Source organism: Lycium ferocissimum, chromosome 9 (genome assembly GCF_029784015.1).
Source record: "Lycium ferocissimum isolate CSIRO_LF1 chromosome 9, AGI_CSIRO_Lferr_CH_V1, whole genome shotgun sequence".
Lineage (NCBI taxonomy): Eukaryota > Viridiplantae > Streptophyta > Magnoliopsida > Solanales > Solanaceae > Lycium > Lycium ferocissimum.
The window spans coordinates 33,688,901-33,748,827 of NC_081350.1; the positions used below are offsets into that span (position 1 = coordinate 33,688,901).

Sequence of the window (59,927 nt, forward strand, 5' to 3'; positions counted from 1 at the left end):
CAATTACTCTCACCTATCATTTATTAATATTTATTTATATCTATCATATGGGAGGATTATATTAAAGAGTAGTTATATTACTATTCATGTTTAAAAAAAATTATTTTCTTTTTGTATTTTCAAAGGGCCTTAAAGGTATGATCAATTGATGTATAACTGTATTTTAAGATTGTACAAGAGTTGTATTTTGATAGTTTTCACAACTTGTGGGTTTTTATGAAAAGAAAAATACAACTTAAGAAATCTATTTGGATGTCCAAATTGATATCAAATCATGAATCTCATTTTCAAACCATAAACGTTTTCACAACTTGTCACTGGGTTTTAAAAATATAAAAGAAAGAAAACGAACTTAAGAATGTTCAACATCTACTATTTATACATAAAAAATAATTTTAACCTTATATATACATGGTAATTTTTCGCCGAAGGGGGTTCGGGTGAACACCCTGACCACCACTTGACTCCCCCCCTGCAAACGGCTCCTTGGTATAATTGAATTAAAAATATGTCAATGGTAAATTTGGAAAAAGAATAAAATACTTTCTTGATAGACTAAAACCTTAATTACTCCTGACCAATTTTTAGAAGCTAAATCCTTAATTATTTTGAACTGGAGTATTTAATTTGAGGATGTACAAATTAGGCTAGGCAAATAAAGGGGGAAAAAATGAAAAGGGGATTTAATTAATTTTGGAAAAGGAGATTTATTAATAGAAATTAACTGGCTTTGGGAAGTACTTATAACTGAAAATTATTTACTTGTTGAACTACTTTCCCTAGCTTCAACGAAAACAACAAACTTAGCTACAATTTGAACCATGGTGCGTGGTCACGGTTGTGAGTTGAGTTTTGTGCACTTTTTGTTTTACGGTATATGCGCCAGCTGGTGACGCATTATGACTAATTCTACGTGGTTACTAATACTATTTTTCATAAGTATAGATATTTTCTCCGTCTGAAATTAGTTGTTGTAGTTATTAAAAATAGTTACTCCTTCCGCTTATTTTTACTTTCAGACGCTTTTTAAGAATTAATAAATTAAATATGTATTTTACCATAATACTCATATCAATTGGAGTATAGTCTTATTGGACTTGGAGAATGATTTGGAATTGAGTAATTAGTGTTAAGGGTAAAACAAGAAAAAAAAAGTTTATCTTTCCTTGATATGCTAAAGTGGACAAATAAGTGAAAATTTATTTTCAGTATAGTAGAGAAGTAAAAGTAAATGGATGGAGTATATCAAATTATTTGTCGTTTTAAAACTTCAAGGCAAAATTAATTAACTTTTCCTCATTTTATCCTTGGTAGAATTTGTCATTAATGCAGATAACACACATAAATAGAGTAAACATTTAATGTAGAGAGATTACAACTTAGACATAAATAAGTGTAAAGTAGTCAAAACTCCCTCCTAATTAATATTTTTTAAAGGGCGTGTAAAACAAAAAAACGACAAATAATTTTAGACGGAAGGAGTATTTCATTTTTTTTTTTTTTTGAGTATTAATAAATCTATTCACCAACTTGAATTGATGGAAAGAAATCGCACATTATTTTGTCCACTTTATTTTTATCGTAATGAGGGTGTTTAAGTATTTGTATGCATCTCAAATAATTTATCATATATCTATTATTTTATCTATATAAGTTTAAGGTCACTCTATTTTTTTTTTTTTCGTTAAACAGATACTTCATATATATACATATATACACACACATGGTTGCAGGCGCTTGTATGCCTCACTTAGTATTTCGGAGTTTTCATTGCTGATTAAGTTACAAACCGGCACAAAACGATCATAAGCGGTCTTAAATACATTCGTCCAATATACATCATGTACAAAAATAGGGAGAACGGTTAGATTATGCACCCCCTCCAAAGATTTGTTGCTTCGCAAACCTACTTGAGAAATTAGGGAGAGTTTCCTCATCACCTTGCACATGCTATAAATGTCACCTTTTCTAAAATTCAATGTAACTCTTTTTGTTGGTTTCTTTCGAAAAATGGATGTGGAAATTTTTGTTATTTTTGAAATACAAACAATTTAAGTTGAAATATTGTTGTCTTTGTTAGTACGTATATTTTGACTCTAGCAATTTAAAGCGCATGTACTGTAGCATACAAAATTATATAAGATAGACTCATGAGAAGTAATAGACTTTTTTGGACTGTCGCATAATCCTATGTCTGCATGGAATCAAACAAAGAAGAAAAGTGTTTCATTCATTAAAAGGAAAAGGGGCAAATATATCCTCTAACATTGTAATTTAGAACAGATATATTCCTCGTTAAGAAAATAGTGTATGTGTGCACTCGCCATTACACAAGTAGTGCATATTTACCTTGTTCACGAACAGAACCCCATTTTTCAAATTAAAAATTATTTACCTTAGTTTTAATTTAAAAATTGTCACATGATTTTAAAAAATGAAAATAAAAATCAAAAAATTGTTCATCATCTTCATGTTAACCCAGTTGTAAATCTCCACCAAAATCACCCAAAACTTTCACCAAATTATTCCAAATTTCAGAGATAAACTCCTTAAGATATTCAATAACTCCTCAAGATATTCCCGACCTTTTGAAATAACATCCATTCGAAACTAGTATTGAGATGGTCATGGTGGTGGAAGGAACAAAAAAAAGTTTTAGCGGTGGCAAAAACAAATAGAGGGATGGGTAAAATGAGTTAGAGGTGTTGAGGGTGGCCAGTGGCGGAGCCACTCATGGCCAAGGGTGGTCACCTGCACACCCTTGGCCAGAAAATGTTACTAGTGTATGGATTAGCTATTACAGTTAATTGGATATAAATTAAATTTTGAACACTCTTAAAATAATTGAGATAGATATCTTAGAGGTAAAGGGTGTTCAATTTTACCTAAAAGTCACGATTTAAACACTACAAGAAAAAGGCTTATCTGCGACCAACATTTAGGGACGAGTTAATAATCCCGTCTCTAAAAGTACATTTTTTGGGATGAGATTTTATTCCGGTCCTGAATTCTACATTTTATTGCGACGGGACTAAATCTAGTCTCAAAAGAATTTAGTAACTGGTCCCAAATTGTAATTTATGGGCCATAAGAGGGATAGATGCCAACAAATATAATATTAAAATACTAAAAAACTACTATTTTCTCAAGAATCTGGTGCCAAATCAAGTGTAGTGAAATAAAAACTTATGTTTTCACCAAAAACTAAGGCGCCAAAACTAATTGAGCTGTATATACTGAAATAAAAAATTCCAAATATTAATCAAACTCTCTATCTTCTGAAAACACAAACACACCTAGTTTCTACACATCGCTCCCATCATCTGCTCTGCCCTAGTTCTACCAATTAATTTCTTATCTCCTCAGATTCTTCTCTTGTTCATCAAAAACCTCTCAAGGTATTATAGATTCTTCTCCCTCTTCATTTTATTTTCTATAATTTGTGCTATTTGTTCTATTACTTCTTTGTTTAAAATCAGAAAGGTAAACACTCAATATTTTGACTCAGTTTCAATGTTTTGTATATGCTCCAAGTTGAATTTTTGAGCTTATTGTTTTGGGTCTGTGTTTATGAGGTGAAAAACCCGCTATTTCTATTTTAAAACTTAATCTTCTGATTCTATTTCATGTTTTGTGTATGTACCCAGTTGAATTTTTGAGTTTATTCTTTTGGGTATGTGTTTATGATACAAAAAAACCTTTTATTTCTATTTTAAGACTCAATCTTGATTTCGTTTTATAGCTTTGTACAAGCCGAGTTGGATTTGTGTGCTTATTTTGGTTGTATGAATGTCTCTTTGTTTAGTTTTTGATAATTTGTGCTATCTATTTTATGGGTATGTGTTAGGATCAGTAAGACCTTTTCAGTGTTGAGATTTTCCGAGCCACATAGGGGCTTGTCTTGTTACTTCTATTGCAATTTTTCTTATTTTACATCTGTAAAGGTTTCGACTAAATTCATTTATACCTCATAGCCTATCTAATCTCTATTGTCATTTGGATTTAGCATACCTGGAAATAATAGCATATGGGAAGATAGCAATTCCCTTTCGCTGTGTTTAACTCTTTCACTCTCGATAGGAAAAAAAAATTGAAAAAGTTATGGAAGCGTGTTTTGAAGCAAGGCCTAACCAAATATGTGAATTTAACTTTTATGGCCAAACTTAAATAAATTTCTACCTCCACTATGAGCATCTGTAAATCCATCACATAAGTTAGCTTTAACAGAAATCACAAAACCATTAGTTCTAAAGAGAAGGTACAATTTGTAAATTGGAACGATTGAATAATCACAACTATGTGAAGGATTTCGAAGAGTAGGACGTCGCTGCTGCTGTTAGCTCTAATTAGTATAACATCAAAGTTAAAACAAGAAAAAATTATTCCTTTCTTGAATTTTATATGTTATTGAAGAACTATATAGCTTCCATTTTCCCTTTTCTTGACAAATTTCAAATTACTATTAATTGTAAAAACTACTCTCGTTGTTTTAAAAGGAATGAGGAGGTTAAGAGTACATGGTCAAATTCTAATTTTTCTAGTATTAGAATAAACATTAATCCTTAAAATAATATTCTGGAGTTTGGACATATAGCCGATATAACATGTAAATCACTGTTTTGCTACTCAATGGCAAGGGTAATGTTATGTAATGAGATGAATATGTTGGTGTATGTTTATTAATGTTTGTGGTTCTTTCTTCATGTATTAGTTTCAGACTGAGAGTAGCATACTGAACCATGGGGAGAAGTTGGTTTATGAGCCAAGTAATGTCAAACATACAACTACCAGTGTATTCATAGATATTGTTCTTCCATATAACTAAGCAAGAGAAATATGGATGCGTGTCTTTTAAGAAAAAAGAAATAGCAGGGAGCATGAATCCTGATACATTTTAATAATTTAGGGATTCATGATCTCACATCAACCACCAACAAGCAGTACTATTTAAGGATAGATGTTTACAAAATTTGTACTTCTGGTGTAAAAGTAACTTATAGATAGTTTGAACCAATATGTGGTTTTCTTGATATGCTAGGAAGAAGAGTGTAGTAGGCTGTTTTTTCTTTCTGTTCCTGTACTATCTTGGTACTAATTTAATAAAATCTGTACTTCATAAAAAAAATAGTACTCTTTTAGTCGTAAGCGACTATTTAGATGATCTCCATGAGAAACTTCAAGTAAGGCAGAGTTATGTTTTTTTGGGTCGTAAAGTATACTGTTTTCATTTTTCGTTGGTGTAAGTACTTAACGTATACATGTTTTAGCAACCAACATTTTAATTAAAAGTTAATTTTTAATCTTTATTCATCTTAGCCCCATCTGATTGTATAGTGCAATGCATTAACGGATAAAGGAACCTAGATCCACTAGAAAGTACGACCTTAGAGTTCAACTAGTTGTGTGCATATGATCATAACAAGTTGTGTGCATCTAAGTTATTTTATTATCCTTTTTCTTTTCTTAATCTAATTGTTTACTCCTCTCTAAGGTTATGGCACCTAGTAAGCAATGGATGCAACTTGTTGATAATCGGCTCGATGAAGCCTACTTAATCGGGGTGCAAAAGTTTCAACTGAATGACCACTGTTTTTGTCTGCTAACCAAGTTAGTAACAATATACCCGACTTTTTAATTTAGTTTGTTGATTTGCGTATAGTCAATTTCTATCTTACACTGATTCTAGCAGTTGCTTGACTTCACCACTAATGATGCTTGTTTCTAGCTCCGTACATGCTCTAAAAGATTGCTATTGCTCCGTGATCTGTTTGACATGTGTGTTTATCATTTCTATTTTTTACCTTGTTTCTCTAGCATATCAGATCTATTTCAGCTTATTTGTGATACCTGGTCATGGTTGGGCTGTATTTGAAATCTAATCTTTAATATAAGTGGTGATGCCTTAAATTCTTGTGTGCACAATTAAGAAGTGCATACAGGAGTACTGAAGAGTTTTCATTAAGTCAGTTACAGCTTTACAGTGCAAAACAAATGCTTTTATTGAAGAATTTTGAGGAAGACTGATAGCCTTCTTTATGGTTCGCGTTTGCTGCATCTTTAAGTTCAAAGTTCGTTTATTCTTATATATATAGTTGGTGCTACTGTTATCCTTTTCACACTTCCTATATATTTGTGGCAATTTCGGTTCAAAGTCTATAACATTTGTTGTTTGCTTCAGATGAACATAGTAGTAATTTTACTGTTTAAACTTCGGTTATAAAGATAGCAAACAGAACCGTGAACACCCTTAGCTCTAGCTCTAAATCTAAGGAATTACTATTAATGAAAGTGGAATTGCTGCTATGATGATGGAAAAAGCTTTATTGAAGGTAGATAAAAAATAATTTTCTACCAAATGGAAAAAGTCTTATTGTTGTTAAATCTTGTTGCCTATATATGTGTTTCCAGTTTAGTTTTTGTAATGCCTGGTTTGGAACCAGAAAGAGTTCAAAGTCTCACTTGATTTGAATACTTCTTGATTTACAAGAGACTTTAGTGGAAGTTTAAAAGAATTAACACCTACAGCCGATGGAATTTTTTTTAGTTGGGAACATATAATAGATGGTATTGCCACTGGTAAATTATTTTGAGGCTTTGCAAGAATACCTTGTTGTTGTTGTTGCTGAGTAATTGCCTTAAGAATACCTCCTGTTGTTGCTACTGCTTGCAAATTTCCACCTGAAGCCTGAACTTGTGAATTAGCACTAAGCTGATCCAACTGACTAGTACCATGTATTTTACCACCTGTAGGAGTGCCATCATGTTTCTTAGTATTGGATTGCTTTTTACAGTGAGAACTTGCCTTTGGAGTTGCATTATCCTTGTGCAACTCCAGCCCTGCAGTTCTATTGGGATCTTGATATGCAAAAGATATGTCAACCTCCTGCTCCTTGTGCTGCTGCTTTTGTGTATTGTCATCAGTTGATGTAACAACCTGCAAATTTCCTTTAGCCTTAGGATCAACCACCTGAATGCCATGCTTTTTAGAAGACTGCTGTTGTTGAACTACTGATGAAGTCTGAGTGGGTATGTCAACATGCAGAGGATCCTGCACAAGATCATGCTCAACATTCTTGCCAGGAACCTTATCTTCCTCCACTTGATCACTCTATAACACTCTTTCCTCACTTTCAGTACCAACTTTATTAGTAGTACTAATATCAGTAGCAACAAGAGTATTGGAAGGAATTTCTTGACAAGTCTGATTAGTAGGGACAACAATTGGATTAGAAAATGCCTTTTCAACCCAAGTTTTCATGCCCCCAGGTGGCATGATAATCTTCTTTGGAATGAATACCTTGGCATTCACATTAAGCTGCTTCATAGTAATGTTCTCATCAATAGGAACTGCAGCCTCAATTTCTGCAGTATTACCAACCACAAGAACACCCTCAGCCTCTATATGATCTCCACTTCCACCAGTAACACCAGGAGAAACATCCTTTACCAGTGGTGCAACATTGCCTTGCACACCATGCACTGCTTGATTTTTATCAACTGTAAGAAAGGCACAACTGCTTGACCATTATAAGGCAGTTTAAGCCGAAAATGTATCCTCTATTTTGTAACGATAGTTGTTACATTTCTTTGTCTCACTACTTACTAAATAGTAACTACTATGTTATAATTTCGAGTCAAAATAAGTAAGAAACAAATCAGAAGAAAATATTTTAAAGTCAGCTTTCAGTATTTTAGAACTTCTGAGATTGACATAAAGAAACATTGGTTCTTTACGCATTAGCGATGGTTTAAGTGATAAAGAGAAGACAATTTAGAGGAACATCATAAATATTTTATAAGGCTAATGAAACTGAAGTATAGTCTTTGTTTCAGAACTTTAATGCTTGCCAACTCAAGATTCATATTTGTATTTCTCTTTTCCATGACAAATTTCATTAATAGTACAGTTCCTTTGTTGGTAATCAATATTTGTTGGGTATTTATATTAGTGTTCAGTACTTTTAGTAAGTAATAGTACTTAGTCTTTTTGTTGTTGGATTTTCTACAGGTTGCTTGTGCATGTTTGAAACTAGATGCATAGGTGCAACCTTTTGAGAAGTACCGAAAATTTGATTCAAATAAATTATGTTTATGGACGGGGTGACACTTGGCTAAAATAAGAAGGTTAAATGACTTGGCTGGCAAGTGACAACTATATGAAATGGCCATTCACATGTAAGTCTCCAATCTTTTTTTGTGTGATGTTGAGCTTAAGTTGTCTCATGCTCTGTAGTTGAGGTTTCTCATCATGCATGGTCGCGAAGATATTCTATTTTGCTAACTCCGTTTTATATTTTATCCCGGTGTTGAGAAAGGGTTACCAGTTTAGTGTTTCTAGAATTACCTTTATCTTATTGCTCTTTGGCAATGGTATTTCATTTGCTTACATGTGTAATCCTACAGTACCATTACTACTATTTTAACTTTTTGTCAACAAGAAGAATTAGATGTAACTTATAGTTTTTCAGAATGAGTAGATATTTTTCCATGTGATATCTTTTCTCAATTAGTAGTTAACCCGTTATGGAGCATTGACTACAGATTGTTGTTTAGATGACTTTATTTTATTTTTTTACTCTCAAGTTGTTCGAGGGACGAGGGGATAAAATACAGTAAACAACCATATGAATGGTGGAATAATATGAATGATAGCTATCTCATGTAACAATTTCTTAAGAGCACGATTCCGGTCGTGCTACAATTACTAATGTTATTTGGTCAAGAATTATCATTAGCAAAAATATTTCTTTCGATTTCTTTGTCTAGACAATCTGTTTGAACACTAAGGTATACATGATTAATATCATCGATTATTTCTTCTTTTTATTTGATATTTAGGTCAGTAGAAATGTGTATCTCTACAATCCTTCTAATGTGTTTCTCAATCTAATGATGATTAAATACATTACTTTGATATCTGATCTCCATGCTAGCCTCCCCATTTTCATTGTATAAATGAAATTTAATTTTTCTGTTTTAATCCTTACAAGAACACAATGTCAATGTGTTTTTTATTTTAACTATATAGAAGCGTGGGTTAGGAAAATGGATCGACATGGTGCCTTATGTGTCAATAAAATTACAATCAAGGGCAATTTAGAGATTCAAGGCAGGCTTATTTAGGTTAGTTTACGTGTCAACAACCCTCCAGCTATCACTTTCTTCTCACGGAACTCATCTCTATGCCGACTGCCTCTCCGATGTTCAAAAACCCGAACACCACACTCCTTTTCACTTCACACTCGCATTCCACCTTCCCACAAAGGCGTTCGAGGTATTCACAAAATTCGGCAAAACGGAGAAGCCAGGTTTGTCTCAAAGGGTACCAAAGGAGATTCCAACCATTCATATTCCTCTCAGGGTAAGTTCACAGTTTTCCATATCCTTTAAACTTGGGTACATCATTCATGTTCTTTGATTGTCGTTTATCTCGACTAACTTTTGTGACATTTTGATCAATGAATTTTGTTCTGTTAGTTTGTTGAGAGATTGCACAAGCAATGTGTTTTTTATTTTAACTATATAGAAGCGTGGGTTAGGAGAATGGATCGACACTTTCCTTATGTGTCAATAAAATTACAATCAAGGGCAATTTGGGATTCAAGGCAGGCTTATTTAGGTTAGTTTACTTGTCAACAACCCTCCAGCTGTCACTTTCTTCTCACGGAACTCATCTTGTGCCGATCTTCTCCGATGTTCAAAAACCCGAACATCACACTCCTTTTCACCTCACACACTCCCATTTCACCTTCCCACAAAGGCGTTTGAGGTATTCACAAAATCCGGCAAAATGGAGAAGCCAGGTTTGTCTCAAAGGGTACCAAAGGAGATTCCAACCATTGATATTCCTCTCGTGGTAAGTTCACAGCTTTTCCATATCCTTTAAACTTGGGTACATCATTCATGTTCTTTGATTGTCGTTTATCTCGACTCTTTTGTGACATTTTGATCCATGAATTTTTGTTACGGTAGTGTCACGACCAATTCGCGAAATTAGTCGTATGGCACCTACACTATCCCTTCGAGTACCAAGCGAACCACATTACTAATAACAAGTTAATTAAGCGGATAATTAATTAAGAATAAGTTATCAAGTCTTAAATACTTATCATAACAAGAAATGTCACGACAACCCCAAAATGTTGGTCAAAGGTAATTTTTGCAAGAAGCGCTAACATAGGACGGAATAAGTTCGAAAATACCCGAAGGCTACATATTGGGTGCGTCGAATACAAAAAACGAGAAATAGATGGAGGAGGTCCTTCGAAGACCACGGATTTGAAGGGCACTTTGAATAACTAAAAGATATCACCCTCACGTATCGACCGGGGCGTGGGCGGAAATCGTAGCATCAACAAAAGCTTTTTGTATGTAGTTTAGTTTCTTCTACAACTTTAGGTAGGCATCATAAAGTCTACAACGATTGAGATAAAAAGAAGTCAAAACCAACTTAAGGGAATAGACACCATTACAACAATGACATCACTTTCAATCCAATACTGTAAAAGCAATAAATCAAACAAGAAATATAATTCACCAAATGATCGGTCAAATATATAAATTCAATGCACGCAACTAGACGAATAGTCACCTCTCACATTTTGTCAGTACACATTTTACATCATGCTCGAGCCATTATATTCCAACTTTGACCCGGCCAATGTACAAATTCTTTATAACCTTCACGAGCAGTTGATCCCAAGCACCTCGGATTTTGGACCTCCATCGTTCCGAAGAAAATTCGGCAACAAACACCATTCTCTTTTACCTCTCCCAAAGACACTTTCAGTCCTCTTGTATCAAACTTAAGTCAAAATGGTGTCTTCGATCACTCACCTCACCAATCATCACACAATAATATAAAAGACATGTTGCGTTCGATATCGTGCCCAACAATATCCCCTCAATATATAGTCAACCAATACAAGTCATATTAATGTTACCATTCCTTTGTTGTGCGCCCTTGCGAAAGGTAGCTAGTACATGAAGTTGTAGAGATACGAACCCCGCTCTGGATAAAATACAAAAATAACAATAAGGCGTACAAGCCCACATAGCAACTAACAATGCCAAACTAACCGGAAATCACTCTTTACTACGCCCGAAGGCGTAGGGCATTCCCGTCCACTTCGGCCAAGGACATAGAGGAAGATAATCGTAGTCTAACTAAAGTGATCGTAACCACCTCAATGCGAAAACAATATGATAACACAACAATCAAACTAATGTCATCCTTTGGTAGCCCTCGAACGATCAAAATTATAAAATACTATATATAGAATAAAATAATAACAATACCGACTATATTTATATTCTAAACGACAATCACATTCATAACATGCAATAACGATTCACATACGGCTTCGACATTCTCAAGTTACTTTTATTAGTTTGTAGCCTTAACGTTTGTATGTCACAACTTATAACATTCCATCCAACATACATATGGTGTATACTCTTAACTTATAATTATTCTTTCCAACTTAACGAAAACATAAGTCCAAAACAGTCCGCTACCACAACAAGTCCAAAACAAGCCTCAACTGCATAACATAACGAATGTTCGAATTCTTGCAAACGTTTACGAACATACTAAGCCAACCACATGCGATTTTTATACATCATTTCATGTCTTCTTTTCATATAATTTTAGGTAAGTTATGACCTCTATCCACACGATAAGTACAACATCAATTCATACGCAACTACGCTATATCGTCATTTTTATAATCCTTATAACAACTCACAAATGACTTTAGTTTCAACTCCAACCATTAAACACCTTCATTTCCATCATAAATTTCATGATAATGACAATCAAAATATCAAGTAAAACACAGCCTCACTAACTTCTTCTAAAAACAGTCCACACACCTACACCATGTTCAACATCTCTCACATAAAATCATAGATTCAACCATTTTCATACTAACATAACTTCACCTTTAACCTTCTAATTCTTTTCATTCTTTTTACCATGAGATCTATGATAGTAACAACTATATTTATTAAAGAAAATCAGTCCATTAAATTCACCAAAAAAGTCCCTACGACTAACTAACATTCCAACGCCAACTTTCATGATTTTATGTATGCGATTCATGTTAACTCCAAGTTACAATCATACTTCAACATCAACCCATATAACTCCATAACTATACATGTTCCAACATCAACACACCTTATTTCATCGCATACAACTTATATTCACACATCTACATCACCCTTAATACTTGAAAAAGGGTTAGATCTTACCTTTGACCACTGAATTCTTTACTTGGCTAGAGTTGGTGACTTGAGATGGAAAATGGTTCTTGTTGCTCCAAAGACTATCTTCACGTTTTATCGACCTTCTAAAGGGTTGAAACACCTTGGAAAATAATTTTTGATCAACACACAAAAGCTCCAAAATCAGCCTCTCTTGGCGAATGGTTCTCCTCTCTCCCTCTAGGTTTTCTTTCTTTGTTGTGAAGTTGAAAATAAATGTAATGGCTGATTCCTTAGTCATTATTTGGTTAAATTATGATGCCTACAAGTTGGACACAACACATGCTCCACTTATGACATGATTCATTCAATTAACTTTACACACCTTTCCATTCTTTTTTCTTTCAACTTCCTTGGCCAACCCACCTTGTCTCTCCTTTCTTCTTTCTTTTCAATTGTTTACAAGACAATCATAGGTGTGTTGAATGATTCATACCACCCCTTGTCTATTGTAATCATGCTAAGATGGATGACAATATTTAATGTGAAATGATCCCTCCACCATGTTATGTCCTCCTAAAACAATGTATACTTTCATAAAGTAGTGGATGCCTTATATTCAATTTTATGCTTCAACTTTTTCTCCTCAAAATTTTCAGCCCTATGGCCGAATGTAACATGTATGTTTCTTCCAAATTTAATTGTCCACAATATGTTGAAATGTAGTGGATGAATCAACATTTAATTTCACACTTGTATGTCTTCCATTTGCCTTATTTTAGATGACTTTGAAGTCATCCTTTTACCTAAGGATGTTGATGCTCTTGTTGGCTCATTATATATATATATATATATATATATATATATATATATATATATATATATATATATATATATATATATATATATAATTTTTGTTGGAGAGATTGCACAATTTTAACCTTTGTTCTAGTTAAATTAAAATCTTTGTGGATGAGAACCATAAGCCATGGTGGCCTCTGCTGCCTCACTCACTTTTAAAAATGCCTCATGTTCTTTTCTTTCTCGGCCGATTCTGGCTTTACTTGCTGATTTCTAAAAAAAAAAATTCTTCATGTATATATATATATATATATATATATATATATATATATCAGGATATCGAAGCATCTGGGAGAGGCACAAATGAATTAAATACTGTAAAGAAAATAATGTAATGAATAGCCCTTTTAGATTACTTGAAATGAATGAATTCAGCAGACTCATAGCATCTCCATTATGTAATTGTAAATTAAGTTTCTCATTTTAATATTGGAGAGAGGTCAAGTTACTAAGAATATAATAGAGACATGAACTTAGTTGAGAAAAATAAGGAAGATAGAAATTAGTTTAATTTTCTTTGAACTATAGGCGTATTCTTTCTAAACCTGCAATTGGATTCTTTGCTTCATGCGGAAATTGGGTCCATTGTGATTTTTAATTATCATGTTTTTGATCATCTAAAATACTTATTTCTCTATAAGTTGTATAAATGTGACTCTAAGCTACTATTAAAGTATCGTTTTCTTTATCCAGGTAAAAGTAACAGGTGATGCTCGCGAGGCAGTAGAAATATGTCAACAAGTTGTAATACTTGGGATTATCATGCAATGATGTTTTTCCATATTCTGCTGCATCATGTTGAACAAGCCTCAAAAATTTATAGGACATTACCAGCAAGAAAAAATCTGGAAATTCATTAGATTCAATATATTTTGAAAATGAACAACTGCAGTAGATAGAATGTAGCATATATTCTTGTGTTTATATAATGTATAAATACATATATTGTATTGACTTTTGAACAGAAAGAAACAGCCCAATAAATTTATTCAATAAAAAAAAAAAAAAAGCCCAATCAATAACTTTATATCAAATTGTACTGCATGCGGCTTATTAATTAAAATCAGCTGAAAATCTCTCTGAATTAAGTAAGCATGAAACATTCTCTGAATTAAGCAATCATGAAACTTCCCTGTCAGAAACTATATTGCTTGACTATCATAGCCCATATTGTGGATATATTTACATGTTCATCCTCTTATGGTATTGGTTTGAGAGTCATTTCTTTGTGCACTTCTGCCACTGACATACTAAAGTTGTCCATTATCATTCATTCTTTTATTTCTTTAGTGTGATCTTCATCCAAGATTTTCTTAATTTGGTATTTCCAATCAGTTTATAATGTCATGTTTATTTATATATATATATATATATATATATATATATATATATATATATATATATATATATATATATATAAACCGTTTAAAGAGTATTTTTCAATTTTTCTTTTACATATGTCACCATAACTTTTTCGATTTGTTTATATACTATCGGGTCTTTAATGTGTTTGTGGATCTGTACATAACGAATATGTTGTCAAGTGATTCACTATACAATTGCTGATTTTCTCAATATCTATTCACTGCCAACAATATGCTTTAACTCAAGCCTTAATTTTACATGATATCGATTCCCTTCCTCTCTAAGCAAACAAATAAGATTGCTCGCAGGCGTAGGAACTTCTACTTGTTCACAATCTGAATCAATCCTGAGACAAGTGCTGCATCTGCAGTTTGTGCACTTGTTTTCCATTATGATTCTTTCTTTCTTCTTTCCTTGGCATCTTTCCACTTGACAAATCATAACAATTCCAGGATGAATTTTCCATATTGCAGCCTGCCTCATCATGCCCTTGTAAACAACAATTGCCCCATTATGAAAGTTTGGATTGGCTCACCCATTTTTTGCCTTGATTGCACCGGTTGTATTAAATGACCTGAATCTGTTCCCTTTTAGGATGATGTAACAAGCAAGTCAACAAACTTATATCTACTCAGCCGTGCCTTAATCTTATTCTATCCATATTTCATTCAAAGGCTGAACGAACTTCCATTGCTGCTCCATAGAAAAGAGTTAGATTGGCCAAAATAATTAGTGCTCAGGTTGGAAAACGAGATCCATGCAATTTATAGTTCTCTTCCTATCAATTAAACCAATATCCCACTTCAATGTTTTGATAGGATAATACCATTGACCCACGTGGCCTAAAGAGCGTTGGAAAGGTAAAAAAGCTCAAAGCTCCATGGGAGCCGTCAAGTTTTTCTTCTTTATATTTTAACTAAAGGGAAATGGGCTCTAGTTTGGACACTTCCATTATGCTTGTCACCCCAATGTTGTTTTAGTTGCGTTTTAACTTTGATTCTTGCCAATGCATCCCGAAACTTTTCTAATTAATTTTCTTATACTCTTATAACCCTCATGTGGTTTTTGATAACACCTAATGAATTTATTAGATTGCTTTTGATGGTGGATAACTACTCTAGTGTCTCCTTTATATATCTTATTTTACTAATAGTTATTCAACTCTTTCTAAAATTTTGTACTTGGGTTTTGAAGATTGAATTTGACAGGTCAATGATCAAAGTTTGCCGATGGATAAGCTCATTATTTTGCTAGGGATTGCCCTTATACTTGAGCTATTAATAGTTGCCTTGGATACATGACTTTTTGTTAAATGAGATGCAAATATTGAAACTAACATCATGGGATGTTAACAATTTTACTCTAATTAATAACTCTGTCTTCCTCTTTATATATATATGGGTACTTGGATCTAGATGTTTTGCCCTAGGAATCCGATATTTATGGATAAAATAATTTTTTTGCGACGCTCCTTAGGGACTTTCAATGAGAGCCAAATTGGTTAGTGAAAATTAAAGACAATTATTGTAAATAAAAATTAATGGTCTCTAAAGATAATCTAGGACCAATTGCCATTTGGTCGCTAAAAAGGTTTAACGACCGGAAATCATTTATTTATGATGATATTAATCATCCATTAGGGACGAGATACATGTAGTCTCTAAAGGTTTTTTAACGACCAAATATATTACCCGTCTCAAAAGACTTTTTAACGACCAGATTATTGAACCACGTCGCGGTTGACCTTTAGCGGCTTATTACAAAAATACCAGCTTTTTACATCTCGTAATTGCCCCTTTTGGGACCAGATTTGGACTTTTAGGAACACCCATTTCCTTCCTTAAAATTTTTCTTGTAGTCTCTTTCTTTCAAATCATTATCTTCTTTCTTTAAAGAAAACATACAAACAATGTCTTCAAGTTACTTGGTTGATTTGTATTTGAACTTTTTTTCTTTCATTTCCGACTAAACTTATTTGACTTATGATTTAACGTTTGGTTTATTCCTATGTTGGTTTTCGGAAGGAGGAACTTTGTTGAGCTCCTTTATTCTTTCTTCTTTCCTTCCTATTTCCTGAGAAAGAAGAATACGTATTGTTAAAAGAAAGACAACGATATCTAATACAAAAGCAACCGGTTCTCTTTTCTTTTTTAATTGCTTCTGTGAACATTTTAATTATCTAACTTTGTTCTCTTTCTTTTTTTTTTTTTCAAAGAAAATCAATTAGTTGTTAAAAAATCAATTAGTTGTTACCTCTTGCTTTGTAACATTCTCGGAATGCCCCTTGTTATTCTCCACTTATAGGATTACGTACACTGGGTATCTTGTTGCTTGTTGTTGCTATCATTTGATATTGTAATCACCAAGAGTTTCTAATGAAATTTATCAACCGAATAACCAATTGGAATCAAATGGACCGTAAATTTTTAGGCGGGTGTGCAGTGATGATGTTAAAAAAAAATTTGGCGCACTCATTCATCGGAAAAAAATTATATACTCATCGATATTTGAACAACCTTATCAAAATTTCTGGCTCCGCCACTGAGGGTGGCATGCCACCTCATCAAATGACAGTGACACGTATGATTGGATGCCCATATTAGGTAACTTTAACGGATGTGAGATATATTTAAATTAATAATATAACGACATAGGTAAATTTGACCCCAAAGTATTGCGAAGGATATTTGGTCCTTTCCGTTCATTACATAATGCCCAAAGGGATGATGGAACCACAGTAAGTTGATCGACATGATTTGATAGAAATATGGGGTGCAGGTAAACTCTTAGAAGGGATATTCCTTGCAGTGGATTTTGCTGTTTTCCCCACACTAATTAACAATGCTTTTCCCCCTTCAATATGAATGTGCAACGTGGGAGAAAAATCTCTATTACTATTACCTTTTGTTTGAAGGCGTTGTTTCTTCATAGTTGTTATGAATTTTGATGTGCAGCAGAATTACTATTTGTTAATTTGTCTAACTATGTTACTTTACCATCAAAGGCCAACCAAGATTAATAGTTAATGAATTGAAAGTTGTTTAGTTTTACTCTATAAATGTATCTTTTATTTTCATTTTTTCCCACGCGCATACTTATACATGATAGAAACACTAGATTTAGTGGGAGGTAGCAGGTATCCTGTGGAATTAGTCGATGTGCGCAAGTTAGTCTAATATCACGGTTATAAAAAAACTAGCAATATTTTCCACAATAAGATGGTAATTTCACTAAAAGCAAATTGTTTATAAACATTTGTAATTATATTAATGCAGAGGATGTGGTTCAACGTACTCTTTTATCACCTAATTATAATTAATTAATGTGCATTTTACTTTATTTATTATTTAATCATGATAAATTACATTGATTTGATGTAAGCACTAGATGCATGTAAGCTTTACGTATCTTATTTGGCTTCCTTTATATATATATGCGAGTTCACAATGCCGGCAAACAAAATTCTACAAATTAAACACGAGTTATGCACTAAACCTAGGAAGGAATGACATTTATATATAATTTATTTATATTATTGTCACACATAAGTTATATGTATTCTTAAATCGCAACGTATCACTCACTCATAGTAAATTATCATACTTTGGTGTGTGCATTGTGTTTCAATAATTTTTCTGCTCTCCACCTTTAATATGTTCTAATAGTCTTATTCTTTCACGTTCGTATAGTATTGTATGTTTTGATCTGATAAATCTTATGAATTATTTCGACTAACTCGCAGATCTGCCTCATGGTCCACTAGGTAAATAATGCTTAATTTGACAGAAAATATATCAGTATATACTCCAATTGAAGCACATGAAGTTATAAATGAATATCTTAAAGAAATAATATTTTGAACTTTCCGGCGTGTTAACGCCTATAGGCCAAATGTAGAGAGTAAATAATGCACTTTGCTAATTACCATTCACATCGTAATTCCTTAATAATTTGAATAAATTACTTACTTAAATTTAATATTGAATATTCCAAATTAATTATAAATTATAAGGAATAAAGGTATTTGAAATAAGTGCGAGTCCTTTTTCCTGCCATATGATTATGAAACTAATTAAACAACTCAAGGGCACAAAAATATGATCATCATTTTTGAATTGATCTCCCAGTGACTGGTGACTGATGACTAATGAACAAGCTAGTGCTCTTTTTTAAAATACCTTGACCGTAATTAGCACTAGAAAGGGCCCCAATGATGATGATGATTTAATTTCTCTTTAATTATTACTTTTTGTTGGAATAATATTGATGGTGATGGTGATGGTGATGGTGATGATGATGATGTCTGCTCTTTAACACACTTATTTTCAACAAATTAAGTTGGTTTCTACAATTTTGGTTATAGTTTCTCCTTTGCAACTCAAGAAAGTTGGATATTGTGAAACCATGGAAGACGGAAAAGGAAATAATAATAAAAAAAAATAGGATCAAATTTGCTCCTTTACTATGCGAACATGGATTAATTTTTCCCTTCGTCACATTATCCGTATAGAAATATCCCAACGTTACTCAAAAGGCTCAAATATACCCCTCCTCAGTTAGAGTTGTCTAAAGTGAACGCTCAATCTCACATTCGTGGAGATTTGACATATTGATGAGGTAGGCCACCGCGCCCCAACCCATTTCTTTGACCATTTACTCCTCCCCTCCACTTCTTTTCCACTACTAGCTAGCATCTCCTAAATCTTCCTCCACCATCATGGAAGAGGGAATTTTCCTTTTTGTGAAACCATGGAAAGACGAAAAAAGAAATAATAAAAAATATTAGTGACTTTCCCTTAATTAATTTCTCTATATGTTTTTTCTTCTAGATGGAAAACTAATGGAGTACCTTTTTTTTTTTTTTTTTTTTTTTCGATTTTGTTTCCCTCTTCCAATGCAAAAATATCGGCTGCGTTGAGTTTTACAATCTTCCATAAATGGTTAACTAGTTGGCCATGTATAGATATTACCAATGCAAAGCCTTCTTTAATTGAACACAGAGCAACAGAGAGTCCGTAGCTTCTCCTCCAACATTATATTATAGTTTTATTTATTCCGAATGTCTCTGCATGGCGATATGTGTAATTTGAAGGATTGCCCTTGAAATCACAATTTCATTCCTCTTGGAAAAAGGTTTTTTCGTTAAACAAATAGATACTAACATTGAAACAAAACACGAAAATATCTACTTCCCTGAAAATGTGGGTTGAAAAAATAAAGACAACCATCAACACATACGAGAATAAGGCTAACATTAATTTCAAGAATATTTCTTGTCACATTAAAATAACTGAATTTTATCTTATAAATTGTTTGAATGTATGTAAATATTTTTTGCAACAGTATTACATAGACTTAAACTCTACTTGAACAGTGAAATATACACATAGTCACCTATTCAAGGACCCATATTCAAAATGCAGGAGAAATAAAAGCGCATGCAGTAAAAAGAAGAGGATATTACTAGTGAGATCTAAGGTTTTGGGCTGGATGTGGGGTTTTATTTGTTCAGATGAATTAATGAAGGGATAGTACTGAAAAGTGAATGCTCTTATGTATATATTCTGAGTCTTGTCCACCTCTCAAAATTGCAGGTCCCATGCATGGTGATTAATTTCACATGGACCTTAATTAGCGAGCTGAAAGTGAAAATAGGATATGGTACACATGCATTAGACTGAAAACAAATACTCCCTCCGTCCTAAAAAGATTGTCCTCTTTTAATTTAATACAAAATTTAATAAATAAAGGACGACTTTTAAAATGTGTGGTCCAAAACAAATCTTAAATATTTGTGTGATTATAAATCATCTCATAAAGTTAAATTGTTTTAAATGAAAGGATAATTTTTTTGGGGCCATCAAAAGAATAAAATGACTTTCTTTTTGTTGAACTACCTTTCTTTCATCTTAAGAAAAATATACTTCTATTTGATAGCTTTAATTATAAAGGTATTTGTCTAAACTATCTTTTATTTCTCCTTAAACATCTCACTTAATTAAGACTCCAATAATTAAAATAGTAAGGATATATTTGAAACAAAAACAAAATAATAAATGACTTTTTATTTCTCTAAAACAATTTTAAAATAAATTCAGTTTTCCAAAACGTTTAATACGGGAGCCACGAGAGTAATGGAGAAGGCAATACCAGTCTGAAATATATAATTAAGACTCCCAGGGGCAGATCTAGTATAATAGACGTGGGTTCGTTCACATAACTTTTATCCTGAACATGAATTTATCTATGTAACATTCACTAAAATTGCTGAAATCATTTTTTTATGAACCTAAAATTCAAACAATTAAGGCGATGGATTCGGTGGTTGAAACTCATACTGAACCTATAAAATTAAAATCACGGATTCTCTTCCAAAGACGCTTTAAGAGATTTACTGTGATTGTATTTAATTATGATACTAGCTAATTCAATTATTTAGGTACTAGCTAGTACAATATAGTTATCATGTGATAACAATCCATATAATTAAGTGGTAAATTTCATAGTCAATTTAAGAAGAAAAGAAGCCCTCTTTGTCTCTTTGGTACTTTTGGAAGTACAATTTTATGTATATGAGATTACCACTATGTTGTTATAAAAAGCGAACAATAAATGTCATTATCTTGTTTGGTCAGAAATTAAAGGAGGAGGAGAAATAGATGGAACTTAGAAGACACCCATCATTCCTTTGTACCAACAATATTCACTTTTTGAAAATAAATAAAAAGGGAAAAAAGAGTGAGCTAACCTCATGTGTTTTATTGACTTTAAATTAAAAATATCGCCAAAATAGAGAATCTTTCATATTATCAGTTCATTCAAAACCCACCTACAAGTAAGCATTTTTAAAATATAACCCCATTTGAAAAATAACGCCAAAGGTCCACATAATAGATAAAAATAGCGTGATAGTGTAAAAAAAAAAAAAAATATATATATATATATATATATATATATATATATATATATATATATTGATATGTATATAACTTAAACTCTTATGAGATTCTTATGCCTCCTTTCATTTATTCCAAGTAAGATCTATCGCACTTACATATATTACCACTCGTTTTACTTTTTTCCTCTTTAACAAAACATAGCTCAAAAGAATGTGCTCCAATGGCACAAATACCACATGAACCTTAAAAGGCATGAACATTTCTTCCGTAGTTATGGACCACTATGAACCATGCAATCTGGATTATTAAGTACGTGGAACCCTCAAAATATAAGAAATGCTGGATTGATGGACCAGTTTGGACAAGTATCTCTTTGCATAATAGATCTATAACTTAGATATTTGGCTCAACATTTTGGTTAATAAATTTGAGTTTGAAAATAATTGACCATTTAATCTTGTAACAAATTGAAGATGAATGAAATTTAAGAAAGAGACACCAACATAGCGAAAATAAGAAGCATCAGTTTAAATAACCGTCCATCTAACCACTTAAACTAAAAATAGGTGATAGATGTATAATATATGTATCATTTATGTATTTTTTATTTTTTTTTGTGTGTGTGTTTAACAATATATAAATAATGTATAATCTATATATATTAGTTAGGAGAATTAAACAGTTATGTAAAAATCCCAAGAAATAACCAATCAAACATGATTTTATGATCAATCTTGTGCCCTTAAAACTAACCAGCTGAACTAACTAGGTGGGGCCATGAGATTTAAGTAATTTGGCTATGCACGTAAGGCTTCTAAGCAATTATAAATCATAATGACATAAGTTGCTATTTTCAATTTTTTTGAGACAACCCTTATCCTACGGTCCTACGTAGTTTCGGGCTGTACTTAAAAAAGCAAAAATAATTTGAACATGATATAGTTGGCTAAGAAGCCCATGATTTTTGTGGAATAACTTGTAAATAACTTCTAATCATGATTGCCTGTTTGAAGCATGGTTGATGATATAACCAGTCAATAAATGATATGACCAGACAATTATTGTAGAAATGATACCAGGTTGCCAATTTTGATGGTTCTAAAATATTGCCACAGAATACAATGCATTTATTAGTATTTAGCAACTTGCTTGTTGCTTCAGTTCTTCTTCAGGACGTTGACGTAAGCAAACATAAAAAAAAAAATTAAGGAAAAAAAAATTAAGAATCGGAAATTCAAAATAACTTGAGGGTAAAAGCTTATGAACCAAGAGAAAAATGTAATCGATCCCAAAATATTGTACAGAAATTCCAAGGGAATTGGATACATGATCCATCAGTACTCTTGTCGTGCAATAATGAGTGTGAAAACACTTGTCATGCAGGGCTAAATTGCAAAAAAGGCATTTTGGGCCACCATTTACTTTTTCGTCAGTGTTTTAAAAAGCTACTCGGTTCACTTTTACGTTTTGACTTTGCATATCTTTTAATAAAATAATACTAATTGATATGGGTATTTGACGACTGAGCAAATATAGCCTGAGCGCTTGATAACAAGAAAAATGAAAATTTCCGTGCTTCCGGACAACTTTATGGTAGAATTGCTGCATTGGCCAAAATTATCCCTAATTATAATTTTGGATTTTATTGCTATATTTGGAACTATTTTATAATGATCCAGGGAGATGGTATAAAATAGACTGATAAGTAGAGTATATGGGGGTATATCCAACGTATACCATGGTGATGCATTTATACTTTGTTTTGGTATGTGTATAAATTTATTCGGGATATAAATTTATACCTTTGGAGCAAATGATACAAAATTGTTATACGGTTGGATATCCCAAATTATACCTTCTACCAACATGCTCGACCCCTTAGAGTTTTAGACCAAGCGCAATTTTTGCAGATTGTCCTTCCCGACCTGGTTTTGTCCTATACCGTTGGTGGTTTTTAATTTTTGTCCCTCAAAATGTTGGTCTTTAATTTTTGCTCTTTAGGCAGAATTTCGCTGCAAATTCTGCTTGCTTTAACAAATTCTGCCTTGCAATTTTTTTTTTGTTTACTGAACTGGGGTTCGAACCCACAATCTCGTGATATTAGGCGAAGGGAAAAACTTAAAGACCACCAATTTGAAGGGCAAAAATTAAAGACCACCCCAAATGAAGAGCAATTCGCGCAAAAAAAAGATCATAAATTCTTTTTGTATGTAGTTTAGTTTCTTCTACAACTTTAGACAAATGGTCTAAAGTTTGACATGAAAAAAGATTATTCTTGGTTAACAAACTTAGGGGAATAGCACCATTACAACAATGACATCTTCTTTCCATCCAATAATCTGCAATAACAAACATGAAATTTGAACGTTTCACGGGGATTCAAATATATTAAATTCAATGTTTCAACTAGACGAAAGCTTTTAGCATTTTGTCAGTTGATATTTTGCATCATGCTCAAGCCATTATATTCCAACTTTGGACTTGGCCAATAGTTCAAATTCTTTTACAACTTCAGATAGTTGATCTAAAATTTTGGCCTGAAACTTTGAAGTTCAAAATTGTTGCAACTTGCAAGCGAACTTCAGACCAATTTTGCACTTAAATTTCAGTCCAGTATTGTATCAAACTTAAGTCAAAATGGTGTCTTAAATCTTGCAGGCCTCGTCCAGCATCAAGCCAATCTGTACAGACATAGAAGCTTGGACTCTTAGCTACAGGCCCATATCTTAATCTTCACATGTGTGGGTCAGTAGCCCAATGGGAAATCCAATGCCATACACATAAAATAGGAATGAAGAATAAATATTTTTCTCTTTACATGAGTTTATGAATGAAGATTTGCCTGAACCAAAATAAAAATAAAAATGAAGATTTGGAGGAAAATTTGGGACCAGGAATAAACATATTTTCATTACATGAACAAAGAGATGTTTTGCTCAAACGGAATTCAAATATATACTCCCTCCGTCACCAAATACTTGTCATGTTTCATTTTTTTTAGAGTCAACTTGAATTTAATTTGACAAACTTTTTAAGATATACTTTTTTCATCGTATTGATATGAGAAAAACTGCAACTAATAGTACTTTTCATATAGTTTTTGAATATTTAAATTGTACTTTTAAAATAATGAATTAATCTCAGGTAATTTAGCTTCGAAAACTAGTCGAATTGACTCTCGAGATCTGAAAGCGAAACATGACAACTAATATGGGATACGGGGAGTACTTGATTCGTCCGAAAAAAGTGTGATATTTGTAAAAGAAGATTTTAAGTTCTCTGTCCTGACATTATAAATTTTTTATCAAGTTAATTATATATAAAACAATTACAACTAAATGTTTATAATAATATAAATTAGTAATCTAATAAACTTGATAACCAACATGTTTTAATAGATTAAACTTATATTGATCGATAAAAGATTTTTATATTGTCAGTGTACATAACTTAGATCCGTAAAAGGATACAATTATAACTATAAACTCTCTAGGTAAGTAAACTAATCAATCCACCTAAATGCTCATAAAGATATGATAATCTAATGCATGGGACCAATCCATAAACATAGGAAAGTGCAAATATACTCCAATTCCACCCTTTTCAATTTTCATGCCTTTATTTGTATCAAAGCGTCTTGGCCTTATCTAACCTCTTTTTATCTTTCTTGATTAGTAGGGTTTTTCCGAAATAGCCGTCTCACTTGGTAGGAGTAAATCGTACACTTTTACCTTCCCCAACTTGTGGGATTTCACCGAGTTGTTGTTGTAGTATTTGTATCAAAGCGTGCAGCAGGGAACTTGATAAATAAAGGAAACAATGCATCAAGTAATATTAATTAGATAGAAACTACAACAATTTTTTAAACACAAATGGACAAAAGAAAAATTCAATGTTTACGTTATTATACATAGTATAGTTATTTTTACAGGAGCATCAGGGGGTGCTCAATAAAATTAGCGGTATAAAGTCAAATTTTAACAAGAGGCCTCAAGTATATTCAATAAAACTAGCTCACACACGTGTATCTCCGGCGCCATACATGCATCCCATGAAATAAACTTAATTGGAATATGGTCAGTACGATTTCTCGTGCTTGAAATGTACACATCGTTGTTTTTACCAACCAATTTCTGAATAGCACTAGTTATAATTTTTTATGTGCTTCGAATTGTTCAAATCTATTTTAAAGTTTGCTTTTATCTTTGAATTAAGAAAATATACTTTTTATTTTAAAATAGTCATTTTAAAAAAAACTAATTTATAAACCTATATTAGTGAAAAATGGAGCCCAAAAATTATGGGGCCTAAGATCTTTGCTTTATCAGCTTCACCCTAAGCCGGCTGTGAGGAGCATATCCCTAATTTACAAAACTTACTATTAACAGCTATACATAACAATATAGAACTTATAATAGAAGAAGATTAACACTGAGTTCCAGTTCTAGTTGTCCCATGTATTATATTAGCCTATTAGCTATTAAGTATTCTTTTGTTTCTCTTTGTTAGATATAGGATTCTCCAAAATAAAATTAACACGGGGAGTTTGGAAAATCCAAGGTTATTGTTCATACTGCTTTCTGGCAGAACTTAATGGTGTAAGTAATTAAGATAAGATTACACTTGCTAGGAGACAAATTTTCTTTCATGGCAAAAGTCGCCTAATGCCTATAGCCTCACGAAATAAAATAAATCTAGAATAACCTATATATACGCCATCAGTATATTTAAAAATATAGTAAATTATATAGCGTATTTCTTACAAACATTGAAAATTTTGTGTATGAAATGTGTATATCGCGCTCAAAGCTTAAAATTTTCGCTCAGAATTTTGTGTATAAAAACTGTATGAAATATGTATATCTTGTTCAAGACTTAAAATTTCGCTCAAACTTTTGTGTATGAAACATGTATAACTTGCTCAAAGCTTAGAATTCTCACATTTTTCATGTATGGCAGATAAAAACGCAAAATTTATTATATAAGTTGAATTTTGTAAAGGTTATGTTTAGGAAAAGAAAGTAAAAAAATTAAAGTTTGTGCCCCTTGAAGACCAACTACCGCACTAGAGTTAAGGTATATATATTGCATTCTGTGTAAACACTTTGGTCATCCCAATATAGCTTTCATTTGTACGTTGAAAACGATGTCGAAGAAGACTTCGACCTGTAACGTCTATTATCCTTCAAAAACTAATCATATAACGTCTATTATCCTTCAAAAACTAATCATTTTCAGAAGCATTATTATATTTAATGGCTTTGATTTAGGGAGGCCGTGGGGGGTTTTGGGGGGGGGGGGGGGAGTGGAATGAAAGTAAAAAAATATTTTTTTGGTTGAAATTTGCAATTGTGTTTTCTTAAATACTGTCACCTAATAATATTCTCCAATAAAAGATCTCTAGCATAATCTCAACATTTTGAGTATAAGATTGACTATATAAAAGTATATTATCCATTACGTTAATTTTCAATATTCGTAATACTTCTACACTTCTATTATTTTGACGAAATCAAATTTTAGGCTAATAAAATCGACAAATATATTATATATGTAAATTTTCTGAAATTATAATAACTAGATGTTGCTTTAACACTTTTATCAATGAGTTCAAGTAAGACCTGGTAAAGGTCAATGGAAACCATAGTAATAAATTTCAACACAAGGAGAATATAAATATATTTATGTAAATGCTTATGCATATTAATATTAGGCCAATCAATATAATATTTTAAAAGATTTCTAGAATTCTCAAACCTTGGACTATATATAAACTTTACTGCTATATAAAATATTATCTATTACAATTTCAATATCTACTATCTATCTATCTACCTATCTAATTTTAGGGAGCTATATATATATATATTTAACACTTTTATCAATGAGTTCAATAAGACCTAAAAAATAATTAGTAATAAATTTCAACTTAGTTTATATTTATGTAAATGCTTATGCATATTAATATTAGGCCAATCAATATAATATTTTAAAAATTTCTATAATTCTCAAACCTTGACTATATATAATAGCTATATAAAATATTATCTATTACAATTTCAATATCTACTATCTATCTATCTATCTATCTATATATATATATATATAATGTAATTTTTTTTTTTTTACGTTCAAGTAAGACCCGATAAACGTCAACCATAATAATAGAAATCCAATAGAAGGAGAAACCTTATTGATAGTTGTAATACTAGTTTACTAGCAATGCATGTCAATGACTATGAAGAATTTTGAACATGAAAATTTAATATTTTGGATAATAATATATTTAAGATGGTTCATCTGAGTAATCATCTGATCATCTCATCTTTCTTCTCTTTTTTATATATTTTTTCTCTTCCCGTGATTTTGTCATTTTAGGTAAAAGGGCACGCAGCCTAAAGCAGCTAACTAACATATGGTTGATGTCCTAATTATTCTGCTTTACAATTTTTAATTGTCTAACTTGTCTAATAAGTAAGAAACTCAAAATTTTCAGAGAGAATGACATCTCAAAGTTTATGTCAAAATAACCTTATAATTTGGTCAACAAATGAACGGAATTCTTCAACTAATACTTAAAATATTCATTCAAACTAGTATTTAGGTTAGAATTTTGTATACATTGATTTTTGTAGGTGGCTTTGTTCGTTAATCCAACTTGATTTGGAACTTGTATAGTTCAGGAAGCAAAGATGATTTGGGATTTTAATACTTGAAACAAAAAAAAACTTAACAGATAGAAAAGAAAAAAGAGGAAATTCTCGTACGTAGTTCTTCACTTCTTCTAGATTATTTTGAATTACTTCACGACTTTTCTTTATAAAAATTCAATTCATGCGTCCTTAATCTCCCATTACATATTGTTTTATCATCTCATAATTTAATAGAGCTCTTCGTGAGACACCACAGCTTCATCGAAATATTTTACTGTATATGTATAGGTAATAAGCAAAATAAAAATATTGGATGTAAATATGAAAAATTACATTGCTTTTCATTATAATAATTTATTCATTTATTTACTTCTTCAAATATCAATACCAGTTACAAAAAATTAAGTGTAGGCTACAATTTTTCTTAATTGGAGCAAGCATCGTAATCATAGTAAAAGAATTCATGAAAAAGCAGCTAAACCTTTATGTATTGTCCGTTAGCCATTCTTATTGGTGAGTCCGATTTTCTGTGCCACATAATTCTTCGTTCCAGTGAATACGCAAACAACATAAAAGAAGTAATTTTGTCCTAATCAAATCCCTTAAAGTAATACTATCATTTCAATAAATTAAATTTTAAATGAGTTTTCCTAAAACAATACGATACCAAATACAGTGGTTCACCCACCAATTGCATTCATGAAAAGTCAGAATCTCAATAGAAAAGGCACACACGAAAGAATCTTCATAGCTTCCTCTCAAACTATTTTAATTTCTTGTTCCTCCTTCTTATCTCTATTAACCAACAAAACTTCCTCCTTTTGGTACTATTATAAAGTATAGTAGAATTATTTTCAAGTTACTATATATAACTGATTAAACATATCCATTACTTGTAATAAAGGCCTCTCAAATCTCTTTGTAAATCCCCCCAACAACAAAAAAAAAACTACTCCATAATCCAACAGAAAAAACTAACCTTCATGTATTATCACACTTTTGCTCTGTTCTTTCTTCTCTTTTCGCTTCCTTCTTTTCCCGCCAGAATACTACAGCAAAACGATCCTTTAACAGAACTCACCGATAATATTCAAAATGCCACGTGGCATGCTTTCGTTAAATTCCTCGATGCCGGAAAAGGTACTCAGGTCACCGGTATGTCTGAGCTCAAAAAATACTTCCAACGATTCGGATATTTATCAATTCCAAATCAAAATTTCACCGATTTTTTCGACGAAGATTTAGAGTCTGCAGTACTAAATTACCAAAAAAACCTCGGTTTAACAGTCACCGGAAAATTAGACGATGAAACTATGAACGAAATTATGTTGCCACGTTGCGGTATGAGCGATTCAGCTCACGATCATGATCACAGTTCGTTATTACATACTACGAAAAATTTCGCGTATTTTTACGGTAGACCTAGGTGGACAAAAACGTCACCTATGATATTATCGTACGCTTTTTCTCCGAATTCGATGATCGATTACATCGATGCATCGGTAATTAAGACCGTTTTTCAACGGTCTTTTTCGCGGTGGTCGTCCGCGATTCCCGTGAATTTCACGGAAGCGGACGATTATTCCACCGCGGATATTAAGATCGGGTTTTATCACGGTGATCACGGTGACGGAGAGCCGTTTGATGGAGTGTTAGGAGTGTTAGCTCATGCTTTTTCGCCGGAAAATGGGAAGTTTCATTTAGATGCAGCTGAAACATGGGCCGTTGATTTTGATGATCAACGGTCAAGAGTTGCAGTTGATTTAGAATCAGTTGTTACCCATGAGATTGGGCATGTACTTGGGCTTGCTCATTCTTCGGTTAAGAATGCAGTAATGTACCCAAGTTTAAGCCCAAGAACGAAGAAAAGGGACTTAAAGCTTGATGACGTGGAAGGGGTCCAGGCTTTATATGGGTCAAACCCGAATTTTAAGTACACGTCATCATTGGAGCATGACATGTCATCATCAAATAGAAGAAGAACTTCAAAGTGGACCAATACTTTTTTTGGGTTGGTGGCTTTGGTGTTTTCATTGTGTTTATGATTTGATTGCTCATGTTTAATTTCTTTTTTAATTATTTTTTGGATGGTTATACTTAATTTACAAGTTAGTGATGGATAAGATGTTGTTGTAAAGATATTTTACACAGGAAAAGAAAGTAAAGAACATTCTTTGATGATGGATTAAAGGTCCTTTTTATATTCTTTGTGAATCATTTCTTGTTAGGTTGAACTATAGAAGGAAGATAAAAGAGTCAAAGAAGAATTGAAAGCTCGTTTACCTTTTTGACTTTAGTGGGAAGTTTTGGTCTTCTGTTTTTTAATTTACTTTTTGATGGAGTGAAAATAGAAACTTAATGGAAAGTTCTCTGTATTTAGTGGGGAATTAGTGGACAGAGGATATTTTATTGGACGATTAATATTTGTATAACAAAGCGAGCAATTTAAATATAGTAGTCAAAAATTAAAGTAAAAATATGTTCATTGATTTGATATAAGCATCACATGCAAGTGAATTTCAATCTTTCTTGCATATTCCGAAATATTATTCTTCATTTCTTTATTGTTCATAACAAGAATTGGTTAATAATAAGATTAGGTTAGTAAGAAAGTCGATGGAAAAAAATAATCTAATTTCAAAGTGAGCGATCTGAACTTCCATCATTAATTAAGTACTAGTTTGCTTAGTTGTTTAGGGAGATAAGTTGGTTTATACTATTAAAAAAACTAAGAAAAGAAATGTATTACGAACAAATTTACGATATTGAAATTGACAAACTATAATATATAGAGATCAGAAAATTTCGACACTTTATTTCTCATTCTGTACATATTGTATTACTATTTAAAGAGACGTGTGCCTCTCTAGCAGCTTAAAAAATATTTTGAAATATTCAAATTGTACCTCAGTACGGTGTTTCTGTGTCTTTTATAGAAATTTTAATGGTATTCCAAAAACAAGTTACCCGCCGGTTTTAAAATTTGCACAAATATTAATTAGATATTTTGACTATTATATTCAAACTCATATATTCTCTATAATGGCAAAACCACATATTGAATGGAAAATGATGCTAGAAAAATAAGACATAAAACTTGTGGCGTGTATTAACATGACTACTGTAACTTGTAAAGGAGAGGTCAACCGTAAACTCATATATTATGTGGAGTTAAGAAAGTGTAGTTACTATTTGTTGTGTTTTGACTTGTTATTTGTTTATATGTGTGAAACTCAGATTGTGAATGTGTTTTTCCGTACTTATTATTACTAATAATTGAATCTATTTTCTTCATTTTAGATTGATTTAGTCGTGTCATAAGAGTAGGAGCCTATGTTTTCTATATAATTAATAGTATGATTTTATGGATTGATCCCTTCGGGCTATTCTATATAGCTTGTCCTATCGAAGATGACCCTTTATTAGGAAAAAAATATGTGCTTCAAATATTCATTCCTAAAGTCGTCAATTTGATGGAAGGAGATTGGGGCTGGCATAAAGACATACTAGTAAAGTGCTCTTTTAGGTAAAGTTTATACAGATGAGGAAGTTAATATTGCTACTTCTAATTGTTAGACTTTAGTTAAAGACCTTTCATCTTCAAAATCAAATCACGCGTCTTCTTCACTTCTTCAACGTCCTATCAAATCCATCACTTATTACAATCACATCATTTTTTCTTCTTTGAAACATTCAACGAAATCGATATAACTTTAACCTTCACAATACCTTATAAAATCCCCGCAAAATGCTTGGCAAGATTGAAATTCGATCTAAAAAGAACTACATTTTGCAATCGAGTGGTGGACTTTACATGAAATTCCTAACAAAGAAAGGACTGAAGTTAAAGACATCTAAAAACATATGTACCTAACACATTAACAACAAACTACAGGGACCGAAACGACGAATTTGAACAAAGACTTTGAACTAAAACCCTAAACCCTAGATCTTACCCAAAACTCTACCATTCTCTTTTGCTTTGGCTCTGTTACGATTTCTCTACAATTCTACAATAATGGCTTCAAGGTGTAGTAGAATTATGAATAGGGCTTCAATTTCTTCAATCAGATCTGCAATTAAACTCAATTCCCAATCAGCTCCTTCTACGACGTCGTTTTCTAGTTTCTCTGCTTCAACCAGATCTACTTCGTCTCCTCTTCGACGTTTCTCCATTTCAAGGTACAATTATTTTACTATGGTTAAATTATTTTTACAGCTTGTTTGGATGGTTGTTATCTATTACTATATTGTATCCTATTGTTACTTAAATTTTATTGTATCATTTCGTTAAATTCTCAGCTGCATATGTTTCAGCTCTACAGTTACTTAGCCAATTATATTTCCGGATATAGTCAAATTACGTTGCATATTTTTAGTTCTATTATTGTACAATGGATACAAAGGGTTCATATAGCTGAACGGACTGATTTGGAATTGGGGCATAGTTGATTGATTGCACTTTTGTGCTCTCAACCTTTCGGAGACAAATAATACTGGGATTAGTTATGCCGATATTATTTCTTATCGATTGTTTTGGTTTGTTGTTTTAAAAATAACACGCATTGCATAATTTTCAAATAGTACTCCCTCCGGTTTATAATTAGTGTCCGCTTACATAATCAAGAAGGAATTAACTTTATTTGATTTAACAAAAAAAAAAAAAAATTCAAGAAGGAATTAACTTTATTTTCTTCTGAATTTACACCTACCGGAGGGAGTACTAAATAGGATGTATAAGTATGAGAATAGTACCGGTATTGTTAATGCCATGGTTTATTATGCATAAGAATAGTACTGAATAGGGTGTGTAAGTAATACTAGTATTAGTTGTGCTAGACTTAAATTTGCAACCATACACTGTACAAATATTTTATGCCAGCACTATTCTACCTAATACACCCTACTAAACGACCACTTACTATGTTTCTGCATTTTTGCAGAATTCCGTCGGAGCTGGGAGGATTGCAGTCAATGTTGCCACTACACAATGCAGTTGCTACAGCGAGGATGACGTCATGCCTGAGCTCAACATCGAGGAGTTGCAGAGCTCTTTCACAGGGTACTCTTTGCTGCACCTCTCCAGACCTCTAGCATTGTTCATTTATTACTCCCCCAAAATGAAAAAGAAGTATGTGCTTGTTCTTACTGTTTGTACATGGTTGTTAATTTATACTTTTCTTTCTTGTGGTATTTGTTTCTATGGATGTTGTAATTGAAATTTAAAATCGAATCTGTTCCTGGAGTAGGAGGAATTTTTTAAATGCTGAAATCACTAACAATTGTTAATATCAAAAGGAAATTCAGTATGGGAGAGATTTCATGAATTTACTTGCAATCAAAACCAGGTCCCTTATGAATACACTATCCAAACGGTAAAAAGGTGACTGTATGTAGAACTGCCGAAGAATGGCAAACCAATATTATCATTACTTGGAATGTACAAAACCATATGAGAGAAATTACCCATACCAAGCAGAATTCGAGTTAGAGTTGCACAGTCTTCAATTGGCTCAATGACTTTGTCAATCTTCCTTATACTGAAACATATAGAGTGCTTTAAAGATGTTTGTGAAATAGTTTAGTATTTTGCCTATTCTGGTGCTCTTCCCTACTTCTCCTATTAAAATGTGCCAGTGTTATTTAGGTAATTAGCTATACCTATATCTTTTGACCAATAGCTCTACCTACACTTCTTTTATTATGTCAGAAGTAGCTATACCTACACCTTGCACCAGCTTCATGTAATTTGAGAAATATTTAGATATGGTGCATCTGTTTCTTGCATTTTGTGTTAAAGATTGGACATATTACGTGGAGAAGGGCAGAAAAGCTCTTGTGGAATGACTTCCCTCCTCCCTTCCTTTTATCATAAAAAATGTGTGGGAGAGTATATCCTATTTAGTAGAAATTGCTGAGGAGTGTGACATATCATCCTTGCCTTACTAGCTCCTTCTAGGCTTCTACATAGGATGAGGCAGACAAGTACCATATAATTTCTTTCACTTTCACAGGTTTGTTATTGTAAGTAGTGACTTACAACAGTAATGGATTCACCGAATAGTGTTTTGTCTGCCCACTTGTACTGCAGAAAAAGAAAGAGGATCCTGAAAGAAATATTTCTTTAATGTGAATTTTAAACCAACATAGTAGAAGTGAGATGGTGAAACCTATTCTTTCTATACATCTATGATCAGAACTATATGGTTGTGCAGCTGTGGTTTTACCTTGTCAAATAATTAAGAACTAGCAATTAACAAGGATGGAACCACAAATTATTTGGCGTGAAAATTTAAATTGGATAAGAACTAGCAATTAACAAGGATGGAACCACAAATTATTTGGCGTGAAAATTTAAATTGGAGCTTTTCATTATTGACTTCTGAAAATTATGTTACTAATCTTTTTTAAAAAGTAAAACAGATCAAGTTGGGTGAAACAGAATAAGTTGTAGAGCCTGTTTGGATTAGCTGAAAAAAATTGGCTTCTTTTTAAGTGCTGAAAGTTATTTTATAAATAAGCAGTTACGTGTTTGGATAAAAGTGCTCAAAGGGTTTTTAGAAGTAAGGGTAGTATTGGAATTAACAGAAAATATAAGGGATAAAAGGGTAAAGTTGTTGACTTGTTTGTCAAATCAAAATGGCTTTTAAGCTAAAAAAATAAGTTGGGTATTGAGCAACTTCTTGGTTTTGGCTTATTTTAAACACTTTTTAACTTAATTTAAGCTGTTTTCTATTTTACCAAACACCCAAATAAGTTAAAAATGGCTTATAAGCTGGTTTGACCAACTTATAAGCCAATCCAAATGGGCTCGTAGTCTTTAGTTGTTGCTAAACACCTATTTTGATGTTAAACACCTACTTTATTCATATTTATAGATATTCATGCAAGTAGAAACTGGGTTTTCTTAAATATTGTTGGTTTCCTCTTCTGGGGAAGGGTGGTGGTGATGGTTGATTGGCCGTAAAGGGTATGTAATGGGATTCTTGAAAAACAGGGGCTTCTGTTGATTAGCCATTAAAGCTCTAAAACTTGCTGGGCTGGCATGGTTTTTCCTCGTGTTAAGCAATTGCAGTCGAAGTTTGTTTGGGCTGAAACCTTTCAGTTCTAATATGAACCAAATATAAATCTTTTCATGCTTGTTCTTCTCTATGTTAGCTAATATATTTACCGAAACTTTGCTTGCAAAAAAATTTGAATATCCTGAACACCCTACCTAGTATAACCAAAATGGGCATATATTTTGAGGTGGAAGGTTTTGATCAGCTATCTGACTGGAATATTTGGTTCCTGCAGGCACATGAGTTTCCAAAAGCATGAAAGAAATAGACTGGGATATGACTGGCCTTCCTATTTTACTTAAGTGCGTTCCTATCTTAGCACCGAGTTTTATCAGCAGTCTTAAGAAAGTAATTAATTGAGTAGGATGGAAATGAATTCTGTTTCGGGCAGTCATTAACCTTCACATGCAATTACTGAATAGTAAAAACTTAAAAAGCTTTCTGAATGAATAAAATTTTATTATCTTGTTGTTGATTATATTGTTTTTACCTAGTTCTCATAGTACCACTTTGGGTAATCTGGAAAACTGTGTTTCTGTATCTGACCATTTAAAAAGGTTGATTTTATGGGTAATGTTCTGAGAATATGGTTCTGGAGCTCCATTGCTTTCAAGTGGTTCCATAGTTTAAGATTCACACTGCAAATTGAAAGCTCATAATCATACCTAAATCATCTGTTAGTGGAATGATTTTCCCATGTTTTAAGCATCTTAGTGGGGGCTCTGCATGGGAGTTAAAGTGAAGATATTGTAAGAGCTGATGTTTAAGTCTTGTGGCGAGACTGTTTAACATTATTAGGAACCATGTCATTTTAGGCCTTTTTTAGGGTAAACACATGATGCGTTCAGCAATACTTAATTAAGTAAATAATCTTCATAGAGCTGATGCCAACTTGCTTGGGATAGAGGAATAGTTTCTTTCATGCTCTCATCCACTATTTTTCTTCCTGTGGTTTGCATTCTTTTCTATCTGTCTGAGAAGCTTTGAAGGGACTTTAAGGTCATGGCAATTCCATATCTGCTGACATATGTATACATACACTTCTAAGTCAATACCAGCATTAATAATACTCCCAAGAATCATAGCAATCTTGACTATGAAAGTGATCTCACCGTTCTTTAGGAAACCCAAATATACAGGTCTATAATGAAATCAGCCGCCAGTCTAGTTTTATCTTTGAGTGTCCCGCTATGACTGATAGATGTAAGTGGAGCCTATTAGGAGAATACAAGGGGCAGACTGAATGTATTAATGATTAATCTTTAACAACTTCATGCATTTTTCTCATAATTTTTTTTATCTTTAACGACTTCAATGCTCTTTGATTTTAAATAATATAGTGTAGAATCCCTTGACCCATTAATCTGGTTAGTGAGATTTTGATCTTTCTTGAAAGGGTTTAGGAAAGTGGGAATATATAGCTGTTGCCTTTCAAATTGTGTCTTGGTGAGTGAAACTTTGATCTTTCTTGGAAGGGTTTAGGAAAGTGGGAAAACATAGCTGTTGCTTTCAAATTGTGTAAGACAAAGTATCAGCTAAGAGGCAACCATTCTTTGACTGTTAACTCTTGGATTCTGTCGAAAAGGAAAACAAAATCCTCCAGGGGTCTGTTTGCATAAAATAATTTTCTGACTTCAGTTGTTTTTATGTTAATCTATTATGCCCCTATTTGACAAAGCCTATTTTGGTAACAAGAATTTTCGTTTTCCCAGATGATACTGAAGGAACGTGAAATTTTTTGCTCTTCAGAAGGAGGTTGTATCTGCTTGAATTTAGCTACGAGATATTTTGCCTTGGCTTTAACCATGTTTTCAGACATGTCCATCTGTTTATTGTAGAGAAAAAGATGCATCAGAGAGCCTCCCCTTTTCTTTTTCAAATACTAGAACACAAATTTGTCTTGTATGTAACACCGTAGGTTAAGTTTTTCTTTTGGTGGCAACTGTATCTGCAATAAAATGTATTTGACTGATTTAAGGACCTAACCTAACCTAACCTAGTTTTGATCTTTGAATGTGTACTTTGACTGTTTATAATTTATCCTGATACGAGTCTTTTGTTGTTTGTGGCAATAGAGCTGGGTCTCTCGGTACCAAGGTGACTTCGATAGCAGATTGTTAAAGAAAGTTGTCAAATCTTTGACTGGAAAGGAAGATTTTGTCCTAGACAAGACAGTTCTGTTTAATGACTGCTCAAACTTTACATAAGTGGTAACAATATTTGATTGTATCAAACTTTCAGCTGGTTTTGCTGTTAATTCTACTTCTGATTCCTCGATTAATCGGGATCTTACTATTGGATAATCATTATTTCTTTGTTGGGCCAATTTGTTATACTGAGAATGGAAGAGTTTTTGTGTTGTAGAACAAAGGGTTTTCCAAAATTTCTTTGTTTGTTCGGTCAATCTGTTATGCTGAGAAGGGAAAGGTTGAGTTAACAGATGTTGAATAATGAAGGTTTCTTGCCAGTTATTTTTTGGCTGTGAACATGATATGTTATCTTTATTATCAAGATGCCAACTACAATGAGTAAACACATACGCATGCAAGCAGCGGAATGGTATTATTGAAGTAGATTAATACATGGGCGAGCACTGAACATGAGCAAAAAGGAGTTGCCCTTACTGGTTCGGTTAAAGTAAAATGGGGAAAATCAAACAATTGGTTTTTAGCTTTTTGCAGCTATAAAGTTTTGCGCCATCAAATTACGTTGTGTACTATTGTGCTTCCAGCAATAGTGTTATATAAGAGGTTACATGCTTTTTGACATGCATAAGCTTTGATATTCATAGGCAAAGTAGTGCGGGTGTGGTGAGAGGCTACATGTATTTAGTGGAATGATTGAGGCGCTAAATGTACTTTTGTTGTCTTCAAGCATAATTAGATCAGGCATTTTAATCTCCTAAATATCATGGCAACTTAGCATTTATCATTGTACTCGTAGTACTGTCACTTGCCAACCAAGCAATGATAGGGATGGAGAATGAACATTCACTCTTTTCTCCATGATAGGTTAGTGTTTCTGTTGGAAGTGTTAATGCATAAACGCACCAATTCAGCAACATGTTTAATCTTCATCTTTACTGTTTAAATATCTACATCTTTTGTCAATAGAGGTTGAAGGTAGGTCATGTTCTTTTTAGCCTTTGTATACGGGGCATCAAGTGCTTTGATTTGTGACACAAAAAAGGATCTACTTATTTCTCGAACAACAGTTCCATGAACCTGGACATCGCCATCATCTTTCTGTCACGTAATAGATGGAATTAGATTTGAGTTTTCCAATTCAATCCAACTCCAACCAGCTCAATCCAACTCCAACCAGCTTCTTTTCTCACTCTTTTCTCCTTCATCTGCTCCCTCATGCCACCAACATCTATCCACTTTCTATGCAATGCGTACATGTTAGACATTAGTACATAGACAAACTCGTTATCACCTTCCAATTCTATCACCTTTGCAGCAGCCACTTCTGCTATCTTTATATCCCCACAAGTGACAGAAGCACCTAGTAATGCCTTCCAAACTAATCCACAGTTTTCAAATCCCAGTTCATATATCATTTTCTCTGCCTTACTCACATCCCCTTCTTGTCCCATTAGCCCTATCATTGAAGAACAATGTTCCGGCATAGGACATATCTCATACTCCTTGACCATCAATTCGAAATACTCATTTGCAGCCTCAAAAGACATTTTGTTATGCCAACATGCAGCCAAGACATTCAAGAATGTAATACCATCCGGTTGTAAATCTTTCACCAATTTCAGCTGCTCAAACAACCGGATCACTTCATCTGAGTTCCCGTTATGAGCATGTCCAGATATAATCGTGTTCCAGGTTATTAGATTCTTCTGAGGGAGCGATCTAAACAGAGCGTCAGCTTCATTCATCTGCCCACATTTAGAATACATGTCAACGACTGCAGTTCCAACAACAATAGTCTCATTCACACCATACTTCACTGTGCAACAATGCATCAACCTTCCCCATGTTATAGCTGCTATATTCGCAATGCCACTTAATATACTTGAAAAGGTGAATTGATCCATGAGAACATTACTAAGATGCATGTTTTGAAAAAACCGCAGAGCTTCTTGTGCTCTGCCTCGGTTTACATATCCTGTGATTATCGAATTCCATGATGATGAATTTGAGCTCGGTATCCTATATAACCTACCAACAGCATCTTCTATGTTACCAAACTGTGCCACACCACTAATTACCTCATTATATGAAACAGTATCAGGTTCAGGCATTTGACGCAAGAAATCAAATGCCTGATCAAGCCTGCTGTTTCTTGCATTTGCTGCAATAACTGAATTCCAAGAAATCGTATCCTTCTCAATCATACTATTAAACACCCTAGTCGATTCTTCAACAGAACCACATTTTCCATACATGTCAATCAAAGAATTTGAACACCACAATGCTACACTCAACACCAAATTTCACAATCTTGGAATGTATTGATTTTCCTAGTTGTACTAAACCAAGTGATCCACATGCCGATAAAACAGCTGTAAAAGAGTACGAATCAGAACAAAGTTCCGATCTTTCCAGCTGAATAAACAAGTTCAGAGCAGCAGTAAACTGCCCAGAACGAACATAACCCGATATCAACGTAGCCCAAGTAACTACATTTGGTTCAGTCATTTCATCAAACAGTTGTTGTGCATTACTCAAAAGCTGAGTTTTCACATAGAAATTGACCAAAGATGTAGTAACAAAGACATTGTTGACATACCCTGATTTTAAAATGTAGCAATGAAGCTGTTCACTATGTGACAACCAACCAAGATTTGTACATGATCGGGTCAAGTGAACCAGAGTATAAGCATTAGGCTTTGAACCAGAGTTTAACATTTGAAAGTCATTAAGCACGGCTATTTCAGAATTAAGGTGATTGGAAATAAATATGTTATTTGAATTAAAGTCATCTTTTTGATGGGTTTTTGTAGTGGTGCTAATGGACTTAGAGAAGAAGGAACAATTTTGCTGCTTTTTGCACAGTTGTTCGATAGAGCATTTCTTGATTAGTTCAAGGTTGATGGATTTCTGGTAATACTTTTGTATGCATAACATTTTGTTTGTAAGATCTTGACATGTAAATAAGTCGAGGAAACTTTGAGCTTGTTCTGTATATGCACATATAACATTTAAATGTCAATCCTTACATAGCATTCCCTTCCCTTTTTTTGCAATTTAGTGACCTTTTAACGAGACCAAAGCTACTCTCTCCGTTCCAGTTTATGTGATATAATTCTACTGAAAGAAAGCTAATATTTTTAAACTTCAAGCATCTAAAATAAGTCATAAATATTTGTGTGACTATCAATAGTTTCATTAAGAGTAAAAGGAGAAGTTTTAAATTAAAGTATTTTTAAATATAAAAACGTATCATTCTTTTTTAGACCAATTAAAAAGAAAAGTATATCACACAAATTGAAACAGAGAGAGTATAAGCTAGCTGACTCGTACAACTAAAAAATATTTCAGAAATTGCTATAAAAAGAACCCTAGGAGAACAGAAGGCACTCCTGATCACAAGAATCAATATACGACGAATTTACTATAACAGGGGGGAACAAAAATACTATTATCGTAGTAAGGCATTCCTTGAAAAACAAATAGCTTGTTCGATTTTTGAGATATCAATAGCCAAAGGATTTGGACGGACGAAACAAACACTAGAAAGAAGATTATCACCACAAATATATGAAGGGAAATTAAAGATAGTAAGTACAATTCTGAGCAAAAGAAATGTGGTAAAAAAGATTAATTTTAAAAAAAGAAAAAGAAAAAAGAAAGACGTCATTATCAAATACTATTATTATCGGTTCCCTATTACAGGAATGAAATGACTGCCATTATTAATTATATATGACCTCTTTGACAAGAACCTTGACAGGTAGATCATTGGAAGAAGATTGGTTGTGTTTCTTATCTGAATGTTAGCTGAAGAGGAAAAGAAAAGCAAAAAAGGAGATACTACCAAATAATTATTTTGGAAAAATAGCTAGAGAAGAAAGAAAGTGTCTTCTTTATTTTTATTTTTCATGCATGCATGCATGAATAGGTAAAGGAAGAAAAGAAGGACAAGTTAAGCCAGACGGATCAGAAATTCTTTATGAACAAAGGCAAAGAAGGAAACTTAAGGCAGAGGGATCAGAATTTCTTTGTGAACAAAGGCGAAGAAGGGCAAATTAAACCAGAGGGGTCGGAATTGTTTTTGTGAACAAAGCCGAAGGAGGGCAAATTCAGCCAGAGAAATATTGGAAATTTCTTCTTTGTGAACAAAGAGAAAACATAATTATGGGATCTTCAAGTAGAAAGAGGGATTTTTTTGAAGATTTTGCAATAATAGGAGGATTAATAGGGGTACAATTCATGTATGCAGGAAATTCAGTGGTTTCTAGTTATCTTATGTCGTTAGGTTTCAAGCCTTCATCTCTCATAATCTTGTCTTCATTGGCCACTTTTCTCATCCTTTGTCCCTTTTCCTTCATGTTTGAAAGGTACTAATTTTCTTTATCTCTTTCTATTTCATTAATTGTCAGATTAATATACTAATTTATTGGCAAACTTTCTTAAGAGTTTTGCCTATGTTTGCATATTAATGTTGCATGCAGGATTCAATGGCCCAGGCAAATGAGTTTGAAGTTATTGATTCAACTATTTCTTATTTCATTTGGAGGGTAATAATTTTTCTTCTTTTGCTCCTTCTCATTGTTCTCCCTCACCCCCACCCACCTCATTTTATTTCCCTTTATTGATGGGAAACGAAAATCATTTGTATGTAATGAAAATTAAAGGATGATTTTAGGAACTAGTTAGTTTAATACGTACTACTTTAATCCAAAGTTCTGGAAATGTCCAAATTTATCCTTCTACGATAAATCTTAGTTTTATCATCCGATATTTACTTCAAGTTGGAGCTAGCTAGGGTCAGGGGCAAACAAATTATAGCATGGTAGAATTAAGATTTTTGGGTATTTTTTATCTATGTTGCTCGGACTCTTCAAAAATATTACTGGACGTATGAAATGTTCCAAACATAGTGCATCTTTGAGGATTGACATCATTTTTAGACATTCCAGCAACATAAATTTTGATCCTGTTGCCTTTTAGTTTTAGCATTGGCTATATCCTATTAGCTCATCAAATTCTTGTTTGTTTGGAAGGGTCACATTATTCCAATCTTTGTTCATGAAGGGAATCAAACTTACTTCACCTGCAATGGCAACAGCTATGCCAAATCTTGCACCAGGACTCATCTTTCTCATTGCTTGGGCTTTTGGGTATTCTACCTTCCAATTTCATTTAACTCTTCTTTTGTGTTTGCATATCAATTTTGCATACAGGAATTAGTGACGGATAACTTCTGTCATTAAACGACAAAAATTCGTTGCAAATTTAACGACGTGATTGGTGACGGATTATCAAAAAAATCTTGTCAGCTACGAGCTATTTAGAGGCAGATTCGTGACAGATTTCGTAGCTAATTCCTGTATTTTTTTTAGTGGTAAGAATGACTAAATATATCTATATGAAACAGAATAAAGGGAAAATAAATCTTGAGTCTTCCCAGCTGAAACAAGTAGCTGAGAGCGACACGAACAATGAGAATTTATATAGCTGATCCTAATTTGCTAAAGATTGAGGCGTTATTATTCTTGTTCCGTACTCTATATTAGTTTCAATCTAGTTTCTATGTGCAGATTAGAGAAAGTGGAGCTAAGATGCAAATACAGCAGAGCTAAAATTGCAGGGACATTATTGTGTGTTACGGGGGCTATATTGATGAGCCTAATGCAAGATAGCACAAAATCCCAAAAAGATTTACCGTCTTCACATCCTGATCACAAGGACAACTTGTTTGACTCAGAGAAGATCAAAGGTTCATTGTACCTCATGGCAGCTATTGTCGTGTTATCGAGCAATATCGTCTTGCAGGTACACAAAATATAAAAATTGAAACGATACAGAGAAGATTACTCAGCAATTTTACTAGTTTAATTCGTCTTTCATGAAGTGTTTATAAAATAATTTGAACTTACAGGCAGCAACACTCGGAAATTTTCCGGCACCAATCTCCTTGTGTGCTATAACTTCACTTATAGGCATGGTATTGACTGGATTTGTACAATTTATTCAACAAGGTTCCTTGGAGATTGGATTGCCCCTCTTAAGTATCCGCGATTTAGTTGGCTACTCAGTATTGGTAATTCATCAATCCCTCGATACTCAACACTTAACATCAATTGTCAGATAGACACTTAAACTGTGGTAGTGACCAGATAGACATATTTACAGCATTAACGTACATAAGTTAAATCGTTGATTTTTTTTTTTTTTTTTCACATTGTGTACTGTTTGTGGTTTATAATAGGCAGGTATTGTTAGTGGAGCATGTGTGAGTTTCAATAATTGGGCAATGAAGAAAAGAGGGCCAGTGTTAGTATCTGTATTTAGTCCTGTTGGAACTGTGTTGACTGTGGTTCTTTCTGCTGTCACATTAAGGGACACAATAACAATTGGAAGGTAAATTAAACACCGTATACATATATGAAATTTTCACTTTAGTTCTTTTTTTCTTCAATTGCATCAAATTTAAACTTAATTAAAATGACTTAACTTCTTAATTTTTGCAGCCTTGCTGGTATGTTTCTGATGTTTACGGGTCTATATTTCGTGCTATGGGCTAAAAGGAAAGAAGGATTTCTAAATAATAATATGTCCAACTCTTCATCAGAAAGTGAGTACGATGTGGAGAAGCCTCTTTTACATTAAATTTCTTCTTATTGCTCCTTGTATTCTGTATATTAATTAGTTTGTGTATATACAATTAGAAATCAACTTAGAGAAAGAGCGAGCGAGCTTGTTTGTAGTAGAAGTAGATATATAATATATAATGTATAGAAAGCTTTATGATAGTTGCAGTTTGAAATATTGCAAGTTCAAATCCTAGTAATGTCTTTTATTTTTGCAGTAGCATGACGGAATATAGCTGACTCTAACATATTTGGGACTGAGGCGTAGTTATTTTTGCAGTAGCATGAAGGAATATGAGAATCAACATGATGTTGCTGTATATCTGGTTCTAAAGCCCCTATTCACTTGACCATAGTTTTATTTTTATTCACTTTTGGAAGCAGAAAATGGTAGATTTTGATCACATATGCAAATGATCTTTTTGTAAAAACTTATATATATAACCTCCGGGACAGGGGATTGGATCAATGATGATATTGTCACAATCAGTACTCCTAGTACATTTTTCTGTTGTTGCTCCATTAGCCTCTTTTTGATAGAAATACGTACCAAGTCATGCTTCAACACAAGGATAATCCTGTTTAAATTATGAAATTACTGGTGTCAAATTCAGCCCCGAAAATATTATCATTCAATTCGTCCAAGTTTGAGCAGATTGGACTGGGTACACACACACGCATATATAAGAACTTGAGCCAATTTGGACAACCTATGTAGTTCGAGATAGTAATAGAAGGTCACTCACTTATGAGTAATGGTCTCTCAAAGTTATTTTTTTTTTTAACAATAAGGTCACCCAACTTTCCCAATATCACTTCAAAAGTCACTCAATTAATATTTGGCTAACAAAATATGACATGACTTTTAATTTAGTCCACATGGATCGAGTTTTAAAGCGTGGTTATGGCGGAATGGAATGTGCCCTATCCCGCGAAGGAGAGGAACCTGTCATGTAAGGAATTTAGGTCAAAACTTTTCGTCACTCGGTTTAGTATAGTAGTAGTTTCAAATCAATGCAAGCCAATGGAAACCCCTCTTTATAGATCGAGACGCGAGTGTAAAGCAAGTGTTTGGGAAGTTGGCCCGACCCCTTTGGTTTATGATAAGAAGAAATCTCGGAGATCATCAAGGCCTACCATATTAATGGGATCTACAGTAGTAAGCCCAAGCCCCGGAAGACAAGTGAGTCTTAATAACATAAGCGAGAATGCCGAGGTCTTGTCAAAGAGACTTTTTTTTTCTCAGTCCACGTGGCAATAAACCCGACCCGATCCAAACCCAAATTAACCTTGTTCTCTCTTAATTAAAATAGAGATTCACTCTCTTTGAAAAAAGATTGACCCGTCATTTCATTAAAATCGTGTTGTCCTTCTCTCGGGCGAAGTCCATAAGAGTTTTCTTAACGACATTAAGTAAATTTTGTTCATGAAGTCTGGCCATCCCTTCTGACCCATAAATCGTACTTCTATCACAGATTGCTAGAACAAATAATTATTCAGAATAGGAGCACCTCGTTTTATCTAATGTTCCGTGCAGCACCGTCGGCATAGTGGTCCATTTTCACATTTAATAATCCCTGTGGGGAAGAGATGAACCCCTTTCTTTGAGTTTTCATAGCTTTTTACTTCAATACACCAGTAGTTTCAAGTTCTGAATTTTTGGTGAGAGCAAAAAGTTTCCATCGTGATTTTTTCCAACTGAATAGAGTTAATAAGGGTTAATTTGAATTACGGGTTTGGGCCGGGTCAGGTCTTATTGCCATGTGGACTGAGAAAAAGAATAAGAAAAAGCCCATCTTGACTAGATTTAATGTCATGTCATATTTTGTTGGCCAAATATTAATTGAGTGACTTTTAATGTGATATAGGGAAAGTTGGGTGATATTGTTGTTAAAAATAAAAAAAAGAAACATGATTTTAAGGATCATTACTCATAGTTGGGTGACTTTGTATGTTACAGCCTCCAAGTAGTTCAAATTGACTTATAAGCAAACATATCAAAACACAAAAGGATGTCTTTTTTTTTTTTTTTTTGAAAAGTTTTACTGTGGCTCTTTTTTGTGAGATAAAAAAGTAGACCCGCATCTTACCCATTTGGATCCACAAATTTTGAGTTTATTCTTTTGTCTCGCAAAAAAGGAGCCTTACACATTTAATGTCAGTTGTATGAGGCACATTTTAAAAAAATTCGTCTTTTTTGGGTATGGTAGGCCAGAGATATGCGTGATAAATAGAAGAAAAATCTTTTGTCAGTTTGATTGGGTTAACTAACCAAATTATGAGCTTTGCCTTTCTTTGATGCTACATAACTTCAAAAATCTATAATATTCAACTGGAAAAATAACATTTTTGTTAACTCGATTCAATTGGATAAGGTGATGTGACACCTCTCTATGGCCAACAATTGTATTTTTCTTTTTTCTCCTTTTTTTTGACATTTTTTCCTCCATTTTCCAATGCAACACAATAATACAGTACTTAAACAAATTAAACTAATAACAAATGCCTCAGCCCACGTAGCATTTGCATTTAAGCCCAACAAACCGTTTCTCTATTCAGCCCAAACCAGCCGTTTCAGTACTCAACCCATGTAGCAGCAGCAATACAAGGCTATTTTTACTCTCCCATCTTTAATGATACAAAATTAATTCTGTCTGGAATGCCTAAAGCCTTTTTTTTTTTTTGTCAAGTCAGATCAGGGTAACATTATGATTTACTATTTGTTTTGTCATTTTTTTCCCGTTTTCCCATTATAAATTGATGAAAACTGTGTTCCATTAGAGCAGATGCCAGGTGCCAACAAGGCTGCAAAGCTTACTCCACTTTATATGGAGCCATGTTAATATAAGTATGTGTGCACAGTAATAAATTACAATACACATAGCTGCACAACTCATGAGAATACACAGTCTTAGTTGATTGACAAACTTATTGTGAAAACATTGGCCAATGGGGCACAACTCATAAAAGTACATAGTCTCAGTTTCCAGAATCATTTCAAGTTGTAACAGGTTAGTAAATCATTTTTCTCATTTTGTGTAATTCTACTTGGTTGTCTTTTGGTTTCTAAGTTGATGTTACACTTGATCTTGTATGTGAACTCACGTTCTAAGCTTTAACTTCAATAATTTGTGAAATTTGTGAATTCATTTATGTTTTTCATAACCTCGCGAAGCGCAGACAGATTTATTAGTATTATACATAGTAAGAGGTGTAGTAGCGTGAGAATAAAATGATGAACCACCAAAGCTTGTGGTGGTCGGGTGGAAGGGATAATATCCCTCCCCCCTAACCAAATATTGGGTTCGAGTTCTGTAAATGGATAAATCTTGGCAGGTAGTATTTCCCTCTTAAATGGCTTTACTCAACGCGTAATCCAATTAATCCGGCCAGCGGATTCCAGATATCGAATGATTATAAAAAATATATAAAATGAGTATCACGGCTTACATTTCTAACCACCGCAAATAAAAACGTGTGTACATTAGAATGCTGAAGCTTTAATATCTAGGCCACGACTATATAATAAGAGCCTTCTTTTTCTTATATAATAGTATTGTTCGGGTCAATTTGTGCACTCGACACATTAATTATTTCATTGAGTACATGTTATCTTTCATCAACATGTATACCAAGTAACGTAATGTTACATCTCGAAAAATTTTCCGTTAATGTACAGCGAATAGACTAACGGAGGGCACGAAGTATAAGATGTTTCAATAAGTAAGAAATAACATTTGATGATCCTAATTGAGATTTCAAAGACATTCGAGGTAAGAGAAGAAAGTTTGCCAAGAAAGGCAAGGTATACGTTATGTATCGGAAGAGATTTACGAGTAACAAGTTAATGGTGACTTAATGATGTCTTGGAGAAGAGTTATAACATCCCTTAGATTGTTAATGAGGTGTTAAACAAGTGTTAAGAAGGTTCCATAAGGATTGGAGATCAAACGAGTCGACGAGAACGAGTTTCGAAAAAAAAATTTGGGCATTATATCAAAGATATCGGTCGTATAAAATATCTTGGCGTATGTTAGGCCGTATATTCCACCCAGAATGGAAGCCCTCTCTGGACCTAATCTACGGCTAGACATACGGTCCATATAAATTATACGGACCATATGTTGGTCCGTAGAACTGAGTCAGGACAGGTTTAAAACTAATATAAGGGACCCAACTTCATTCCATTCATTTCATTTTTCACTCCACACTTCAAGAACCCTCTAGGAAGCTCTCCACACTCATTTCACAAGAAATCAAGAGAAATTTATGATCAACTTCATCAAACCAAGAGAACCAAGTGTAAGAAACTCATTAGGGTTCATCCAAGGCAAGGAATCCCATTGGAAGTGAACTAGGGTTTTGGCTCAAGTGAAGTATTTCCTCAAGGCTCATTCCCACACTATCTAAGGTAAGTTTTATGATCATTCCATGTTGTTTAAGGTATTGAGAATAAACACTTGGATTGTAGAAGGAGATAGAAAATGGGTCATGAATGTGAGAATAGTGGCATTTTTGAATAGTAGTTTGGAATGAGTCATGAATTTGGGAAATGTGGATAATGGAGGTGAATGAAGATTGATGGTTATAATATTGTGAATGTTATTATAGACGTTTGGGAGTTGATATATGATATGAGTAAAGTTGTATAAACAAAGGAAATGCTGCCCAATTTTCTCTAGCTTTAGTTGAGCATGTTAATGTGATCGATTAGCTAATGTCAATACGAACTCTCTTGAAGCTAGAAACGCGGGCATTGAAGGAGAACGATCAAGCGATAGAATAGCTAAACGAAAAGGTATGTAAGGCTAGTCCCTTCCTTCTAAGGCATGACTCCCATGGCATGAATTCTCCTATTTTCCCATGACTTTCTTACATTCCGGCAATTATGAGCCTATGATTAGAAGGAGCTTAACATGAGATACAAAAATGAGATATGTCATGAGCATGATAGTGACGATGATGAGTTAAGTCTAAAGATCCTAATGCTAATGATTCTAACCATGATCCATTGATGTTGTTTATTGTATACACTCACCTTATGTGCCAATGCTTATGAACGCTCCATAATGGAATCAGGGGTTCACGACCTTATGTCACCCTGATAGAGTATAGTCAGTCTTTAAGTTTCTATGCATGCATTATGATGAGTACATGATGATGATATTGCACCGCGCCTATATGGTCGGGGCGGACACCGTTAAGGCGGGCGGCGTATACACCATGTCTAGATGGCATGGGCGCGTACACCGCTAGTGGGCGGCATGAGATGGTTACCAGACGCGGGGAGGCATAGACGCGGGCTAATGATGATCACACCGCACCAATATGGTCGGGCAAACTTATAGATATGCATACATGATATGATGATGTTTATGAAGTAAGTTAGCATGCTTTATTTCTATCAAAATTGAAAGTCAGTTACAGGTTGTCCTTCACTTGATGTCTCCTTATTTCATTGATGTGTTGTTGTTATTTATGCCTTACATACTTAGTACAATGCTCGTACTGACGTCCTTTTCTTTGGACGCTGTGTTCATGCCCACAGGTAGACAGGGAGGTGATCCAGATTCATAGGAGCTATCAACAGACTTTGAGAGCACTCCATTGTTCCGGAGGTGCCATTGTATTATTGTTTTGTGTGTGTGTATATATATATATATATATATATATATATACGTGGGCACGATGGGGTCCTGTCCCGTCCATAAGTCCTAGCACTATGTCTAGTATGGTCTCACGATGTCCTTATTGTATGTATATTATTTTGATAGCCGAAGGGCTTATGTATATAAAGGTAAATATGTTTCAAGTGAAAATGGTTCTCCTATGATTATAAGCATGAGATTAATGAATGAACGCAGGATGAGTACGATGAGTAATAGAATGAGTGGTGCTCGGTGGTTAGCCATAACCCAATGGTCTTTAGTCGCGTGACACGTAATCAATTTTATTGACTACTAAGCCACATTGTTAAGTGCATACCACAAATTATTGTTTCGATCCTCCAAACCAAGTTTACTCATTTTCTTTTTCAATGGAGTATGTTCATTCATAGGCTACGTAAAATAAAATTACTTTAAAATATTGCTTTATTTTGAATTTTCTGTTAGTGTATCCGTACTTATATAGAGGTCGCTAGTAAAATAGTCTTCTTATCTTATAAATTACGTACAATGTGATTTTCTGTGAGTTGATTTGACTGAAGAAATACAACCCTATAATCACGAGAGTTAGAAATAGTCATCCAACCACATTCACTGAATGTAGACGCATATACGTTTTCTATTAATTATCCACTTGATATTCTTTTATTAATTTCCAGACCACAACTATATCAAAAGAAAGTCTGTTTTTTTTTTTTTTTTTTAATTTTTTTTTAATAATGATGTCCGGTCAACATGCACGCATATTGAGCATTTGCTACCTCCATTAGCACAAACTATGTTTTCAACGTTTTTGGGGTTAGTCTCGGGACGAGTTGCAGGGCGTATAAAAAACGCTTTGGGGCTCAACTGAAAGGCGTACAACCTAAAATTTGGGGCTTAAGCCTCGGGCGCAAAGAGTAAGCCCTGGATGTAAAATCATACGCCCCGGGTGTTAAATTTGATTTTTGTTGTTTTAAAAGTATTTTTGCAATAGATCATGATGATCCTGGTGTAATGATATTTATACTTTGTGCTATCATACTTTCATGTCGTAGTGATTTTTCCTTATTTATATATAAATCAATAAAGAAATTCTCATAGAAAATTACACTGCCGGCCATAAATAGTTTTTTAAAATAATTATGCCTGAAATTTATATGATAGTGTTCTAGCACTATGTTCCTAAGGCTATTTTATTCATTTTTTGTCACTGCTCTTACACTTTTTACCCTTCTCCTTCTTTGAAATATATCACAAAAATCAATGCAAATATTAGTTGAGGGTGGGAAGGACTAGTAGATGTGGAGATCGATGATGAAGTGGAAGATGATTTCATTTTAAATATTATCTTGGCTATTATCATTTTTTGTTGTTGTTACCTTTCTCAAATAATAATTATAGTAACTTTTACTATATTATTGGTGATTAATTTGAATTTATGCAGAAAATGAAAATTTTGCTTTTGCTTATTTTTAGTGATAAAATTATAAATTGAAAATACATGAGATTTACGCCCCGTAGATCCATGATACTTACGCCCAACATTTCGGGGCTTACGGCTAGCCCCATGCTTAGTATGAAACGCCTCGCCTTGCTCTCCCGCCCTTTGAGACACTATACCAAGTAAATCTGCCCACAAAAGATAGATAAATGATAAATCGAAAAATTGCCCTAAAATTAACAGTTTCTATCAAAATTTGGACCTCGATCTTTTTTATTTTCATTCACTTCATTAACCGATAAGCCACCTCCTTATATGTATATCATAAGTTTTTGTTTCAGCCTCCAAACTATAGCATACTCGTTTTATTTTTGAATGACGTGTGTTCATTTATAGGATAGTTGAGTATACTTACTTTAAAATGTTAGTTTTTGATTTTCTCTTGGTGTACATGTTCGTACATATATAGAGGTCCCACTAGTAAAGTAGTCCACTAACCTTACAAATTTCTAAGTACAATTACGTACAATGTGTGAGAAAATTTTGACTGAAGAAACACTAACGCTGTATATAACCACGAGAGATAGAAATTATCTCCCAACCACATATTAAACAGACCTTTTTTCTGTTTGTAACAAACTTTTTTTTCTCTCCCTTGATCTCACTCTCTAACTCTCATCCACTTTCAACTAACTTAAACTAAAAATTAGGAACTTCCCTCACTTTGCTACTGTCACTAACTAATTCTTTATTTATACCACCCTTCTCTTTGAGTACTCTAGTACAAAAGCATTACTCCCAAAAACTTTATATTTTCTCATTCTTTAACACTTTCTTTGTTACTTTTATGGAGTGAAAATGGTGGACAATAATAGCCAAAAAAATGAACCATCAAGTGTTGTACACTATTGTAAAGTATGTAAGAGGGGATTTAATAGTGCTGGGGCACTTGGTGGACACATGAGATCTCATGGAGCTTCAGGGGATTCTACTAATAGAAACTATGGAGAAGAAATTAGTGAACAAAAATATTTGATCAATAACTTTAGAAAGGATAAATCGGAGGGTCAGAAGCAACACTCGTATAATCTCCGTGCTAATTCTAATCGATTAATGTTGGGCAATCGATCAACAAGTGATGATGATCGAGATGTTGAAAAATCGGAGTATTCTTATGGTCATGATGTTAAGGAGAAACATTCTTCAAGAGAAGAAGAAGAAGATCTCGCGAATTGTTTAGTCATGTTATCGAACAAATCTTATGATTTGTCCGATAAAAACTACAACATGGAGGCTAAAAACAAGGCTAAAGAAGTGGAAAAAGGTATGTTCCAATGTAAAGGATGTAAGAAAGTTTTTAACTCCCACCAAGCTTTAGGGGGACATAGAGCGAGTCACAAGAAAGTTAAAGGGTGTTATGCTGCAAAAATTGATGACAACATTAACGACGACAACAACAACAATGATGATGATGATAATGACATCGATGAAGACTCGATGATCTCTCCTAGTGATTTAATTTTTCATCAAGAATCTAACTCTTTTCAGTCCCAATCTCCATCATCATCAAGCTCGTTTTCAAGAAAGAGATTGAGGGTTCACCAATGCTCAATTTGTCATCGCGTCTTTTCATCTGGACAAGCCTTGGGTGGACACAAAAGATGTCATTGGCTAACATCAAGTTTGCCAGAGACTACTTTTATACCTACTTTTCAAGAAATCCAATATCACAACCAAGAACAATTACTATACAACAAGCCCTTATTTACAAACTCTCATCAGCCACTAGATCTAAATTTTCCAGCACAAATAGGCAATCCAAATGAAGTTGGACTGAAACTATACAATAATCCATTTGAACATGAAGGCCAAAGAAGCTATCTCCAACTATGGACAGACCAACAAGTTGATACTAAACAAAATCACAAGTGCAAGGATTCAACAAAGGATTTGAGTAGTGAAGAAAATTGCAAGGCAAAGAAAGCAAAATTGAGTAACCTTAAAGATGTGAATTTGGATGGAGGTTCTTCTTGGTTACAAGTAGGGATTGGTCCAACTCCTGATATAGTAGCAACCCTCTAAGGTTAGTATCCAAGTTATTGTTTTGTTAACTACAAAATATATACAGTTTAATATACTCTCCGTTTCCATTTATATGACAAGTATTTTGAGACATTTTACTAATGTTTAACATATATTTATAATAAAATTAATATTCTATCCAACTTCCACTAGTTACAAGTTGGAATTAGTCCAACCGTACCCCTGATGTAGTAGCAGCTTAGTATTGAAATGATTGTTTGGCCAACTACAAAATATTGTTAAATATCACTCCGTCCCAAAAATAGTTCCAATGTTTAACATATCTATGATAATACTAATATTCTATCCAACTTTCTCTATGTTACAAGTTGGAATTTTTCCCACCCCTTATGTAGTCGCAACCCTCTAAAGGTAGTATTCAAGTATTCGTTTCCTCAACTACAAAATGTAGTTAAATATACCTTTCGTCCCAATTTATATGATAACTAGCTTCTGCGCAACGCGTGTGTGGGGCCGTACATTAAGTTTGAGCTGAGCAGGAAAATTACATATGTACAGACTTTGGAGGGTTACGTTATTTTTTCTGTTCATGATCTTTGATCTAACTATTAAACTTTTCTAATTGTTATTTAATATTTTGTTTGACAAAATAAATATGAGATTATGACTTTGTTACTAGCTTGACTATCTTTAAATTTCCACAGAGAGGGATTGCCCATTCTGATTTTCTCTTTGAAATTTTGATTCACGTTTCAATAAATTTTCCGTTAATTTGGATTAAACCACATGGCAGTATACCAAAGTGCTCTTAATATAGTATTCATCAATAACCTTCTTCTTTGGTTAGTCTTTATTTGTTTAGTCCGTTAGATTACTAGAATGGTCAAAGTAAGGCTGACAAAACATATAGGATAATGATCAGATGCTTAGCAAAGTTTTAATGTCCTATTATGCTTCTTGCTTCTTGTTTCCTTTCAAACAACTCTAAAAAGTACTAGAAATTTCCTAAAAGATATTGTGTGTTGTATGGTATCAGCAATTTTCTTCGTTTAGCTCTCATTAGTTTGTAGTATAGCTAGTCTCTTCCGATCCACACGATTTCATATCAAGAAAAAGTTAATTAGAATAATAATTTCTAACTTTATAATATTAAAACTGTGTTGTGCACGGGCCGAAATTCATCGAGTGTCAATTCCTCAAATGGTCATTGAACTTGTAGTGAAATCTCACTAAGTAAATTTTGAATTTTTTTGGACAGTAAGGTCATCAAACTATGCCTATGTTTTCAAAAAAAATTAAACAATCCATTTTTGGACATAATTAAGACCCCTTAACGCAATTTTAAATTATAAAACCCTTTTGAATATTTGTATTTTATTTTCAAAATGTGAAATATATTAATTCGAACTAAAATTGCCGAAGAAGCAAAATTGTGTCTAAGTAGACAATAAAAGGATACAGTCGAATGGTAGTAGAACCGAGCATCATGCTTAACTATTGGTTTTTCGACTAATTGTAAATAATTTTCTTGATACAGCAAAATTTTCAATTATTATAAAAATATACTATTTATATTTTCTTGGAGATAAACTTGTAATATCGAACACGATTTTTCTTCTTGAGAAAATTTATTCAAATATTCTACCAATAAAGCAAGCTCGTTCTAATCGCAAAATAATTCAAAAGAAGTTGATATAACCAAGAAAACCTTATAGCATACAAAAAGTTTGACTCGTTATATTGTTTTATTCTTATAGCTTGAAATATAACGTTTCATTATAAAAACATGAAAAATATTAATTTGCAAGAATTTCGGAGTACCGAAAAATTGTGTTAGGCAATGAATTTTATAACTTAAAAATGGATTAAGGGTCTTATGTCCAAAAATGAATTGTTTTACTTTTTTAGAAACATGGCATAGTTTGATGATCTTATTGTCCAAAAAATGGGACACCTTTACAAGTTCAATGACCATTTGAGGAATTAACTCGAAATCCATCTAGTATACCATCAAATATAATAAAGCTCGACATATTTCAAACCTTTGTTTTCCGATATGTCCGCTTTATAAATTAAGATGTGCATTCCTATTAATTTGTCTTTAGATAGTCAAGCATAAACTATAAAAATAAAAATTATAGAAAAGAAAAAGAAAGCAAATACTCCAGCATCAGAAATAACACTTGTAAATCAATTATTCTATTAACTATGTCTAAAAGTGCATGGCTGTAATTGTCTTTAAAGCTTCAGTCTTTTTTACTTTCCATACGTTACCTTTTCCACCTAAAGAGGGGGAAATAACCAAAACCTGAACACAAACCAAACGCTGTTACAGTATGTTACGTTATTGTTGCCGCAAAACCTAGCCCAAACTCAATCAATAGGGATCTTTATACTAGCATCTTTTATACATTCTCAAACAAATTAAATATTACCTTCTGCCACAACTAAGTTATACATGGAGGAGAACAAGGTTTTTGCTATAAGAAAAAGACCAAAGGTTGTTGCTACTGGTAATTCACATATTTCCGAGGAGATTGTGTTTGCTATTCTCACAAGGGTTCCTTCAGCCAAATCTCTATTACGATTTAAGTGCGTTTCTAAGTCCTTTTGCTCCGTTATATCACAACCCTCATTCCCTGAAGCACATCATCAAAAAGGTTCGTCGAATCATCTACTTGCCAGTTTGCCAAGTTATCTCACTCGTGAAACCTTCATTAGTAATTTAGACCAGAAAAATTCTGAACACAAACAATTAGATTTCTCCTTATTTGAGTACTTGAATGAGCCATGTTTTCTTGAACTTAACTATCTTGTATCTCTCAGTGGCCTAGTTTGCCTATGGAACGATTATAAAGATGTTGCTATTTGCAATCCTTTCACAAGACAACATGTTTTTCTTCCTAGACCAATCGAAAAAGTTCACCGTAGAGTAACTTGTTGCTACTTGGGTTTTGATCCCACAACCAATAAACATGAAGTTCTCAGAGGAGAAGAATTCTCTTCGCTTGGAACTCCACACTGGAGTATTTTCACTCTCGGGATGGACACGTCGTGGAGAGAGATTCACTTTAATGCCAACGTTTTCCCTATGATGAACAATTGTGTTCATATCAACGGGGTCATTTATTCTGTAGACTTTTATGAATTATTAGTTGCTTTCAATGTTGGAGAAGAAAATTTTAGCATAATCTCGTTTCCTCGGGGGGTAAAATTATGCCATGGACTTTTGTCACCAACTATAGTGGAGATAAAGGAAGAAGTTGCACTTTTAGATCACAAGAGCTTTCGCGACGATGGCAAGATTATTGTGTATGTTTTAATTAGTAATGGCTCATGTGAAACAACATGAGTGAAGATGCAAACAATTGAGCTACCATCAGAGTTCTACAATATAAAAGATACATTTATGCACTGTCGATTTACCACCACCCTTAAAGGAGAGATTGTATTGATTCCATCCTTCAAGATCAATTGGAGTTGCATGGAGCTTATGTACTCGTTCTTGTTCTTCTATGACACTAGAAAGAAGGAATGGATAAAATTTGAGTTACGTGGAGTTGGTCAACGAAATTTCATAGAGGTGCGGAGTAGCGTTTGGCGTAATCTTGTGGAGACTATTCGATCCTTGGAATAACCTCAATTTAGACTATTGTTGTGATTCGATTTTCTTTTGAATTCTTGTTAATTACTATAGGATTTAATTTGTTGCCAGATTTGGTTAACATCTTATTAATTATGTAAATGCCAGAATCATGATCACTACTTGTCATCTGTGTTATATATATATATATATATATATATATATATATATATATATATATATATATATATATATTTGTTTTCTGCAATATCTTTTTTTTGATTTTGTCTTCTTGTGATATCATTATTCTCTCCATCTCTATATTTCTATTCATATTCATTTTGAAACCAAAAATATAACCCCCTTATCACTTTGGTATCAGAACAAGAAGATTAAGAGAAAGAGATGAACAGTGTAATAAGATTCATAGCTGGACAAAGTCAAGATTATAAAAAAAAAACGTAAAAATTGGGAGAATAGGCAGGTCGGACCAAGATTCTTCTTCTTGATTTTCTGTTTGAACGACGCATGAACCTTAGGTTCTCGGACGAGACGAAGGGAAAGGCATAGCCTCGACTCGAAAACAGCATACGGACGACGGTATTAGGTGAAACTTCATTTTAGACCTACATCTTTATTAGAGAGAAATACTATGGAAAGAATACAATTCGGAGCCAATAACCTAGTAGCTTTTCAGCCATCAAATTGGACTTTTAAAGTATTACCAGAATATGTAATAGACAGACAACAAAGATGTTTGGTAGATAATTTATGGATTTCGCATAATAGAAAAGACTCTTTTGTAGCTACTATAAATTCTCTTTGTCAGTGTTTTACAGACCGAAATTTAGACAATATATATATATAAGTCTTTTTTGTTTACATCATTAGGTTACTAGAATGGTCAAAGTAAGACTGACAAAACATATTGTACGATCAGATGCTTGACAAAGTTTAAATTTAATGTCCTATTATGGTTCTTGTTTCCTTTAAAACAAGTTCAAAAGTAGATCTATGACACATATTTTGTCTTTGTATGATGGTACTGCTCAACAAGAATCGACAAAAAAAAAAAAAAAATTTAACCAGAAGTAGAAACATATATATTCAAATATTATTTTGACTACAAATTCTACTCAAACATGAATTAAGTAAACTAGCAACCAACCATATCTTAAACAAATTAAATTTCATATTTTTGGTTTAATTCCTACATTGCCTCCCTAACTTTGAATGTTAAGCAGGACCTTAGTTTCCATTTGTTCTTCCTTTAAACCGTCACTACAATATTTGCTCAGAAGCTCCATCTTCCTCTGCTGCACCATCATCCTTTCAATCTTCTTCTCGTCCGGCAATGGGACATGTACCACAAGTTCTTTTTCTCTCTCCTCCTCGACGATTGGATAAGAAGATGCGGGCTCACTGCTTTTTATAGCTGCAGCCCGCATCTTCTTATTTGCAGGTCCCTCCAACTTGTCCAATATTTCATCATTATCTGTATACCCGTAGTAACTGGCATCAATCCTCTTATATAAATTATACATTGTTCTTTGTTTTCGCAGTTGAGGAGGAGGTTTCTCGAACAATTCCCTAACACCAGGCAATTTCTTCGCGGCACCAAAATACCTATATCCAGGACCACGTCCACCCGGATTAGGAACATCAACAATATTACCTTCTAAATCAATCATCTTGGCCGAATTCTTCGTGTAATTTGGCCCCCCGAGTTCAAGAATCCTCCTTTCCCAATGACCTTTTTCTCTAATCAACTTATTAATCTCATCATTAAGATCTTTTAATAGGTGTTCACCTAGTCCTTCGTTTTGTATCTCCAGTACCTTATGGCCAATTTCTCGCATAATTTGGCGTCTTCATTTGTCTGCTTTTGCTAAATTTTGGCACTCTGAGGCTAAATGTGGACTGTGTTCTTTTGGTTTCTTGTTTTCTTCTTCTTCTTTGGTGATGTATCGGTTCAAGTTCGACTGGGCTTTTTCTTCGTTACGTGCCATGGCTGTTTCTGTGAATTGACAAAGATGTTGAACGAATATGTTTTTGTAGTAAAAGAAATTATTTAGTGGCTCGCACACTAGTAGGGATGAGGCTTTTGATTTAGCCAGACCCATATATTTATAATACTCCTATTAGAAAACCCAATTTGACTAGGAATAGCAAAATCTATTCCTATATTATATTGGATTTACGAAACCTACTCAAATATGAATTAAATAAATTACCAAGCATCAAATCCTAGACAAATCAGGTTTTCTGTTATTCATAACAATTTTTGGTAATGCGGCTTTACTAGTGTATGCTATAACAACAACTTTATACAATAACTAGAATAAGATTGAAGAGGAAAATTAAATTCAGATAATAACATCTACTTCAACAAGCTTAAATTGAGAAATTAATTACTCCTGGTTTTTTTTTTTTCTTCGTCCCTTAATTTTGTTACTTTAGATGGGGCTGGGGCAGATACATGAGATGCAAAATTGATGTCCTGATTTTTCTTTACAAAAGTCGAGTTATCTTGCTTGTCAGTATTTGGTAAAATTTTAAAGGTCGAACTGGCGGTTTTTGGTTTAAACTTCAAATACGTTGAATTCATATTTTCTTTAGCTCCAAAAATTAGGTGCTACGTTATTTAAAATTAGTGGGTATATCACTTTCGGTTTGAGAGATCTTACGAATGAATGAGTAAAAGATAAGTATCTATTTTATACGAATGAAAAAAAAAAAAAAAACTTTTGAGTGAAATAGTAAGAAAAATTGACTCTTCTATTAAAAAGGAAAGAAAACTAAATATGTTCACCTATTTCTAATAATAAAGCAACCATTTAAGAAATGAACTTTAGTATCATGTGAATGTACATTGACTTCAGTTCATACTATAGGCTTTGGTAAATTCAGGGATTAATTTATTTTGTAGTACATTATAAAATTATTTCTAGTTTTATGTGTTTTTTATAAGAGATCTTTTGACCAATAACTTAGATGAGAGTGGAAAACAAAGATAGAGAAAAAGGTTCAAGACTGAAAATTTATTAGCAGATAATAATATTAGTTGCTTTATCTTTCTTCTTTTAGCCCTCCTTAATTTTTAGTATGCCTATGTTTCTTCTATGCAATTTCATATATATCAGGACCAAATTAATCAGAGATAACGATTCCAACTTTTAGAATATTAGGAAGGTGCTATTCGCGGGCGGAAACTCATCTAGTATAGTTCTTTTCCGATTTCAATATATGTAGCTCAATTCGGAGTCCAATGATCAAATTAATTAATGTTTTGAATTGTGATATAGAATTTTTAATATATCAAAAGTATTATAAGTCAGAATGGTTAACAATTCAAAATATTTAAAAAGTTATAATCAAGGAACCCTTTAACTC

The 59,927-nt window shown here is 33.2% G+C and overlaps 6 protein-coding genes and 1 pseudogene across 18 annotated transcripts; 5 read left to right on the forward strand and 2 right to left on the reverse strand.

Annotated features, from left to right (window-relative positions):
- Window positions 1–28,695: 28,695 nt before the first annotated feature.
- LOC132069433 (metalloendoproteinase 1-MMP) lies at window positions 28,696–30,372 on the forward strand. The gene has a single exon (XM_059462777.1). The coding sequence runs from the start codon at window positions 28,969–28,971 to the stop codon at window positions 30,028–30,030; it is 1,062 nt and encodes a 353-aa protein (XP_059318760.1). The 5' UTR covers window positions 28,696–28,968; the 3' UTR covers window positions 30,031–30,372.
- A 1,531-nt stretch (window positions 30,373–31,903) lies between these two features.
- LOC132030357 (protein NONRESPONDING TO OXYLIPINS 2, mitochondrial) lies at window positions 31,904–37,372 on the forward strand. 12 transcript variants are annotated; one of them, XM_059419952.1, is made up of 5 exons: window positions 31,909–32,167; window positions 32,929–33,116; window positions 35,282–35,348; window positions 36,759–36,801; window positions 37,122–37,372. In XM_059419952.1, the coding sequence occupies exons 1-2, from the start codon at window positions 32,004–32,006 to the stop codon at window positions 33,077–33,079; spliced, it is 315 nt and encodes a 104-aa protein (XP_059275935.1). In that variant the 5' UTR covers window positions 31,909–32,003; the 3' UTR covers window positions 33,080–33,116; window positions 35,282–35,348; window positions 36,759–36,801; window positions 37,122–37,372. The 12 variants fall into 12 exon arrangements, with proteins under 12 accessions (XP_059275939.1, XP_059275938.1, XP_059275935.1 ...); XM_059419959.1 differs by having other exon boundaries at window positions 31,912–32,167; window positions 32,929–33,047; XM_059419956.1 differs by lacking the exon at window positions 35,282–35,348 and having other exon boundaries at window positions 31,904–32,167; window positions 32,929–33,047.
- A 729-nt stretch (window positions 37,373–38,101) lies between these two features.
- LOC132030359 (putative pentatricopeptide repeat-containing protein At5g47460) lies at window positions 38,102–40,171 on the reverse strand. Its single transcript, XM_059419960.1, is given in 2 exon segments — window positions 38,102–39,466; window positions 39,468–40,171. Coding segments are annotated over 2 exon segments (1,818 nt in total). The 5' UTR covers window positions 40,131–40,171; the 3' UTR covers window positions 38,102–38,311.
- Window positions 40,172–40,887: 716 nt separating this feature from the next.
- Window positions 40,888–44,680, forward strand: LOC132030360 (WAT1-related protein At5g47470). 2 transcript variants are annotated; one of them, XM_059419963.1, is made up of 8 exons: window positions 40,888–41,563; window positions 41,678–41,743; window positions 42,230–42,346; window positions 42,767–43,001; window positions 43,108–43,269; window positions 43,438–43,589; window positions 43,700–43,803; window positions 44,038–44,680. In XM_059419963.1, exons 1-8 carry the CDS (start codon window positions 41,361–41,363, stop codon window positions 44,043–44,045), a joined length of 1,047 nt encoding a protein of 348 aa, XP_059275946.1. In that variant the 5' UTR covers window positions 40,888–41,360; the 3' UTR covers window positions 44,046–44,680. The 2 variants fall into 2 exon arrangements, with proteins under 2 accessions (XP_059275946.1, XP_059275944.1); XM_059419961.1 differs by lacking the exon at window positions 44,038–44,680 and having other exon boundaries at window positions 43,700–44,009.
- Window positions 44,681–51,650: 6,970 nt separating this feature from the next.
- LOC132069434 (zinc finger protein ZAT9-like) lies at window positions 51,651–53,502 on the forward strand. Its single transcript, XM_059462778.1, has one exon. It carries the CDS (start codon window positions 51,767–51,769, stop codon window positions 52,988–52,990), a length of 1,224 nt encoding a protein of 407 aa, XP_059318761.1. The 5' UTR covers window positions 51,651–51,766; the 3' UTR covers window positions 52,991–53,502.
- Window positions 53,503–55,409: 1,907 nt separating this feature from the next.
- On the forward strand, window positions 55,410–56,303 carry LOC132031828 (putative F-box protein At3g52320). The gene has a single exon (XM_059421722.1). The coding sequence runs from the start codon at window positions 55,410–55,412 to the stop codon at window positions 56,301–56,303; it is 894 nt and encodes a 297-aa protein (XP_059277705.1).
- Window positions 56,304–57,757: 1,454 nt separating this feature from the next.
- Window positions 57,758–58,543, reverse strand: LOC132029461 (uncharacterized; annotated as a pseudogene).
- Between the last annotated feature and the right edge of the window lie 1,384 nt (window positions 58,544–59,927).

Excerpts from the sequence above, each read along its gene's own strand:
- LOC132069434 (XM_059462778.1), top strand. The coding sequence starts at position 51,767 with ATGGTGGACAATAATAGCCAAAAAAATGAACCATCAAGTGTTGTACAC.
- LOC132031828 (XM_059421722.1), top strand. The coding sequence starts at position 55,410 with ATGGAGGAGAACAAGGTTTTTGCTATAAGAAAAAGACCAAAGGTTGTT.
- LOC132030360 (XM_059419961.1), top strand. The coding sequence starts at position 41,361 with ATGGGATCTTCAAGTAGAAAGAGGGATTTTTTTGAAGATTTTGCAATA. Across the intron at positions 43,002-43,107 it reads CGAGCAATATCGTCTTGCAG|GCAGCAACACTCGGAAATTT; the intron begins GTACACAAAATA and ends TTGAACTTACAG. Across the intron at positions 43,270-43,437 it reads TAGTTGGCTACTCAGTATTG|GCAGGTATTGTTAGTGGAGC; the intron begins GTAATTCATCAA and ends GGTTTATAATAG.
- LOC132030357 (XM_059419952.1), top strand. The coding sequence starts at position 32,004 with ATGGCTTCAAGGTGTAGTAGAATTATGAATAGGGCTTCAATTTCTTCA. Across the intron at positions 32,168-32,928 it reads CGACGTTTCTCCATTTCAAG|AATTCCGTCGGAGCTGGGAG; the intron begins GTACAATTATTT and ends GCATTTTTGCAG.
- LOC132069433 (XM_059462777.1), top strand. The coding sequence starts at position 28,969 with ATGTATTATCACACTTTTGCTCTGTTCTTTCTTCTCTTTTCGCTTCCT.